Genomic DNA, 72,089 nt, shown 5'->3' on the forward strand with positions numbered 1-72,089 from the left:
CCATCCTCTGTCGGTTGTTGCATCAGATGAATCTAGGATTAGAGTGGCTAAGATCAATCAGACCCACATTATTGATAAACTCTTTAGACTCAATGCTGTCTCCAACCTGTTTGTCACCTATCTTCTCATGGGACCACATAATGCAATTAAAATCCCCGACGATGAGGGAAGATAAGCCTTGTGACACCATCATGAAAATCCCGAACTAGAACACCCTCCACTCTTTATATTTGGTACTCAGACTCTGGAAAGAAGCCAAGTTCGTTCCGTGTGCTCTGAGACAACTAAAACCATCTATTATTTACATCTATGGAAGACATCCATCCTAACCACACCGCGACACCACATCACCAAAATACAACCCCCTCCCCCCCTCCAACAAACCCCTAGACTCCATTGCATAGGTACTTCATATCAAAATTCACCAAATTGTACCAAGAATATGATGATGACAAGGGGATAGGATGGAATGAGATACGCTCCAACTTGAGAGCCGACGGCACATCGTGGACAGCAAATGGCAACTTGATTTTGGAGATAATAACTCAAATATTGATAAATTTCTTATACGATCAAAAATTACCTACCAGAGTTGGAGTTGGCATACGATAGATACACCAGTCTGGTAATGATTCTCTCACCCTGTTTCTTGCATGGCATGGCCACAGTACAGCCAGTACAGAGGGGCAATAGTGCAGCAGGGGGCGGTCCGGTTGCCTACCACATGCCATATACCTTCCTAATCCACGAGGGCACAAGAGATGCGGGATGGCATCCGGCATGAGACAGACAGGCAGGCCAATAAGCCCTGGTGTAACAAACTAGAAAATATTTAACCCTAAGTTTTATATATAAATGCGACACGACAAAAAAACCACCACGCAAACAGAGCTAATAATTGAATAATCAAGCAGAAGTCATACACGCCCGATGAAGTTAAACGATGGGGCATAAGTCCCTGGAATGGTTACCCTTATGACAATGATTGGCAAGAAGTTGAAACGATACGCTTTGGAGTCGACTGCAAATAACCAAAGATGTTCAGACATGTAATAACTCACACTTCTGAGCTGATCGACATTCCGACAGACTCATGTTCTGTATAAAGTAATCAAATAAAGTATTACACAATGATCCCTGCTGCACCTGCAAACAATCGGCAAAGGTACATCAATAAGGGCGGAACCTGTGCCCACGGTTACCATCGTTGCTCTTCCGACCCCCACTAGAGCTGGAACCCCGACTACCGCCTTGCTGAGGTGCGACAACAGGTACTCCAGATTGTTGCCTGCAAAATACACGGGTAAAATATGAAACAAGACAGATTCTACTTGCGTGTTCTGACAGTATGATGCGAAAATCTAGCTACCGTGGATCCGTCACATACACACAATAACTAAACCCACGTGCTTTGGCAACATAACAATGCCCCACAGGCAGTGCTGTCTAAATCGTAGTCACAAGTAGGGCATTTTATAATTTAGTTAGCTAGGTGGAAAGATTCAATTTTTTCAAAAAGAACTGAGTAGCCAGTAAGTCCCAACAATTTCCTTCGCTAGCATATTAACAAAAATAACAAAACGATAAAAACAATGTAAAAAATAGTCTGTACACTGACTGACTCATTCAAAGACAATATGGAAGACAATGCCACATACACACACAGAATAACTAAACCAACGTTCTTTGGCAACATACAAACCCCCCATATACTGTTGTCCAAATAACAGTAGGGCATTCAGAATTTAGTTAGCCAAGTGGAAAGGTTCAAATTTTTCAAAAGAATTAAGTAGCCAATAAGTCCAGCAATTTTCCTCGCTAACATATTAAAAAAAATAACAAAAAGGTCAAAGATGTAAAAAATTAGGCATATCTAAACACAGACTCCTGCAAAGACAATATGGAAGACAATAACAACAAACCTTCAAAGAGACCAGACTAACAAAAACAGGAGATGAATTTGTAACACGTGAATATTTCACCATAATTTCTGTAATTTTTATGTTTTTTCTTCAATTCTAATACATTTTAATTTGTTATTGAATAGTTCAGGCTTCAGAGAATAATATATCAAATGATAAGACTGAATAACTCAAGAATTTTCCAACAGTTCACAGTAGAGATGGAAAAAAATTCACCCATCCTGAAAAACAAGACCCGACTCTCCCCTGTTTGGGTTGGGTTTGGTCAAGGGTTCTTTAGTTGGGGTCCGGAATGGGTCAGATTTTCTGACTCAAAATTCTAAATGTGCCAGTATGGTTCCTTTAACCTGACTAGGTCATGAAGGTAAAGTTCAATTTGGGTCAAAATAATTTAGATTGGGTTGAGTCATGACCTTGGATAAAAACTTTTCTGGGTGTTTGGTCTTTTTCTTGATACAATAGGTTTAAATCATTTTGGAACTTAGCCATTATGAACAGCATATGTTGGTTTATTATGAAGTGAGTCCTGCAAAAGCAATTTGGTTAGGGTGGTGGTGTGTAAAAGGTGTTGACCCGATGTCAGGTCGGGCAAGGTATGGGTCAAGGTTTTGTGTGTTGTTGTCCTTACATGAACCAACCCCAATCCAACCCAACCCATTGCCACCCCTAATTCACAAAATAGTGTCACCACGTCTGAAAGCCAGACTACAGATCAAGGAATCTGCAGCTCAATGCTCAAGCACCCAGGTTAAACAAACATGTTTTCATCTAGCAGAATGATAGATCTGCAAGGTGATGTAGATGAAAATACCAACATAGGGTTCAGAACAAATAGGACACTGCACTGTGGGGCCCCTGACTGGCAGGTTAGGCAAGCCACTAGTTCTTGGTGGGGGCCTTCCACAAAATCCAGGGACATGCAGTAGTCTTTTAAAACAGTTTCACACCTAGGTCAGATTAGTCCAAGTATCTAGAGCTCCTCTTTTTTCCCTTATTTAAGTACTCTCTTTAGCATGAGGAAGTTTCTGAAACATCAATGAAACAAAGCCTAAGATCTTTACAGTACTCACAATACATATCCAAGGCGCCCATCAGGTAATATCATTGGCACCATTGCCATGCCACCAGGGGTCTGCCCCCTTCCATAGATCATCGGCTGCAAGATAACCATCATAGCTGTATGATATCAATAAAACAACTAGCAGAAATCGCATAGATCAGTATAAAATCAACTTGCAGCAGCTGCCCAAATCTACTTTAAAGGCCTACCAACCTGTGCAAAACCTGGTGCTAAAGCACCATAAGGCCCCATTACACCATATCCCATGCGAGGTGGGTAATTTGGCAGCAGAGGACCCTTTTGAGCGTTGGATGCCATTTCACCTTTCTTATCAGCTGGAGGCTTCGCTAGAGAGCACTCAAGAACGTCACCTATTTAAGAATAGACACAAGGAAAAGCAGAATGAGCCATGAAGAAAAATTTATAGCCAGACATAACAAAACATGCAAAATAGCTAGCACCAATAATCACCATCAATTTCATATCTTTCAGTGTTCTTAAGTGCCTTCATGGCCATTGACCGTTCTTTAAAATGCACAAAACCAAACCTCTTCTCCTGGCCAGACTTTGCAGGAGGCAGCACCACCTTTGTAATTTCACCATGGTGTTCAAAGAGCTTTTTCAACTGATCTTGGCTGACGTTCTTCGGCAAATTCTTTACATAAACTGCCTTTACCTGTAAAATTTTGATCAGCAGAGACATGTGACAATGCTGAAGAAAGGTGGCCTGGCAAAACAAAAGAAAGGAATGGCTGAGCTTAAAAAACTTAGTAGGATTAAATGAAACCTGAGAACTAGAAGAGGTGTCCCCATTCCTAGGGTCAGCCCAGCTCACTGTAGGGGCATTAGAATCAAGCTTGAATTTTGGGGTTGACATCTTTGTTCTTGAATATTCCGCACAAGCATGGTTATAATACTCGATGAATGCAAAACCACGATTACGGCTAGAATTTTGTGGATCCTGCATAGTAGACAAGTGTCATTTGCAGATAGCATGACAAATCACCCACTTTGATAACATAGACAGAAGCACGTGCAAACATTGTTAAAAGATCACTACAATACTTAACTGATACTGACAGTCATCAAAAAAGTAACATTTACTTGAACAAATCAGCAGAAACCTAAGAACATTGGGCAGATACAAGTGTCATGAAAGGGTGAAGCAATTACCTTCATCAGCTCCACGGTAGTGACCCCAGGGCCAACCTTCATCACAGCCCTCTTTAAATCATCCTCCACCCAGTTTCTGGGAATGTTGCCGATGAATAATCGATTTTTTGCTTGAGATGTCGAGCACTTTACCTTTTTCCCCTACAATACATTGCATGCCCATAACAGTGTTCCATTAAGAAAGCTGCAAGAATTTGATAAAGTGACCACCTTACTTTCAGTTTATAAAATTCTACTCCTTATTCTGCGTTTTGTGAAAGTAAAGACCAAATGGTGTCATGAAAGCATTGCCTTCAACTTGTTTCAAATACTTCTTTTCCTAAATAACAGCTCAAATATTCTATCCTATGTATTCCATGCTCCAGCTAGTAGAATAAATATCCAATGAGGTAGAATCATCTTGCTGAAGATGATAGGCCCATTTTCTGTATTATCAATAAAATTAATTATAAGAAGTTGCAGACTCATATTCTAGAAATACCGAAACAAAGAAATCAAACAGTCAAACTACCATAATGGTCCAAAAATCTGAGTCATTTTTTTTTTTTAATTGAGAAACCAGGACTTGATAGTTTTTGGGGACCTAATTTATTGCAATTCCATCCAGTAAAATGGAGAAATTATAAATTTCCAAAATAATAGATAAAATTATTGTTGGGATCCGGTAACACAGCGAAATATAATTTTAAAAAAATTTTCATGCACTCAACTATTGAAAACAAGTTTAACAATTAAACATGACTACCGGAACACAAAACTCTAAGAACACCTTGATGATTACAATCAAACAATTTAAGCATACATATTAATGAGAGATCAGAAGTCATATACCAAACATAAAGACGAGGATCTGGTAATAAGAGGATCTCCACAAGACTCCAAAGTAGAAGCCCTCCAACGGTGATTCATATGGAACAGATCAGGGTCCTTCTCAATTCGACGTAGTGCTGCAGACATCTTCACAAGTTCACTGCCGATCGTCCTTCTCAAGAACGGATTGCACCACTATTTGTATGCCTTTGAATCCTCCATTAAGACCACACTAGGAACCATTTCTTACAAGAACTCAATACCCAAACCAGATTTAGATGTTCAACACTTGAACAATCTTAACCTTAAGACCAGCAACAATTGCTTTCCATTTTCCTCTTGATTTCCTTTCTAATTTTCCTCTTCTTTTCTTGTCTTTTTCTTTTCAGATTTTTTCCTTTCTTTTCTCACATAATCCCACGCCTAAAGCCCTTTGGATAAGCTCCATATCCCATACGGGGCACCCCTTAAATAAGGAAAGAAGGGGGTGCCACAAACAATCCCAAGGGGCGCCAACTCTTGGCATCCCTTATTTCTTATGCGTTGAAATAAATTTCAGTGTAGAAACTAAAGGAGAAATGAATTAGGCATGTAAAAAGAAGAGTTTCGCAGAAGGACTCCTCTACGTACAAAAACCAAGGCACCATCTGATGGCACGTGGGATAAGGGTTAAGTGTGAAACCAAGAGTCCAAACAAATGGGCGTCTCATTTATTTTTGGCGTGCAAGTTCCTTCACAGAGAAGGACTCTTCCTTCTCTCCTACACCCACATATTCCAAAGCACCATCTGATGGCGTGTGAAATAAAGGAATGCGTGGAGATAAAAAGGAAATTAAGAGGAGTGGATGAGGACTCCTCCATCTTAACGCCTAAAATAAATGGGACGTGGCCTTTTTATTTGCGTGGACAAATGGCATGGAGATGGATAAATTCAGATGAAACATTTTCAAGTGGATTGGTTAACCAAACCAGGAAACCAAATATTGAACCTAATCCTATTAGGTCAAGGCATTAAGCTTGGGTTAGCATAAACACCTTTGCACCAAACCAAATTGAAAACTTGAATTAATTCATGTGCTAGCAATTTAATTAACCCATAGGATTTACAATAAATCTAAATAGATTAGATCAAGATCAAATCTCTATTTTGTGTGACACATTGAGTTCCATATCTAGCCAACAGTGGACTCAAACTTATGACCTAATCCAATTAGGTCAGCCCAAAGGCATTAATTAATCAGAACGCCTTCTGATTAATTTCTGAATTAAACTCTTTTAATTCTTGCAAGTCCACAAATCAAGATTGACGTCTAGCAACGTGTCATAACTACCCAAAAGACATAAAATTTGATAGAAATATCAAAATTATCCTTCCATGATGAGTTATCGTACAATTCAATCCTTCGATCACACAACATCCCAGACAGGCCATGAGCATGAAAACATGTCAAGCTCAAATACCTATCCATATGTATCTCGATCTGATGATGATGACTCGGTTGATGAACCAGTAAAAACTTTTTCTACTGTTCATTCCTGCTCTGATCAGAGATTCTCAGAGTCATCATCCTATGAGATCACATAGGATGTTCTCTCCTTCTACAAGGAGTGACCGATTCTATATTGACCACTCATAACCTCCATGCACACTTCACCAAACCCAAAATATTCCACACACATCTCAAAATGGCATGCTAAGAAATAAACCAAAATAAGGATCCATATACATAAGGTACCATGGTGATCTCAGGTCTAAGAATCACTTGCACCACTCTCACTAGAGAACCATCTATCGATATGCTGTAAGGCTCTATCAGATGTTCTCTCTGTGGATCAGTTCAGTGAACTCAATTCTCTAATGAGCACCTACATCCTTGTATTAATGTCACCACACAAATGATTGTGAGATCAACCACCCTCTCCATACTCCATCGAACATACATAGGATGTACCAGTCTTACCAACATCATTGATCCCCGACTCGATGATCCAATGATTGGAAACATTTTAGATTGAGGCTATTAAAATTTTATGTCTCACTGGCATGATCTCATCATGGTCCTAAAATTATTGCTTTAATCTATGAGGTTTATAATAATCATAAAAATATGATGCAGCAAATGATAAAACATAATACCTCATAAATAAAATAACCAATATCATGCAAATGAGCAAGAAGATATCACAAAAAAATTCGATCGCATCACCCATACGATTGGCTTGTAGGACACTATTCTTTCAATCTCCCACTTGCACTAAAGTCATTGCCCCTATATCTGATGCCTATGCAATCAAGGTGGCGAACACACTGCTGCAGTGTTAAAGCTTAGTGAACTGATCCATTATGCTGTTCTTTATATAAACTTATTTTATGATCAAATCATGAATGAGGTGAAAGTGCCATAGGATGTGCGTGGGTTCCTGGTGAGACCACACTCAACGGAGTGATGAATGCTTTCATCAGGCTACTTAGCAATCTTTACTAACAGCAATTAACTGAGTCAAACACAATTTACTGTTTGGAACTCTTCCAATTTACTGCTCCTCTGGTACTTCTCAAGTACTTTGAAAAAACTTTTCACAGTTTTCAAAAGATCCTATCTTGGATCTGCCTGAAACTAATGATTATGCACAAGGCATAAATCACATCAGGCTTGGTACATTGAATATATGGATAAGTAAACACTTTTATTCCCATTCATGTTGAACCCCTTCAACATAAAATCTATGTACCTAGACTGGGACGAGCCTAGCATCCACTTACATCTATAACTATAGATGCCAAGTAAATTGGATGCTACACCCCAGTGTTTTTCATGAAAACTTTTGTGATAAGCATGTTTTTGATCGAGTGCAACATTAGGACAAGCTTCCCAATATGCTGTCTTCTATATACATAACCAAATAGTTAGTGGCACTCCCACTTGTCTTCTTATACACACACGGTTCATCCATATTTTGATAAAGTCAAACATTTTGACTATCTCATCAAAAATAGAAGTACCAACTCCTCGATGCCTGTTTTAATCCATAAATGAATTTGTCCTTCCACTAGAGACAAACTCTCTAGATGGTGTGTAGCTATAGCAAGCAACATCCGAATGGATATTCCTATTAGCAATCTATTGGGTCATACCCATAGATGTTTCAACCAGGATTGATGTACAGGGAGTCCATTTTAGATTTCATGATTTCAAGCTATCTGTCAAAGTCTCTACTCATGACTGTTTTCGAATAGATCAAGAAAACATCATTCTCGTCATTCTCAATGACAAACCCAATATCTGAGTGGTACATTGCACACTCTTATTGACCTTCGGAGAGGAAGTGTGTGTCTCATGATTGTGCCTCATCAAAAAGCACATCTGATCGAGGATCAACTTGTGGACACTCCACAGGTTATGATGGATAGTTCATATATCTTGAACTTCTCAAGTTCAATTATCCTCCCACTGTCTCCTTCTTTAGAAATTTTTTTTTTCAAAAGGTGGTATACCTACTAACAAAACACCTTTTGTCCAATAGGATGGTAGAAGTAATATCACATACTACTTATAGGAAAACCTATAAACTTATACAAACCTGATCTAACATAAAACTTATGTACATCAATTCTTTTCACATAAGCTGGATAACCTGCTTCTTTTCTTTTCCATATCTTATATGGAGTGCTAGTAACAGATTTTGACGATAACTAATTCAGAACATATGCAGCAATTTCTAGAGCATATCTCCAGAATGAGATAACAAGATCTGTGAAGCAAATTAAGGAACACACCATATCTCATATGGGGTGTCGATCTCTGAGTCGAGATATTATTAGTCTTTGAACATCCAAATGTACAAGACCTAATACCTTGCTCGTCTTTTTTCAATGTCCAGTAAATGGCATCTTGGTCATTTTACCCATGAGATAAGATTTACAAGTTCTATATAATTCAAAAAATATACAGAACAAAGAACCTTTCTTTGTAGTACTTGTTTATCTTTAACTCACAAAAATGACCAAATTGGCAATACCAGAGACATGTGACCATCACATATTTTTTTCTTGTTCTCATCAACATTAAGAAAACATCGTTAAGTGACAGAAACATGAGATTATTAGCATAAATCCATAGTCATAAAATTTACAAGAAAGAGAACACCTTTTGCTCCATTACATTAATTTCAAAACTATGCTACAATAACAAAGGAATTGAAATAATGTTTCTGATAAATTTAGGCATATAACAACAGTCTACTAATTTCTAAACCTTGCTAGAAGGTTACATATATAAGTAGGTTCCTACAGTCTTAGCTTGAATGGACTATCCATCAGTGCCAAAAAGCATATAGTCACCTCTCTTCAGCTTTATAGGTCCAGTAATGCTTTGCATAAATGGAACCTATATAAGGTATCATATATCCAAAAATCCAAAGCTGAAGTACTCAATAATAAATTAATTTGTATCATATACAAACCATTAGCGGATGCAACTTTTGTATCCTGCTACTGCTTCACATTTGCAAGACAACTCTTATAATTTCTTTCCAATGCTCATCATTGCTATAATGAAAATTGATACCCTTGGTAAAGACATTCTTCGCCTTTCTTCTCCAGAGAGATGCTAAAGAAAGAATTCGGGAGAGTTAGCAGGATCAAATCCTGGATTAACTCACCATCCATGATATTGACTTAATCGCATAATTAAGTTAATCAGGATACACTTGACAATCATACTATCACTTTCCACCATATCTCATATGCGGTTTTTCCTTCTTTATAGTATCATCTCCAATCAAATCGAAATCAAGAGAATAGGAGAGTATCTCCCAAGTGAGAACTATTCTCAAGTTCCTCAACCAATCCATGAAGTTCGATCAAAAGGACATCAAATATACCACGCAGTGATAATGAAGATACAGATTAATATATAAGAACATAAAAGGACTATTCATGATGACATGCACAATTTAGACGAGATCTTTTATCTAATTGTCTCCCACTATTTTTTTGCGAATTTCACAGCCCTTAAGTATGAAAACGAGAAAATCTATCATCAAGTTTCTTAGTGGGGTTGAGATCTCAATTTCTTATAAAAAGCCTTGTGGATAGCACAACAAGCTCCTATGAGTTCAAAAGTAGGTAACTCTTTACTAATTGCATCTCATGCAACTCTCAATATAACTTTTGCCTCTACAATACTTATCGTCTTGTAAATAGCACAACAAACTATAGTATTTTAGTTAAATCGTATCTTTCAATCTTATATAGTCATATCTGAATAATACTACTCTTATGGATAGTACAACAAGACAGTACAACCAAAATATGCCATAAGCATCACTAAGTCAACATCATATCAATTCTTATAGCAAACTTTGTGGACAACATAACAAACTACAGTTTTTGACATACTCTATTGACTTAATATGAGCTAAATACTATTAGCATCATATGCACCAAGACAGTATCAAATCAGTCCTCACAGCAAGCTTTGTGGATAGCACAACAAGCCTACTATGGTTCTTGACATAATACTGACTTATCATGAAGGAAAGCATGGGTAGTGTTCTTAACACTTCACCATTATGACTTAATATAATTTAAATAAGGGACTTAAGTCTCATGCACATCCAACATGTATACAAATGCATCATATGCAATTATATTTAATTCTAACTACCAGCATATAAGAGCAAACAAAAGATATCAAATGGTTATGGACTTCTCGATAAAAATCATCCGAGCCATAGGATGGTATAGAGATCAAACCCTAGATATATCATAGATTGAACCATCTCATAATCAATCTTAATGCACCTCTGCTCTCTAAATGCCTGGTAGTCCAGTCTTCATCTGCATGAAGACTTCCATGAATGCTCGATCTTTATCTGAAAATAGAAAGAAATAATTTCTATCTATTTTCATATAATTTTTTTCTTTAATTTTACATCAATATGTAAAAATTTCAATCAATAATTGAAAACATATAAAAGAAAGATACAACTGATAATACAATGCATCAGGAGCACTCAGCCTCTATTACAACTATTACAGATATATTTATATAATCAACCAACATGGAAGCATTCATGCATACATCCATCACATAGATGTACCATAGTCCATAACCACTCATCATGCATTTTATAACAAATATAAAATATGATAATTAACTTCTGATGTTATTTTAATTGTGATATCATTCATAAACATATCAATGGAGATGTTTAAATATATGGGCATAAGACCCATCTAGGATTTTTTATTCTGGTTCAACTCTTGATCCAATTTTAATTTTAAGTCAATCATTTGTCATCCTATTGAGTTAAGTTGATCAATTCTTAGATTGACCCTAATCTAATTAGGTTAACAAAAGATCCGGTCAACCATAACTCAAGCCCAAATCAAATTAGATCAATGACAATTTGATCAATCTTAATTAAACATAATTTCTAATCAAATTATAACTATGAGTTTAATTTAATCTATAATTATAAATTCTAATCACATTAGATCAGTGAATTATAGTTAAACAAATCCATCGATAAAAATTCTAATCCATGTCTGAAGCATCCTTTCCATGATCAAATTTTTCTGGCTCCATACATACCTAGGGCAATAATCATAATGGAAGACCCATAATGATGAATGCTCAATTACATGATGGTCAGCCCTTGGATCTTAGGTGAATGCATCAAATGCAAAAACCCTAAGTCTTGACAATATACATCCAATATATAATTCCATCACATACACTGGATTTACTACTCCATAGAAAATCAGATCATAAACTTAAACTTGTCTCACAAGACTAAAGACCATGGAATCCCATATTCAAGTTCCATCATGGACTGATAATATTTATCTTTAACAATGCATGCATCAAAAATATCAATTAAACATCATTCAAAAAATCTGATTTTGACATAATTTGAACTAGATCTAATCCATATAACAATAATAACATGATATTTGATTGAATCAATCAAGGATGGCTCTGATACCACTGTTAAGATCCGATAACACAGCGGAATGTAATTTTCAATAATTTTTCATGCATTCAACTATTGAAAATAAGTTTAACAATTAAACATGACTATCGGAATACAAACCCTATGAACACCTTGATGATTACAATCAAATAATTTAAGCATACATATTAACGAGGGATTAGAAGTCATATACCAAACGTGAAGACGTGGATCTGATAATAATAGGATCTCCACGAGACTCCAAAGTAGAAGTCCTCCAATGGTGATCCACATGGGACAGATCAGAGTCCTTCCCAATTCGATGTAGTACTGCAACCATTTTCACAAGTTCACTACCGATCGTCCTTCTCAAGAACGGATTGCACCACTGCTTGTATGCCTTGAATCCTTCATTAGGACCACACTAGAAACTATTTCTTACAAGAACTCACCACCCAAATCAGATTTAGATGTTCAATACTTAAACAATCTAAACCTTAGGACAAGCAACAATTACTTTCAATTTTCCTATTGATTTTCTTTCTAATTTTCCTCTTCTTTTCTTATCTTTTTCTTTTCAGATTTTTTTCTTTCTTTTCTCACATAATCCCATGCCTAAAGCCCTTTGGATAAGCTCCATATCCCATATAGGGCATCCCTTAAATAAGGAAAGAAAGGGTGCCACAAACAATCCCAAGGGGCACCAACTATTGGCGTCCCTTATTTTTTACGCATTGAAATAAATTTCAGCGTAGAAACCAAAGGAGAAATAAATTAGGCGTGGAAAAACAAGAGTTTCACAGGCAGAAGAACTCCTATGCGCACAAAAACCAAGGCGCCATCTGATGGCACATGGGATAAGGGTTAAGCATGAAACCAAGAGTCCAAAACAAGGACTCTTCCAATATTCAACGCACAAACAAATAGGTGTCTCGTTTATTTTTGGCATGCAAATTCCTTCACAGAGAAGGATTCTTCCTTCTCTTCTGCGCCCACATATTCCAAAACGCCATCTGATGGCGCGTGAAATAAAGGAATGCGTGGAGATAAGAAGGAAATTAGGAGGAGTGGATGAGAAGGACTCCATCTTAATGCCTAAAATAAATGGGGCATGGCCTTTTTATTTGCATGGACAAATGGCATGGAGATGGATAAATCCAGATGAAACACTTTCAAATGGATTGGTTAACCAAACCAGGAAACCAAATATTGAACCTAATCCTATTAGGTCAAGGCATCAAGCTTGGGTTAGCACAAACACCTTTGCACCAAACCAAATTGAGAACTTGGATTAATTCATGTGCTAGCAATTTAATTAACCCATAGGATTTACAATAAATCCAAATAGATTAGATCAAGATCAAATTCCTATTGTGTGTGATCCATTAGGTTCTATATCTAGCCAGCAGTGGACTCAAACTCATAACCTAATTGGATTAGGTTAGCTCAAAGGCATCAATTAATCAGAACACCTTCTAATTAATTTCTGAATTAAACTTCTTTAATTCTTGCAAGTCCACAAGTCAAGATTGACGTCAAGCAACATGTCATGACCACTCAGAAGACATGAAATTTGATGAAAATACCAAAATTATCCTTCTGTGATGAGTTACCGTGTAATTTAATTCTTCGATCATACAACATTCCAGACAGACCATGGGCATGAAAACATGTCAAGTCCAAATACCTATCCACATGTATCTTGATCTGATGATAATGACTAGGTTGATGAACCAGTAAAAATTTTTTTTTACTGTTCATCCCTGCTCTGGTTAGAGACTCTCAGAGTCATCACCCTATGAGATCACATAGAATGTTCTCCTCCTACAAAGAGTAACCGATTCTATATTGACCACTCACAACCTCCATGCACACTTCACCAAAATCAGAATATCTCACACACATCTCAAAATGACATGCTAAGAAATAAACTAAAGTAAAGATCCATATACACAAGGTACCATGGTGATCTCAGGTCAAAGGATCACTTGCACCACTCTCACTGGAGAATCATCTGTCGACATGCTGTCAGGCTCAATCAGATATTCTCTCTGTGGATCAGTTCAGTGAGATCAACCACACAAGTGATTGTGAGATCAACCACCCTCTCCATCAAGCATATATAGGATGTACCAGTCTTACCGACATCATCGATCTCCGACTAGATGATCCAATGACTAGAAACATTTTAGATTTGGACTATGAAGATTTTAGATCTCACTAGCATGATCTCATCATGGTCCTAAAATCATTGTCCTAATCTATGGGGTTTATCATAATCATAAAAATATGATGCAGCAAATGATAAAACACAATACCTCATAAATAAAATAACCAATGTCATACAAATGAGCAAGAAGATATCACAGAAAAGTCCGATCGCATCACTCATGCGATTGGCTTGTAGGGCACTATTCTTTCAATTATCACAAAGATAACCTTTATAACTAACAACCCATATGTATACTTCCCCTGCACAGTGCTACTTTACCATATTCCAAATTCAATGGTTTCAATAAAAATCCTCTATAGTAGTTCATCTTGGCCCAAATCTGGAACTGCCCTCAACAGTTTATGCGGTCATAAATACCATCTCATTGATTGAGATCAATTGACTCTGTATACTATTTCATTGTAGTTGTAAACCACAACCCTATATCTGGTTTACCTATAAGCTTTACTAGGTATGCCTTAGATACCGCTGTTGGGCAAGTTCTCAACAACTAAGAGATCCATTCAAAGAACACACTGACTAGTTCCCATTACTTCAAAATAGTTTAAGCAAAAAAAAAAATCAGAATCTGCTTCAAGATTTAAGAGAGAAGTCATATTACTAAACATTTGTTTTTCTAAAACAAATAGTTGAACAGTAAATTGCATGATTTGGCAGTTTTTTATGCATACTTCAATTATATTGTGACTTGGGGGATCAAAGTGAGCTTCACAAAGGCAAAGACAATCATTTAATAATCATCCTATGGAATCACTTGCGTATAAGATATTGTGCAATTTTCTATAGAAACATTACAAATCCAATAAACATATTGAGAAAGCATGAAATTGGAAAACAAACAGCAATATAAAAAAAGGATTATCACCTTAAATTCAGTTTTATTCAGATCTTCAATAGCCCTTGCAGCCAATTCTTTGCTTCTGAAGGTAACAAAGGCATAACCTTTATTCTCTGATGAATCCTTGCCTTTCATCACCCGGACCTGTCATTTTCCAAGCTAATATTAATATGACCTGCATAATCAGCAGAAACAAAGTAAGACAAGAAGACCATAACTGACCTCAGTAACTTCTCCTACTGACTCACAGAACCGTCTTAAATCTTCTTCTGATGCATCATGAGGTATGCCACCAATATAAACCTCAGACCCATGTGGAGGAAGTGCAAGGAGTTCATCATGTTTCTCACTTTCATCCTCATCCTTCTCATCTTCCATTGCAACTTTTGTAGCATCACCAGCATCACCAGAAGCATCTGCATTGGTTCCCTTAGCAGACATTGTCTCTTCTTCCTCCTCTTCAGGCTCCTCTTCCTCCACTTCCTCCTCGACCTCCTCCTCTACCACTTCCTCTTCTTCTTCTTCCACTTCCTCAACTTCCTCCTCAACTTCTTCATACTCAACCTCTTCTTCCATCATATCCTCAGATTCACCAAGATCAACCTGCTGCTCTGGCTCAGGTGGCTTTACAGGCTCAGCTGACTTAGCAGCTGCAGCACGTGCCCTTGTCCTCGTCATCTTAAGTATCTAAAAGAAGCTTGCAAGGCCACTGTGAACAAAGCACAGGTGCCGGAAGCATTTGCAAGAGGAAGCATACAGATGCAGAAAGGAGGAAAAAATAGAAAGGCCAACAGGAGTTGCAGAGTAAGAATCCAAATTCAATCCAAGCCATGGTTATGGCTCAAAGGAGTTTCAATGCGAAAGATTTTCTTTATGGGATGATAACAATAGTACCAATAATAGCAACAGGAGAAAGTATCACAAAATCAATGATAAGCAAGAGGATGATGCTCAATAGATGCAACTGATGAAATATATACTTGCAAATCAGATACCAAGCTGAAGCCCAAAATAAACTCGCTCGTTTAAGCGCATAACTATTTATATTCCCGCACAAGGAATAAAAAAGGGGAAAAAAGAAGGAAAAAAAGAACATGGTGTGAGAATTTAGCATATGAAATTACCACAAAGTAAAATGAAGAATAAATGCTGCGACCGTATTCCAAAGAGGCAGCAATTGATTCACCTCCAGCCAAAAACCAAAATGACTTGCTTAATATAAATATCATCAAAACAGCTGATAAAAGTAAAGACTTTTTAAAATCAAATATTATCAGCATATTAACTGTCATCAATGATAAAGCCACCTAATGCCATGTAACATGGTTCATTAATATACCTTCCATTGATTTGAAGAAACCAAAATAATTCATCAGGGGTTATAATGATACTGCAGTGAGTTCACCACCACAAATACGATTAGAGGCATGAAGCTATGTACATGTTATGAACCATCATGATGCATAATCTCACCCAAACCCCACAAATATATTGTGATCGAGAAAATGAAAAAAATACAATTTGGAAAATAAAAGTTTGTACTCAAATCAATGAAACAATAACTTATAACGAACAAAACACAATTTACAACAATTGCATTTGAGACACCACTCAACATTATAAAGAAACACTATTGCATGCCACAAAATAATACAGTGCGAATACACTGATGGCAAAGGTTAATCTGAAGTTATCTGATTTAACATTTCCGCTCGGAAAACAAATCAATTGCAGAAGTGCAGTCCCATCAAAAACAGAAAAGATACGAGTCTGAGTGGTGGCTATATGCAAGTGGATCATACACAAATCCTGTAGGCATCATCCGAAGCTCATTTCATGATCCCATGCATTCAAACTCAACTTAAAGCAGATACAATGTATAGATAAGTAATAAATGCTTTAGGAAAGGGGGAACACTTTTAACCAAAAGAGTGGATTTCAGCCAACCATAAGCTATACGAAACATTCTGAAATCCATATTATCCAGACAAGTTGTGGATGCTCCTTTTTATAACAGCAGTATTTGCAATTTCTCCAAATTAATTGCACAGACCTAGACCAAGAGACATTTCTCATGAAGCCATAACAATATGGACACGAACTCAAAATACAAAGAACCACCCGTTTCTTAGTTCTTAAACTATCTCGGCCTTGCTAAAGAAGCTCACTTATCACACCCTAAAGTTCGGACCAAAGAGTCGATACTGAGTGGCAACCATTTACACAATGCAAATTAAACAAGAAGCATATCCCATGAAGCTCAGAGGACGTCAATTACGACTAACAGGCCTGAAGAAAACAAAAACCACAAGCGTCTCGAGTTTTCAGACCATCTGGGTCTCAGTAGGGCGGCTATCTAAACCACACGTAAGTTGGCAATAAATGGCGGATAGGATACCATACTTCAAGTCAGGGATTAATGCCTCGACTATTTTAGGATTAGACGACCAAGATTGAGACAAGAAGCCATTCACCATGAAGAATGGACTGGAGCAAGCAAAAGATACCGTCTCTAAGCTCCTAAACCTTGAAAGGCTGCTGATTAAATCACACCCAAGAGTCCGGACTAAACACTACACAAAAATAATTACAGATTGAAGCCTGATTTGTAAATAATTCCTCGAATTAATAGTTGAACTGAACAAATCATCCATAGACTATTTTTTCTAAAGAGAAGAAGTTTCACTCCAACCTTTTAAAATCCTAAAACCAATTACGGACTCACCAAGAAGAACTAACTAAAACCTCAAGCTCGCATTCGCAGTTGTCTCACCGGAGACCAAATCAAGAAACGTAGATTTCCCCAAAATCCGGGAAAAGCGTTACATTAAGTCGCATAAATCTCCGAGATTAAACGCGCAAGAAATCGAAAAGAAGACAAGAATCAAGCAATACCGCGAGCCTTTTTGGAGAATAAATCTCGGATGAGGAAGTAGGGATGTAAGGAGATCGGAAGGAGGACTCACCCGAGAACAGATTCAGAGAGAACCACAGCGATGTCAAAGATTTGCAGCAGCGGAAGAGAGGAACCCTAATAAAAGAAGTGCGCGGTTTTGTGCACCGCGCGCGGTGCACAAAGAATTTCGCCTAAAAGAATAGACGTGGGCCTGGGATGATAGAACCGGACTACCGAGTCCCAAGAACCGAAATTATGGAAGTGGGAGTGGGAGCCCGAATTTTCCGGTGATGTCAGCACGTGGGCCGGCCTCCGTATTGCATGCACCAGGTGCAAATGGACCATGCAAATCCCACCGTGGATAACAATGCCACGCTACCGTATTTCACCGGTTCGATTGCACGATCTCCATCGCGCATATAGTTGGGAATTTATCCTGATTCATTTGCACTTAATGCCATCGGTTCGATTGCGCGCTGTATCATGCATATGCTGGGAAGTCTATTTTGATTCACTTGCATTTGATGCATGCAATAATTTTTTCGGAGATCGAAGCCAGTGAATAAGATTTGTAAGGTCTGGATCAATTTGACGTCACTTTTCAGATCAAATAGAATTGAATCAGCCATTCAAAATCGAAATCGAAATAATTGTATAAAAAAATTGGTTCATATTTATCGGCTCGATCCGATTCAATTTATCGGATTATAAATTATTTAATTTATATTTAATATATAATTTATAAATTAAATTAAATAAAAAAATTATGAGATAGATTAAATAAATTAAATATAAAAATAATAAATCGATGGAGTAGGATAATATATATATATATATATATATATATATATATATATATATATATATATATATATATATATGTCGGTTGATTTTTTCAAAGCTAAAATCAAAATGAAATAATTTTTTTAATTTTTAAAATTTTTTAATTAAAATCAAATTAAATTTAAAAAAATTAAATTAAATAGAAATAATAGTTTGGACCAATCTGACGATTTGATTGATTTTTCTGCAGAGGATGTGATTGTCTCAATTTTCTTGCATCAGGATCATTAGCGTTGGAATCCCACGTACAGCCTACGCAACACATTACGACCATCCCATAATAACATACAAACATCCACGAAGTTGGGGCGGGACTGGGCACACTCTATAGCAAGATGCAATTAAAGACCGCATATGTTTCTGTTGGTACAAAAATTTACTTGCGTCGGAGAAGCTGGAGTCGAGGAAGTTGCGGTCGCCGTCGGGACCTGCAAAGAAAATCTAAACCGGAGGTGGGGTTGCTCCGACAAGACCCTCTGACGCTCAAGTCAGTTCTCTGCCTCAACAAGAATGAAGTGCTCGAACGGAGAATTTAGCAGAGTTTTGAGATAAGAAATGAGCTTATGGAATAACGTATCTGGGTCCCCCTTTTATAGGCGGAGGAGGCAACGGATTGATGGCGACATTTGTAACCGTCTAGTAGTGGGCTGCCCATGGTCAGGAGAATTTATTGCGAAGGGTAGTGGAGTAGATCCGTGGCTATTGTCATGGCCTGCCACGTAGAGCCTGTTGCAGGTAGTGGAGCGGCGTCCGTTGCCGCTAGTTGTCAGGGAGTAGTGGAGTCGCGCAGCACCTGCCGCAGGGAGCGGAGCAGAATCGTGGCCGTTGACACAGCCTGTCAGAGAGTAGTGGGTCCGCCGCAGGGGGTGATGGAGTCGCGCGGAATCCGCTACAGGAAGTGGAACAGGATCATGGTTGTTATTGTGACCTGCCAGGGGGCGCGGATCTGTTGATTGAAGCTCGGCAGCGGTCGGAGTCCGGCCTCTGTAGAGGTCCGGGAGGGGTCCTCCTTGCGGTTGGGGTCGTGGGTGGAGCCCGGCTTCCGTGGGAGTCCGGGCGGAACCCTCTCGGAGCTGAAGTTGCGGGCGAAACCCGGCTCCTGTAGGAGTCCGGGCGGAGTCCTCTGCAATCAAAGTTAAAGGTGAAGTCCGGCTCCCGTAGGAGTCCGGACGGAGCTTACCAGCAGTTGATACCGAGAGCGGAGCCCGGCTCCCGTAGGAGTCCGGGCGGAGTCCTCTGCAATCAAAGTTAAAGGTGAAGTCCGGCTCCCGTAGGAGTCCGGACGGAGCTTACCAGCAGTTGATACTGAGAGCGGAGCCCGGCTCCTGTAGGAGTTCGGGCGGAGCCCTTTGCAATCAAAGTTAAAGGTGAAGTCCGGCTCCCGTAGGAGTTCGGACGGAGCTTACCAGCAGTTGATACTGAGAGCGGAGCCTGGCTCCCGTAGGAGTCCGGGCGGAGTCCTCTTGAGGTCGAAGTTGTCGGCGGAGTCCGGCTCCCGTAGGAGTCCGGACGAAGTCTGTCTGCAGTCGTTGGAGTCGTCGGCGGGGCCCGGCTCCCGTAGGAGTCCAGGCGGGGCCCTCTGCAATCAAAGTTAAAGGTGAAGTCCGGCTCCCGTAGGAGTCCGGACGGAGCTTACCAGCAGTTGATACCGAGAGCGGAGCCCGCTCCCGTAGGAGTCCGGGCGGAGTCCTCTGCAATCAAAGTTAAAGGTGAAGTCCGGCTCCCATAGGAGTCCGGACGGAGCTTACCAGCAGTTGATACTGAGAGCGGAGCCCGGCTCCCGTAGGAGTCCGGGCGGAGCCCTCTGCAATCAAAGTTAAAGGTGAAGTCCGGCTCCCGTAGGAGTCCGGACGGAGCTTACCAGCAGTTGATACTGAGAGCGGAGCCCGGCTCCCGTAGGAGTCCGGGCGGAGTCCTCTTGAGGTCGAAGTTGTCGGCGGAGTCCGGCTCTCGTAGGAGTCCGGACGAAGTCTGTCTGCAGTCGTTGGAGTCGTCGGCGGGGCCCAGCTCCCGTAGGAGTCCGGGCGGAGCTGTCTTGTAGCTGAAGTTGTTGGTCGTCGAGGATGAAGTCCGGCTCCCGTGGGAGCCCGGGCGGAGATTTGTTTTGAGGTTGGCCTTGTTGGCGGAGCTGTTGATTCTGTGGAGGACTTCGGCTGGGGGTATTTTATACCCAACACCAGTCTCCCTACTTCCGAGTTTGAATTTCGAACGAAGGAAGTACAGAGAGATGGATACAGCCGAAGTCGCCCCTTCGAATCCTGCGTACCGCCGCCCCTAGATATTTTGGCATTTAATGTGTGTACGTCAGAGCTCGCTTTTCGATGAAGGTGACCTGAAGAGTCTTTTCGGAACCTCCGTCGGAACGCGATCCCAAGCGCCGTGCCACGGAAATTTGTAAACGGTCAACCCTCGATAGCGATGAAGGGGATAAGCGCGACACGTGGCACGCACCAATTGGCCCAGGAATACCCGCCGCCATAACTGCGCTAGGATCCGTCAGCTATTTAAACCCCCTAGTCCTTTCATGGCTTCATCCTGGCGCCTTTCTTTCGCCCGAGAGCCTTGCTTCCCTCGCACCAGTCCTTGCCTTCTTCAGCCCCCCAATTCTTCCCTGAGGGTTCCTACGCCATGTCCTCTACCCCGGAGGCCGTTCTTGAGGAAATGTCTAGGGCTTGGAGGAATGTGAGGAGGAGAACGGCGGCCAGTGAGAATCTCCGTCGTTTTAAAGGGGGCTCAAGGAAGAATTCCTTCAACAACAGGGGTTTAATAACGGGGGCTGTCGGTGAAGTTATTCTGCCTGCGAATTTCGGAATAGCAAGGCGGGGTGATACCGGTCAAGAGGGCAGAGCTGTCATCATAAGCTATGGTGGGATCCTTGATGCCGTCGGGGCCGAGGGACCAGAGGCGGTCGGCATCGACGGTGGGGCAGTGGAACTTGTTGCGGGGACGGTGGAAGTAGCGCATGCCGACCTTGCCGGAGCATTTTGGGTGGCGGCTGTCGTGGAGCATTCGGAGATGAGGCACATCTCTGGCATCGCTACCGCTTCCAAGGTGACTCCGGTTCTTCTTGAAACAGGTCTTCGCTACTGCCGCCGTTGCCCTTACCGCCTCCGGGGATCTATCCCACCCTTTTCTCGCTAGGGTTGGGACTTCAGAGACAGAATGAGGCGAGATGGGGCGAGAGCTGTTACACGCACTGGAGAACGCGACTGAGAAGGACAGAGACGGGAAGAGGAGTTTGCAGCTCGGAGCGACCTCCGATTCATCCTTCCCGAACCGTGTTTGCGAGGCTTGCGATGACGTGTATCTTCTTCTTCTTTTTTTTTTTCTGACCCACCGGGTCCTGTAACGTATACTCTTGTTAAATGAAAAAGAGATTTTGTTACCTCGTCTGCATCTCGCATTAAATAGTTGTCTGTCAAACTTCTTCATTTTCTTTTCCTCTTTCTTCCTTCTCTTCTTCTTTTCTTTTTCACGTCGTCCCAAGGTCATCGACGACCTCTTCTGTTCATGTGGGGTTGTCATTTGCCGAGCTCCTTTTTGGCTTTTACGCCGTTCGAAGATACCCAATTGTCATTCCGTTGATGGTTGCAGGTTCGCTTGGGGGCCCTTCAGGCCCGAGGTCCCTCCTAGGGCTTGAATTCGGGGATTCGAGCTTCCGTTGCCTTCGGGCACTGTTTGCTTTCCTTTTTTGCTTGGAATTTTTTCTCTGCTGAAGTCGGAGCTAAGTTCGGCTCCCTTGGGAGTCCGAACGGAGAAGCCCTCCTGAAGTTGGAGTAGCCCGGCTCCCGTAGGAGTCCGGGCGGAGTCCTCTGCAATCAAAGTCATAGGCAAAGTCCGGCTTCCGTAGAAGTCCGGACAAGGCTTATCGGCAGTTGCTGTTGTCAGCGGAGCCCGACTCCCGTAGGAGTCCGGGCGGGGTTGTCCTGTAGTTGATGTTGGCGATTGGAGCCCGGCTCCCGTAGGAGTCCGAGCTGGGCTTACCATCGATCGAAGTAGCTTAAGTTAGGGCAAGATTTTCCTCTTGGGGGGCGCATATGGACGTTGCAGGGCCTTCCCCCACCCGGTCTAAAAGGATCGGGCCTTCGACTAGGGCGAGTGTTCTCCTCCTGTCCCTAACAGGACTGCGGGGGCACATATGGGCGTTGTAAGGCCTCTCCCCCCATCCGGTCTAAAAGGGACCGGGCCTTCGACTTTGCTCAAGTTAGGGCGAGGTTCTCCTCCTGTCCCTAACAGGACTGCGGGGGCACATATGGGCGTTGTAAGGCCTCTCCCCCCATCCGATCTAAAAGGGACCGGGCCTTCGACTTTGCTCAAGTTAGGGCGAGGTTCTCCTCCTGTCCCTAACAGGACTGCGGGGGCATATATGGGCGTTGTAAGGCCTCTCCCCCCATCCGGTCTAAAAGGAACCAGGCCTTCGACTTTGCTCAAGTTAGGGCGAGGTTCTCCTCCTGTCCCTAACAGGGCTGTGGGGGCACATATGGGCGTTGTAGGGCCTCTCCCCCCATCCGGTCTAAAAGAAATCGGGCCTTCGACTTTGCTCAAGTTAGGGCGAGGTTCTCCTCCTGTCCCTAACAGGGCTGTGGGGGCACATATGGGCGTTGTAGGGCCTCTCCCCCCATCTGGTCTAAAAAGAACCGGGCCTTCGACTTTATGAGATTGCCCTTTTGTTTTTGACACAGTTTGCTTGAATTGTCTAAAGACACATGGGTATGCGATTTTCAACTAAAACGAAGTCACTGGTAGTACATCCGTAAGTTTTCTGAGCTCCACGGTCGCGGGAGGTCGGCTCCTCCGAGCTCCTTGAGATAATAAGTTCCGGGCCGAACTACTTCTTTGACCTCATAAGGTCCCTCCCAGTTCGGGGCGAGCTTCCCCCGGTCCTGAGGTTGCGAGACAGCAGCTCGTCGAAGCACCAGATCTCCTGCTTTAAAGGCTTTGCTCTTGACCCGGGCGTTGTAATATCGGACAACTTTCTGTCTGTAGGCTGCCATTCGAACCTGAGCAATCTCCCGTCTTTCTTCCAGCAGGTCGAGGTTGGCTCTGAGACTTTGTGCATTTTGGGGTTCGTCGAATGCCACGACTCGTGCCGACGGGAGTTTAAGCTCGATCGGGATGACGGCTTCCGTACCAAAGGCTAAAGCAAAGGGAGTCTCCCCTGTAGGTAATCTCTGGGTAGTTCGATACGCCCATAGCACGTGATAAAGCTCGTCCGCCCAAGTTCCTTTTGCTTTTTCAAGCCTTGTCTTAATTCCCTGCAAAAGGATTCTGTTAGTTACCTCAGCTTCGCCGTTCGCCTGAGGGTGGGCTACTGATGTGAAGTTGTGGGAGATGTTTAGATCTTCACAGAATTCGGCGAATCTTGTTCCCGCGAATTGCCGTCCGTTATCAGTGATTAAGGTTCTAGATAGACCGAACCTGCACACAATTGACTTCCAAACGAAATCTTGTACTTTTGCTTCTGTGATTTTTGCTAGTGGTTCGGCTTCAACCCATTTGGTGAAGTAGTCGATCGCTACCAGGAGGAACTTCCTTTGCCCAGACGTCATGGGAAAGGGGCCAAGGATGTCCATCCCCCACTGTGCAAAAGGCCATGGGGCACTTAGGGGTGTGAGCTCAGTGGCGGGCTGTCTCTGGACGTTGGCGTATCTCTGGCATCGATCGCACTTTTTGACGTATTCGATCGAATCATAATGCATCGTTGGCCAGTAATACCCTTGACGGAGTAGCTTGTGGGATAAAGATCTGGCACCCAAATGGTTTCCGCAAGCTCCCTCGTGTACTTCCCATAAAGCGTAGTCAGCTTCTGAGGGCCGGAGACACCTTAAGAGGGGCAAGGAGTATGATCTTTTGTACAATTTGCCCTCATAAAGGATGTACCGGGAGGCTTGATTTCGGAGCTTCCGAGCCTCCTTCGCATCCCGGGAAAGAACTCCATCTCTAAGATAGGTTATCAGTGGGTCGACCCAACTGGGCTCGTGGTCGATCTCCATTACAGGCCGTGGTTCTTCTGTACTCGGATGTTTCAGAACTTCAAAGATGACGCCTTTGGACAATTCGGCCGGGGCCGACGTGGCCAGCTTGGAGAGAAGGTCGGCTCTGGTATTCTCCGACCTTGGAATTTGCCTAATGTCGAAGTTGCTAAAGGCGAGGGTAAGCTCCTTCACTTTCTCAAGGTACCTGGCCATACTGTCCTCCCGCACTTCATAACTCCCGCAGACTTGTCCCACCACAAGTTGGGAATCGCTGTGCACCCGGAGTTGACCTATTCCCAGCTCTTTGGCGATCCTTAATCCTGCAATCAGAGACTCATATTCCGCTCCATTGTTTGTTGCGGGAAACCCGAAACGTAGAGCGTACTCCGCGATGACTCCCTCCGGGCTGACCAAGATCAGGCCCGCACCCGCGCCTGCCATGTTGGAGGATCCGTCCACATAGAGGGTCCAAAAGCAATCAGAGGGACTGGCTTCTTCGTTAGGGGAGTTCGGTTGAGACTTCAGGTCGTCCACTCTGCTTTGCTCAGGTTCGGCCTCCTCTGGGATGGTGCACTCTACGATGAAATCTGCCAGTATTTGGGCCTTTACTGCTGGTCTAGGCCTGTAGTTGATGTCGAATTTCGTGAGCTCGATCGCCCATTTTGCCATCCTTCCAGAGGTATCAGCTCGGTGCAAGACCGCCTTGATCGGTTGATCGGTGAGCAGCGTTACGATATGCCCTTGAAAGTAAGGTCGGAGTCTCCGAGCTGCAACCAACAAGGCGTAGGTCAGTTTTTCTAATTTAGTGTACCTGGTCTCGACGTCCCTCAACGCGCGGCTAATGTAGTAGACTGGTCGCTGGACTTTCATTTCTTCTTTGACAAGAACAGCCGCGAGGGCCGTGGGAGAGACCGCCAGGTACAAAAATAGTTCCTCCCCAGGCTCAGGCTTCGCCAGCAGCGGGGGTGAGCTAAGGTAGCTTTTTAATTCTTCGAACGCCTGTTGGCATTCAGAGGTCCAACAGAAGTTCTTCGGCCGCTTGAGGGTTTGAAAGAAGGGCAAACATCGTTCAGCCGACCTCGCGACAAAGCGATTAAGAGCCGCTATCCTTCCCGTGAGGCACTGAACCTCCTTGATCGACCTTGGGGCGGTCATCTCTTGGATGGCGCGAATTTTCTCTGGATTGGCCTCAATCCCGCGCCCCGATACCATGAAGCCCAGAAACTTTCCTGAGGTTACCCCAAAAGCACATTTGGTCGGGTTCAGCTTCATTCTATACTTTCGAAGAGCGCCAAAGATTTCCTCGAGGTCGGCGACATGATTTCTGGAAGACCTGCTTTTTACAAGCATATCGTCCACGTAAACCTCCATGTTTCGGCCGATCTGCTCTTTGAAGATTTTGTTCACCAGTCGTTGATAGGTTGCGCCCGCGTTCTTGAGGCCGAACGGCATGACCCTGTAGCAGTAAAGGCCGCGATTAGTGATGAAAGCTGTCTTTTCTTCATCTTCCGATGCCATTCTAATCTGGTTATAGCCGGAGAACGCGTCCATAAAAGTGAGGAGCTCATGGCCTGAGGTAGCGTCCACCAGTTGGTCTATCCTGGGAAGGGGGTAGCTATCCTTTGGACAAGCCTTATTCAGCTTTTTGAAGTCGATACACATCCTCCACTTGCCGTTTGCTTTCTTGACCAAAACAACATTGGAGATCCACTCAGGATAATTGACTTCCTTAATAAATCCGGCCTTGAGAAGCTTATCCACTTCCTCGGCTATCGTCTTCTGCCTCTCTGGGGCATGACTCTGAATTTTTTCTTTCATCGGCCGATGTTTAGGGTCGACTGCCAGATGATGTTCCATGACTTCTGTGTCGATCCCCAACATATCCGCCGGGACCCATGCGAAAACGTCCGCATTCCTTTGGAGGAAATCCACAAGACGCGTTCGCACCTCCTCCCCCAGGTTGGAGCCAATTAACACCACATGCTCCGTGTTCCCATCATTCAAAGGGATTGGTATTAGGTCTTCGATTGGACCGCCCCTCTCTTCAGTGAGGTCATCACGAGCATCCAATCCATCGACCGGACAGAGGTCCGCTTGATCGCTTCTTTGCAAGGCGATGTTGTAGCAATGTCTGGCCAGGGCTTGGTCTCCCCGGACCTCTCCGATCCCCTGGTTGGTGGGGAACTTCAATTTTAAATGGTAGGTTGAAACAACAGCTCTGAGGGCATTGAGGTCGGGTCGGCCAAGGATTGCATTGTAGGCAGATGGCGCCTTTACCATCAGAAAATTCACCAGAGCTCTGGACTGCTTTGGATACTGACCCGCGGTCACAGTCAGAGCTATCATTCCTTCCGTCGGAACGGCGTCACCGGTAAACCCTATCAAGGGGGAGCAAATCGGTCTCAGATGACCGCCAAGAGTGGTCATTCTTGAAAAGGCATTGTAGAACAAGATGTCGGCTAAACTCCCGTTATCGACGAGAATGCGGCGGACGTCATAATTTGCTATGTTCAAGGAAACTACGACCGCGTCGTTATGAGGGAATTGGACTCCCTGGGTGTCCACTTTAGTGAAGGTTATGGGTTCTTCAATTTTTTGTCGCTTGGGGGATGCAGCTGGTACGTTGGTTGCCTCCCGTCGGGATTCCCCCGAGACGGTATTGACGAAACCCGACAGAGGCCGGTCACCCGGCCACTCCTCATCGGTGACCATAGCCGGAGGCAGTTGCGCAAAGACCTCGTGAGAAGGCATCAGATGAGGGGAGGAGGAGCGGGTACCGAAAAAGATGGCCGGAAGCGGATCCGTTGAGCACTCCTTTAAGAACAAGGGTACAGCGAAGGTTCAAGCCCCTTCCTCTAGCGCCAATCCTGTTGGTACAAAAATCTGCTTGCGCCGGAGAAGCTGGAGTCGGGGAAGTCGCGATCGCCGCCGGGACCTGCAAAGGAAGTCTAAATTGGAGGTGGGGTTGCTCCGGCAAGACCCTCTGACGCTCAAGTCAGTTCTCTGCCTCAACAAGAATGGAGTGCTCGAACGGAGAATTTAGCAGAATTTTGAGATAAGAAATGAGCTTATGGAATAACGTATCTGGGTCCCACTTTTATAGGCGGAGGAGGCAACGGATTGATGGCGACATTTGTAACCGTCTAGTAGTGGGCTGCCCATGGTCAAGGGAATTTATTGCGAAGGGTAGTGGAGTAGACCCGTGGCTATTGTCATGGCCTGCCACGTAGAGCCTGTTGCAGGTAGTGGAGCGGCGTCCGTTGCCGCTAGTTGTCAGGGAGTAGTGGAGTCGCGCAGCACCTGCCGCAGGGAGCGGAGCAGAATCGTGGCCGTTGACACAGCCTGTCAGAGAGTAGTGGGTCCGCCGCAGGGGGTGATGGAGCCGTGCGGAATCCGCTACAGGAAGTGGAACAGGATCATGGTTGTTATTGTGATCTGCCAGGGGGCGCGGATCTGTTGATTGAAGCTCGGCAGCGGTCGGAGTCCGGCCTCTGTAGAGGTCCGAGAGGGGTCCTCCTTGCGGTTGGGGTCGTGGGTGGAGCCCGGCTTCCGTGGGAGTCCGGGCGGAACCCTCTCGGAGCTGAAGTTGCGGGCGGAACCCGGCTCCTGTAGGAGTCCGGGCGGAGTCCTCTGCAATCAAAGTTAAAGGTGAAGTCCGGCTCCCGTAGGAGTCCGGACGGAGCTTACCAGCAGTTGATACCGAGAGCGGAGCCCGGCTCCCGTAGGAGTCCGGGCGGAGTCCTCTGCAATCAAAGTTAAAGGTGAAGTCCGGCTCCCGTAGGAGTCCGGACGGAGCTTACCAGCAGTTGATACTGAGAGCGGAGCCCGGCTCCCGTAGGAGTCCGAGCGGAGCCCTCTGCAATCAAAGTTAAAGGTGAAGTCTGGCTCCCGTAGGAGTCCGGACGGAGCTTACCGGCAGTTGATACTGAGAGTGGAGCCCGGCTCCCGTAGGAGTCCGGACGGAGTCCTCTTGAGGTCGAAGTTCTCGACGGAGTCCGGCTCCCGTAGGAGTCCGGACGAAGTCTGTCTGCAGTCGTTGGAGTCGTCGGCGGGGCCCGGCTCCCGTAGGAGTCCGAGCGGGGCCCTCTGCAATCAAAGTTAAAGGTGAAGTCCGGCTCCCGTAGGAGTCCGGACGGAGCTTACCAGCAGTTGATACCGAGAGCGGAGCCCGGCTCCCGTAGGAGTCCGGGCGGAGTCCTCTGCAATCAAAGTTAAAGGTGAAGTCCAGCTCCCGTAGGAGTCCGGACGGAGCTTACCAGCAGTTGATACTGAGAGCGGAGCCCGGCTCCCGTAGGAGTCCGGGCGGAGCCCTCTGCAATCAAAGTTAAAGGTGAAGTCCGGCTCCCGTAGGAGTCCGGACGGAGCTTACCAGCAGTTGATACTGAGAGCGGAGCCCGGCTCCCGTAGGAGTCCGGACGGAGTCCTCTTGAGGTCGAAGTTGTCGGTGGAGTCCGGCTCCCGTAGGAGTCCGGACGAAGTCTGTCTGCAGTCGTTGGAGTCGTCGGCGGGGCCCGACTTCCGTAGGAGTCCGGGCGGAGCTGTCTTGTAGCTGAAGTTGTTGGTCGTCGAGGATGAAGTCCGGCTCCTGTGGGAGCCCGGGTGGAGATTTCTTTTGAGGTTGGCCTTGTTGGCGGAGCCGTTGATTCTGTGGAGGACTTCGGCTGGGGGTATTTTATACCCAACAGTTTCAATTCTGAAAAATTTATTTCGAAAAATATAAGATGAATTGTTTTGAATTTAATTCCTATTTTTAGACGAGTTCAACAAATGGGTAGATCAAAACGTGCTAGTTAGCTCTGTTACTAAAGTCATTAAAGGTTGGTAACAACAATCTCACTCAGGCCTCATTTTTCTTCCAGAAATAAAAGTGGTATAGGGACGCAATAGATCATTTGATCATCTCTTTGCAAAAGAAGCCAGGCTAACCCCCTTCTAAAAATAACAAGATCCAATGATCCAGTTATCTACCCCGATCCCCAGGATGGCCGAACAACTTATTGGATCTGTTCGTATATATGTTTTTATTTTTTCTTTTTGTGAGGTAAACAAAGAGCCTGCAGCTACATATTAAAATAATAACAACATGGTTTACATAGAAGTACGAAAGAAAAGGTGATAATACAAGACAAAACAGATGATTGGCAACCCAACATCTGGTGCGATGGTTGAAAACATAACCAGAGGTGGCATGCTTGAAGGTTCTTGAAAACATGACAGTATAGCTGAACAAGTGCTTGAATATGCTTGAAAACGTAAAAGAGTTAAAGTGCTGTTGAAGTGAAGCGAACAAGCACAAAGATATACTGCAAAGGAGCGTAGTCTGTTGGCGTATTGCCTGAAAGCAGAACAAGTCAGGCCTGTTGTACTTGTGGCAGAACTTGGTCGCGTTGAAGAGGTTGACCTACGGTAAAGGTGTCCTGAAAGTAGCAAACAGAGACCAGAGACTACAATAGATGAGATATGGTTGAATGAAACTGCTGAGAAGCACAGCGCATAGCATTCAAAACCACTTGAAGTCTGATTGAAGATAGTGAATATACTATCTTCTGCTAGATCACAACCTTGATACAAAGGATCTAATATAAAACGATGATAGTGGGTGAATAACAGGAACTCCCAATTCTTTCAATATCAAGACTTAAACTTGAGCAATTTATTAATGACCATGACAAGCAACAACCTACGGAATAACTGATATAATTGAAATTATGCTCCAACTTTTTGTTAATCCACTCCTCCGTTGCTTTTCAAAACCAAAACACCAGAATGCATTGAAAGGTAAGAAGCACATGCATTTCTTCATGCATAAATGTTCGATTATGTGAAGATATTCATCATCAAATGATAACAGGGATGCAACAGTTCTAGACCATTAACAACATTCATCGTTGGATATATCGTACAATCATCATTACATAACAAGACATCCGGTAAGTTACAGGAGCATGCAGCTGCTAAGTCATTCCAGTGACTATTACATTCATACAAGTGACATGTAGATGCGCGGGCAGTGAACATGGGTGGCACTGGTTCATGGCAAAAGAACTGGTGAGAATCTCATACAAGCATTTGCAATCTGCAATCCACTTCCCATTTAAGACATCTCACTTTTGCATATATTCCCATCACCCACTAGGTTATTGGCCAACCAAGCAAAAGTTTCTCAATCACTTCAGACTTTGAATACCACTCAAGGTTCGATAAGTAACAGTGATGTTCTCCCAAACCCACAGCTAAATCAACAGCAACGAAACTGGAAGCTACTGTCAAGAGTGAAGCCACCCACGGTGCATTATTCTCTTGCAAAGGTCCAATGGCTTTAGACGTCTCCCACTGCACTGGCATCTTCAACCTGTGTTAATTGAACTCATCATCATCATAGTCACAATAAGACATGCCTTAGAAACAAGATAACGAATCTCAGCATTAAAAAATTATTTACACAGGCCCCAACCCAACAAAAAAAAAAAAGAAAAGAAATCTTCCAGCTGTTAATCTTCTTCCACGAGATTTATAAACCTTTCTTACAATATCTTGCCTTTATGTAAGTGGTCATTATTCTGAGATTGCCGACTTGCTGCTGTCACTAAAAAGCCTCCATCTATACTTTAATGCCTAAAATCCATAACATAGAAATTACAATCTTAAGTTCATGTAAGCCTAAGAATACCTGATCAAATTTTATGAAGCCCACGACGACTGAAGCCAGCTCTTCCTGATGTGCAGTATAGCAATGGTTGGCGCCTTCAATAATATGTAGCTTGTGATTAGGTATAAGCTTGGCGAACTCTAAGGCATCTTCTGTGGGTATAATTTCATCTTCTGAACCATGAACTGTCAAGACCCTGTAAGTAACGGAGTTGATAGTTATTATATATAACCATCCTAGAACAATGGTACAACCGGCCATCCTAACAACGTGCAAACATTAAAGAGATCAACGAACTATGTCACAAGAAAAAAATACGAACACAGAAATTGCCAGCTCAGCAAAAATACGATACCACAATATACAGAAATGTACCTGCATGCTTTGTCAATGGAGAGGCTTGCTGCATGCATGTCTGTGTTTAATCGATCCATTAGACTTTCTTCGGTCACCCGATACTCATCTTTTCCTGCAACAAAATCGAATATTAATCCACCATTTGGTACAAAAAGAATAATAATTATTATATTTCTGTGCATAAGGTGTGACAATATTGATGAATGAAAGAAGCAGAACAGAAGAAACAAAGTGAGGGAAAAGTAATTATATAAAACTAAACAGCAAGAAAAAGTTGGTATGAGGACTTTCAAAAAGGGCATGGATCCTCATACTAAGAAATTCCTTTGAAAACTTTCCCATTAAATGTTTTTGGGAGAACCTACATCATGGATGCCAATGTTCAGAGGCAAAACTGAGGCTTAACCATGCTCCACATTACCAGATTGACATGCGTAAGTTAATCCTGTTTTCCCCTATCATGAGTATCACATGGATGATATAGCCATATCCTTCAAGTAACTAACATATGTCTCTCTCCATTTCTTACCATGTAAAATCTCCATACTTGAAACTAGTCAAGTACAAACCAAGCAGAAGATAAATGCTCTCTTTCTTGGGATTTGAAATGAAACCTATTTTATTCACACGAAAAGAAAAGCCTAAAAGACAATGGGACCTCTTTTAGCATTATTTTTTCTTTTGTAAAATAAACATTAACAGCAGACTCACTTAGTTGACCAATTGAGGGCTGGTTAACTGGATACTACTTCAACATCAGGTCATATCCAAAACAAGGTTGCACCTTGAATTCAACCCTCATGATTCTTATCAAAGTCCTTTAACTCATGGAATCCATGAAAACATGAATACATGTTGGCTGGTTGTGTATGGATGTCTCATAGATGTGTAATCACAAATGCTTGCCCTACCCTGCATCAGTTTATATGCGCTTTATAAGAAAACTGTATCACATAGGAGTAGAGCAATTTTCACATATACAGATTGTACACTCATTTCTAGTATTATTTGCTTTTGTATCGTGACTTGAATCCTTATTTTGAAAGATTCACCTTTATTAGAAATCTTATGCATGGCAATTGTTGTCATCTTACATACTCATGCTGCAGAAGCATGGTGAAGTATATAAACCATCCAGAAAATAGGATAGAATTACCAAAAGTCAGAGCCACAAAATGATCAAACCTGGAAAGCTTCTGACAGAGTGATAGATGATATATGCAATAGCAAAACCTAGTTCAAGCTCCATCTTATTGTTATAAATGTATACCTGTTCTGTCCTTCACATCAATAAAGCCATCTTTCTTGATTCTCTGCATGAACTCTTTGCCTAAGCGACCTTCAATGCCTCTATCCAAGGCAAAGCGACCAGAAAGATTGATGACTATAGGGACATCATGATACATGGAAGCATATAAAAGCACCACATTTCCTCCTGTAGGAACCATTTTTTAGTGAGTAAACACTTCACATAAACAAAGAGGAATCAAAATGTGGAGCTATCACATGCACCCTAGATCCTTTAACTAGAGGCATATAAAAGCACCACATTTCCTCCTGTAAGACCCATTTTAGGTAAATGCTTCACATAAAAACATATGCATTAATTTTTTACTCTATGCCATGCACAACTTGAAAGATGGTCAGCTTGCACAGGAGATTATAGATTTCATCATGTTTGACAGTGAATGTAGTGTAAGGACTGCTAAATGGAGATATAATCTGAAGGCTTAGAGTTTTTTGGAACACCACCAGGTTCAAGCATAAGTTTGTTGACACAAAAAAAAATGAACATCTTGGCCAGGAGATTATACTTTTCAATTTTCCATCATGTCTGATAGGGAATGCATTATAACGAGGACTACTTCATGGGAATGGATAATCTGAAGATTAATGTTGATTGGAACACAACCAAGTTCAAGCATAAGTTTGGTTGACATGAAATATGAACGTAATGGCCAATATATGCCAAGTAGATTGCGTACCTTTACTGTGCCCGATGATAGCACTTACTTCATATTTTTGTTTAGACCAATAGAGGACTACAGCATGCAAGTCATCAGCCTCTCTTCTATAGTTGCCATACTGGAAAGCACCCTCACTTTCCCTGGGAATTGAATGGCCATCAGCATGTTAGTAAACCAACACAGAACTATTTGTGTGGTTATTTATTCTGGTAAATGACATTTCAATCCATTTGATACGGAAAAAAAATCTGATGGCAAAAGAAATCACCAGCATGGAATATTACATCCTATGGTATGGGACCTAAAAATGCAATGCCAAATATTTGCTATTGAGCTTGTTATTCAAGTTTATGCTCAAGCTAGCTGGTAAACATGGTAACATTGAGAACTACACTATATGGGGAAAAAGCAGAACATGCTATCATACAAATGTGTAAAGCAATATATAAAAGAACAAATATATTCACATAAAAACTAGAGATCAATCAAAAGCTGCTCCTCATTTGAACCAGAAGAATACATCATCATTAAAATCATCTAGAAAACCATCATTCAATTTAATTTTTGCTGCATCTGGAATGGATGAAAGAACAAAATTAGCAGGCCATTTTTCTCTGAAGTGTGAAAGGAAAATGCCAAATAAATGGCAAGATATTATGTAGATTTTCTTCTAAAGTGCTAAGATTTTTTTTTCTTGGAAAAAAACAAAAAAGCGGTAAGATTTGATGCATGACAAACAAATTGAGCTAAACTAATTAACTTTGAGGCCTCAGTGTGGCTGTCACCAAAGAGGATGACCATACACCATCTAAGTTCCAGAAATGTTAAGAACAAGAAAAAGAAAATCTGCAGAATATTACAAACGTTTTACATCATTGTCCAGTTTTCAATATGAAAGCAGTTATCCCTAATTTAATACCGAAATGCGTCCTTATTTGAATAGTTTTTATTTCAACCAAGATCTACCTGTATCTAATAATTTCTACCAGAAATAAAACCATAAGATCATTTTGACAAAAAAAGAGGAGGTTATGAAAATAAAACGGGTGCAGAATAGTTGACTACTCAGTTCACAGCATTTAGGCTGCAAAGGCAAAACATTGCAAGATCTGAATTTCAAAGAATATATACCATGTAATGTATGTTTTTCCCCCTTCATTGTTGGAACTCATGCACTGGTAAACAAGATACTGAGTTAAAATACATAGTGTTGGAAGCTTAATAATATAATTCAACATGGAGGTGGTGCTAGCATGTTACAAAGCTGTATTATCCACTAATTGCATTAATTCATTTTTTTCTCCTTGTAACTCTAAAAATATTATCACGAAAAAATTTTAAGATGAACAGGCCATCAGATCTGGTATTTCTGCTGATTTTTTCTGGAATTTCTTTTTACGTAGATCTAGTAGCAGTAATTTCAGACTGAACATCCATCTCAATAGCAAATGCATCTTTGTGTGAACAAGCATATTTTCTGCAATTGGGGACCTCAACTGCTTGAACATGACAGCATATCAAGTCTTGCAATATTTTTAATAAATGATAACTTAAGTTATGTCCCAAGAAAAGCACAGGAAAAGATGGAAATAATAGAAAAATAGTTGCACTATGCCTGAAAGAGGCATGATTTTCCAGGCTTTCCTGCAAGCAGCTTACCCATTTCCAGGAAAATCAAACCGAAACGCACTGATCCCTTGTCTTGTTAATGCAGCAGTAAGGTTAAGTAAAGTTTTATCATCCTGAAAATAGCAGCATTTTTTACACTGTAAGATAATCATAAGGAGCTAACTAAGCCATCATTCAATATTAAAAAAAAAAAAAAACTAACTCTCGATACAAATTTAAGGAGTACAGCTGTTGCATTCCATACATGAAAGGAGTAAAAAGTGTCCAGACTCCAGACAATGTTCCTAATTGCTACAGAAATTCTTGAACAATAAAAGGCAATTAGATCTCAAATTTATTAAATTTTCCATTAAACGTTAAACAAATTGAAGTAAATACTTTTGCAATTGAACAATTAACTCCAAGATATCCAATACTCTATCCTAAATTTATCATTTGAACGACTGCTAATGTCATGTAATAAGAAAAGTTTGCACTCAAATTGTAGCCAAGACATCTTAAATTTACTGGACACACACACATATGACAGCAACCAACCTTTGAAGCACGGAATCCATGACACAAGATTGCAAGCTTCTTAGAACCAGTCTCATGTAGTACCCCAACAAGCTTCTCTCCATGTTCGTTTGGAATTATGACTCTTTGTTGTGAAATGCCTGTAACACCAATATTTCACTGAACCATGAACAAGAATGGGTTATATGAAACAAATCGAAAGACTAAGCATATCGTCATGAATCATGCATAAGTTATTTTCAGATATAACTGCAAACATAGCTACCAATCGACGATCTAGAGATTATACATCAAAAATAGAAAACTTCCCTCTTCCTTACAAGATTTCAATACAGAACATCAGAAATAATGTTGGTCTAGAATCATTTGAGAAAATGTAGTGGCCGACGAATTTTTCTTCTTTCAGCTTTCGACAAGCTTCTCTATTTTGGCTGGTATGAAGAGAAATTAATAATAAAAAAATATAAGATCTGGAATCTGGATGGTGTATACAACAAATCCTTGGCAATCCTTTTTTTCAATGAAGAGGATTGAAGAACCTCGTCTGAGTCAAAGATGAAGCCTTGACGGAAGGGAGAAGGAATAATATTGGATCGAGAGGGCTTACCGGGAACCTCTTCAGCCTTGTCGTCGGAGGGGAGCGGCTGCGCCATAATATCCCTAATACTCGGGTGACGACCGACGAATCGAGAGATCGCAAAACCAATCGCTTCACCTTTGGTTCAGAAACCAAACTTCCGGCATTAAAAATATCGCGTCGATTGGACGCTGCCGTATGCGCATCAAAATTCGCAAGCTTGATGCGGATATGCCTTTTTGGCCGTCCGTTCTACGTTTCGCCGCAAGACACTGGGAGAAATTATTGCGCGGACGACGCCCCAGGAAGACCACCTAAATCCCACGGTGGATCACACGCCACATTAACCCTCGTATGTCACGAATTCCCGATCGCACGTTATCCACCGTGAACCTGCTCCGAGATTTGTGCTGATCTACCTTGGAGTGGTCCAGGCAATAATTTCTCCGGCGGCGGGCACGTCATTCCCACGAGAAATTATTGCATGCACCAGTTCTAAGTGGACCATGGCAAATCGGAAGCATATGTACGGAGCACAACGCGCAATCGGGAAGTGATAAATGCAAGAGGTAGCGTGGCGTGTTCTCCACCATGGGATTTGGCGTTGTCCTTTGGATCTGGTCCAAATAATAATAAACATCCCCCACCTCCGAACTGCTTGGGTTCCGACCATCAAAAAAAAAATCAAAATCCTGAAAGCAGAAGAAATTGCTGGCGAGGAGTAGGGATGAAAATAGATAGGCAGTTTGTTGAAAACCTACGATCTGATCAGCTATCGACTTGATTTGATTTAATTTATTTATTTAAATAAATTAAATATAAATTTTTTAAAAAAAATATTTAAATAAATAAATCAGATTTAAAATTTCAAAATCTAATTTGAAAGTCTCCAGACAGACCTGTATAAATTTTATATATATATAATTTAATAAAAATTATTATTTTATTAATATATATAATTAATTAATTATTGATTTTATCTATCAATATCCAATTATCTTAGTTCTTTCGAGAATCAAGAAGACGGAAGAGTCTTTTTAAATAGGCTTTCAGATTAAGTCAGACTTTTTTATTTTGCAAAACAGGCCAAGTCGAGCCTCATTTTAAGCTTGAACCAGTCCAACAGATTAGACTTAGACTAGTATTTTACAATACAGGCCTGGCCTGTTTAAGCCAAAGCCTGACCTGACTTGGCCTATTTCCACCCCTAGCAGGACGATTCTGCGATATATATGTTACATCACCTAATAATAAATCGATATATTATTTTAAAAAATTATTTTTTTAATAATAAATTTATCAGCTAATCAATCATAACTAACGATTATTTTTTATTTAGAATTTTTTCATCAAATTTTAATTATAATATATATTTTTTAATAATTGATAATATTTTGGTTTGTTATTGGATAATGCAAGATATGCATGATAAAACTGTTCTAATCAATAATTTTTTAATAAAAAAATAAAACTAGATTCAAACTTTTTTTTCTTATCATTGTTGTTGATAAAAAAGCAAGAGTCTAATTCATTTGTTTTTAAAAAAAAAAAATTTTGATAGAACTCACTTTTATTTTCTATCCTACATCCATCCTATTCTTCAAATCAGATGAAATCAAGTGAAATTGTTGCCTACACTGTACACTGTGCACATAACTAACAATGACTACTAATTTTTATGAGATTCATTCATCAACCACACATCTTAATTCACCATCATAAAATTCAACGGGCATGATTGGCACTATACAAGATTGGTGCATACAGTGCAGGCAACAATTCCTTTGGAATCAATTTTTTTGTCCAAGTAGCAACGAGTGGTGCAATCAAAACAAACTCCATGTGAAAACCAAGAGCAGATTTTTTCTTCTTCTGTACGTGCGCATGTAACCAGTCAGGGCAACAAAGAAAAATCAAAAATTTATGTTAGGACCCTAAAAATCTAAGCTTGAGATGATTTAGAGAAAAGAAAAAGAAGGGCACCAGGTTAAATTTGAGATGGTTTTGGCGTCGGGAACAAATAAACGATTAGGCGCCTCTAGAAATCTAGAACATGTAGCTATAATGCATCCAATCAACTTGTCAACATGAATGCCATTTCGGCACTTGCAACTTGCTTGCCTATTGCCAATTCAGAACGCAGTCTTTTTGGTTGGCAAACAACTCACAATAAGTTTCCTTTTTGAATTCAAGTTACTCTCATTGGCTCATCCTTTGTAAAGGAAGTGCACCTAAGCCTTTTAATTTCTGGTGGGACATTATTATACCTGAGAAATGGTATACGTAGATGTAAGAACTCATAGGAATCCAAGTAAAGAGTAAGCACAGCTGCACACAGGAAGGTCCAGAGGACAATATAGAATTTCAAAAATTCAACACCTCTCCAAAATGTTTATGATAAAGTGAATATTTATTATCTTCTAAAGCTTCTTGAGGCTCGAGGTCATCGTCCGAATGGTGTGGGTAGATTTGCAACATTCTTTATTCTTTCAAGGCAGCGGTGTGCGCCAATGAAAATGTGGAGGATTGGTTTGTTTATAGAAATGGTCTCCGACAAGAAGACCTTCTTGTTGTTGACCCCTTGTCTAAGTTCATTACCTTGACCAAGGACACTAATCTTTACCGTGGACTTGGAGGAATAGAGATCTTTCAGTATGCTGGTAATACACTTATCTTTCTTCAAGGAGATAAATGCTTCTTCACCGCACTTAAATTAATCCTCTACTACTTTGAGCTTATTTTTGATTTAGCGATCAACTTCTTTAAGAGCTTGGTGGCGGTTGTTGGCAATCATTCTGATTTTAGTTCTATTTTTTTCTCTTAGCTCAATTATAAACCTGCTAAGCTATCTTTCAATTATCTTAGTCTCCCTCTTAAGTGCAGTAGACTCTCAAACTTTGACTGGATGCCACCAATCTAAAGATTTGAGGCTAAATTAGCCACTTGGAAAGGAAAATTGCTCTCCTTTGAAGGGAGGTTGATTTTGGTCAATGTTGTGCTTTCTACTTTACTGACCTATTTTTTTTCCCTTTACAAGATGCCTTGCGTGTCCGTAAGCACTTAGATAATATCCGGTGAAACTTTATGTAAATCGGTTCAGACTCAGCATCGAATATCCCTTGTAAGGTAAGCTGGAGGAAAGTTTGTTTAGATAAAGATGAGGGAGGATTTGGTGTCAAGGATTTATATTTTTTTAACCAATCTCTCCTTGCTAAATGGGGGTGGAGATATATCTTTGAAGATCCTGATATTTGGAGAAAGACTTTAACCTCTTTTTACTTCAAGAAATTCAAACTCTCTCCTTCCTGGAGGCCTAGAAGATTATGCTCTAGGATCTGAAAGAATATTGTTGCCTCCTTGCCTCTTGTATGGAGTAAATATAAATTTCATCTTGGGAATAGGAGAAACAGTTCCTACTGGTTTGATCCTTGACTATCTAGCACCCCCCTTAAATGTCCATAAGGCCTACAAATTCAACTTTGTTGTGTTGTTGATTGCTTTGACTCTTTTTCTTCGACATAGAATCTCAAATTTATTAAGCTCTCAATCAACGGGTCGCAACAGAAAGCCCTCTTATTTTTCTTGCTGGAAGGTGCAACTCTTTCTACTAATTCTGATTGGGTCCCTTGATTGCTAGAGCATCATGGTTGTTTCACTATCTCCTTATTATATAACTTTCTTACTCAAAGAGGAATTACTTGGCCCCTTGCCAAGGTGATTTGGTACTCCTATGTTCCAACGAAAATTAAAGGTTTTCTCTGGCTGTCTTTATTAAATAAGATCAATACTCGAGCTAACTTGGAAGACTGGTAAAGACTTCAGAGGCTATGTTCTTTGTGGGCATACTCCTAAAATTGATAATCATATTTCTATTTTTTGCAATTATACAGTCCACATTTGGAATCTTTTCATAGCTGCTGTTTCTACTGATCCACCTTCCAACAATTTAATTGAGCTTTTCTCCATCTAGCAGAAAAAAAAAAAAAAAAAAAAAATTGCCCGAATATGCAATTTGCGATCTTGTGCCTTCTGTCTGCTTTTTGTTAGTGCATTTGGACTGAGCGTCGTGCTCGTATTTTCCTTAATCAATCTATTTCTCTGGAGTCTGTGGACATTAACACTCTGAATTTACTTCATGATTGGCCTACCCTTGCTAAAGAGAAGGATCTTCCTAGCTTCTTGGGGCTAATCACTAAACTAAAATCTGTTCTATTCAAGAGACGGTGATGATTACTGGCCTTTTTTGAATCTAGATGTCCTCATGTATTTTTTTGCTCAAAATTTATGATTGGTTTCTTTTGAATCTAGTTGCCCTTAAGCTCCTGTCTGGATCTTAGGATCTCTATGGTGGGATTTTAACTCTGAGATGATGATGAGACATGGCAGTGAGCCATTTTGAACTGGCTTGATTCCTTCTTTTGACCTTTGAATCTCATCTTTTCATCACTATTTTGAAAAATCAGAGCTTGAGAAAGTCTTTCACCATATATTTTGCTGAGGGAGTTCCTGAACACTCCGTCCAGCACTTATTCCATCCCTGATGAGTCGCCTGCAATTGCTGAGGACTTATTCTGGGTTTGGCCGCTTTTTAAACCATCCCAGAGGTGTAATACTCCTTAGTCATTCTTCATACTATGATTTGTTATGCTTCCTTAATTATCTGTAAATTTGATAAATTGCTTCTTGTATACAAGACCCTTCCTTCTAATAAATTCAGGTGACTACAGTGTGTAGTCTCCGTTTTACTCAAAGAAAATATCTTGCCAGCCCTACAAGCAGTCATGCTTATGTTATTGATTGCAACATTGTATCAAAGGTATTGATATGGGTATGTATAGTTTGTGCAGCAAAACTCAGTAAAAATGGTTGCTCGCCCTTTTATTTTTTTGTTGACAATGATGATATCATACATCTTTCAAGGGCTAACAAAAGTTAGACAAAATCCTGTGGACAAAGCAATTCAAATTTGTTCTGGCCAACATTTTCGACTGCGGGAATGACTTGTGGATAGATCGATAACTGGTCTGTACACATCCTCTTGGCTAGTGAGTTATTGCTGCAAAGTTTTTCAAACTGTACCGAATCCTCTTCTGTCTAGCTGTAATGGTAATCAGATGACAGCATCATTTATTTAACCAAGTATAGGGAAATGCTGGAATTGAATTAATAATCGATGGCCAAACAACATGCCAAAAGTGGTTGAGCAGGTGCAATGTTGCCGGTGGAATCGAAGCTATTACCACCTCAGATTGGGTGCTTGCCTTCCAATCAACTCAAATGGTCATGCTGCGATAATGCTGTAAAAATATGTTATAAGTTAGACAATATGTTGACATGTTTTAGTCAATAGATTATTTGAAACAATGGTGGTTAACTGCTCCATCAAGTGTTATGATATATTCCTAGCACAAGCTGAAGTAAAACCCTAGTTGAAAGAATCGCTGCCTATCGCAATGTATGTGGTGCAATAGATGGTTTGCCGAATGTCTTTCACATACCGAGCGTTGTGGCAATGCATGCTTCCCTTTTTTCTTTTTAGTACAAATGCATGCTTCCTTCGGCCGATATCTTTGTAAGGTATGCAAACATGCATTAGTCTACAGAAGTACTCTAATATATGGAATTACCTGTTTGTGGTTAATTTTGAGGACCTATGTTTTATCACCAGACAGCCTACAAACACAATTCTAAGCAGAGCTTTCGAAATGGTCTGATGGTCGCTAATCCAACAGGATTCAGTACGGCTTGGTTTTTGTATCAAGCCTAGACGGTTATACTTTTTGATCATTCTATTGATTTTCTTCTACTTGCACTAAATTATACCAGTACTAATACACTGGATCCCATCAGAACATTGACAGCACAATACCAAATTGTCCGAAGAGCACAAGAATATGAAATTATGTCTATAGATAAGCATGGAGCCAGCATCGTCATCTTCCTGAGGCATAATTTAAGCAAAAGATCGGAAAGGCCAGTCAACAACGCATACAATGACATTGAGGTCACAGGATGCAAGACAAATTGTGTTTTTTTTTTTTTTTAAAGTGGAGTAGTGTATGTATGTAGGTGACGTATAAATTCATTCATGTCCGCTGTGGATATACGCATGCCTCATAGTAAATCTTTTGGATTTTGCCTTTATCCTGAAAATATGATTATTTGCATATCATTCTTGTTGATTTTTGATTTACTTGTGATTGTTTTATTTTATCTTTAGAAGAAAACGAAGCACTCGAATTCTTAATTCACTTCAAATCCCGGCAGGATGGACAGCAAATAGGTCTCCTGGCACTTTAACCATCGTGTCCCCCTTCACCTGTTGTTCATAGTCCAGATGCACAACCCAATCATGAGTCTATGACAGACCCTATAATTGAGAAGCAAGTGGATTGACCATGGGCAAGCAGGGGACATGAATGAAGTTATATGTCATTCCATCCATGTCATCTCCCAATCCTTAATGTGACATGTCATTCAGTATCAGCTAGCATTTCCCCTCTTAAGTGCCATCATCCAAGAGCCATACTAGAGCAAGGACATAAGGAATAAAAAAACATCATAAAACTATTCTCCATTCTTTTTTCAGTGTGAATACCCATCCTCCATTTAGTTATCCTTTTCCCCCTCCTTGTGCTGGCTCATGTATCTATTACTCTAAAAAAATATACATGGATAAAGTACCATAGAATCCTAACCAAGAGTGCCTTAGAATCACCTATATCCTTTTTACTAAAGTGTGCATCAAAGTTTTTTCATGTTGAGCACTACTAGCTTCCTTCATGAAGCTCTCCATTTCCAAAACACATATATGGTCAAGGTCTGCTAGAATTTGGAACAGGAGTTGTCAGCCATTGAGGAAGTAAATATCTGTTGCCCGGGTGACAACAGAGCTTTTGGATCATACCTCCTTTTCCTCTCCACAAATATATCCCATTTTGAGCCAAAATGTTTCATCCAATCAGCCTGAGTTGTATAGTGAGGTAAATACTGCTTATGATTGATTCCAGCCTGATTGCAGAAATGAAGTATCTCCTTGTTTTGATCCTCCAACCATTCCCATGCATGCACCCCGGACCACAACAGCCCAATAGAATAGAAGATCTCTTCGTCGGGAATCACGGCCGACGTCCTCCGATCCCACCTGCATCAGATACATTTTATTACCTATAATTCATGATTAAAATCTATATATGATGAGTTCCATGCAACTGCATGCGTGCATACTTGTTTCTGTTCATGGGATAAATTAGAATCGGACCCATCGAGTTGTCATGCCTAAGGATGGACTTGAAGATTCCTCGATCAAAGTCGATGATCCTAGACCTGGGAACAAAGATGTTGAGCCATGGATGGGGGACATTCCAGAGCCCCTGCGAGCGAAGCTTTAGCTCTCCATCACGCACCCTGTTGAGGAAACGAGTGTAGGTGACGTCGTTCTTGAATGCAAATCCTGGCATGAAGCTTAGAGCTTCAAGCAGCGACTCAAGTTCCTGGTAATGACCCAAAATATTAGCAGTTGAAACAAATGTTTTAACTTGCAAAATTGTAACATAATGAAGAATTCGGATGCTGACAGAAAGCACAAGTTTTAAGGGCATATAAGCCCCATAAGAGTTCTTAACCTATCTGATGTGGGAGTATTATTCCTCAACGCTAACCAAAAGCCAACAACGGTTAATATTGGTTGATGAAGACTCGGATCCTTGTCTCTTTGACACATTAATCAAGATATTAGATATCTAATAACCTAGTTGTTTACGTGGCAATTTGATGCCAACTGTTCCTGGAGGAAGGGAGGTATTTGGGGTGGTGCATTGGATTCCGACTGCGGTGGTTTGAGCACTTTATGATGCAGGTGGCACAACGGCTAGTGGCTTGTAGTATTGCAGACGAGGCACAAGGACGACATATAACGTGATTAGGGCAATTTTGTGGGCTGGCTGGGACTTGTAGGTGCTCACCCACACTACTCTCTGGCTGTAAGCTGGGACAGAGCTGCCGCTACGTACTGATAGAGGAGGACATTTTTCCCCCCAAAAGTAGAAAAATCTGATTTTTTTTTCAGAAAAATGTGAACATTAATGTTAGAAAGATGATGATAGCATGACAAAGCAAAGAAACTTGAGCCTTTATTTATTTATTTTTTTTTTGAGGGAAGAAACACCGACCATGTTGATCTTATGCAAATAATAATAATTGCATGGGCTATTTATTGCAGGACCATGTAGATATGGACCACCAATTGTGTTTGGAGAGCAGGGTTTGGGGGCTCTGTACTATATGTCAGTCCTAGCAGAAACAGAAGCATTGTATGGGAGATTGGGAGATCTTTGCAGGACAATCAAAAGCAGATGGACCACCGACTTGGTCATGGGCCTCATGACCCTGTGGTCACAGTAAACTTTGTAGTAGATCTACGTGGTTCCCACGTAGACATCAGCATGCGTCCAAGATAGCCTAAATTAGAGGAACACTCTTAATTACCTTATCAACCATGTGAACCATGGCCTTGTCATAATACCTGGCTCCCTCCAAGCAATAGACAGCACCATGCTGTGCTGCTAGGCTGCTTATTCTCCCAAGGTCCCTTTCCGGAAAAAAGGAAGATCTCCAGTTATTACCAACATTATGGTGCATGAGAATAGAACCTTCCACATAGTTAAACCCCTTCTTTCCATCATCCAATGATATCAATTTCTCCTGGTCCCTTGCAAATGCCTCGAAATTCATGTAGATCAATCGAACCCATCTCACCTACATGATCATATACATGCCAATTCATTAAGATGAATTGCTTGCAAGCATCCGTTATTGACATTGCCTCGATCAACGCATGCAAAACCTTTCTTGGTTAATTACCATTTGTGGTGCCGGCTCCAATGCAATGCGAGCCCGGGTGATGATTCCGAACTGACCCAAGCCTCCTAGAACCGCAAAGAATAGATCCGGCTCCTGGTCCTCCGAGCATGTCACCATCTCCCCCTTTCCTATATATGTCACAACAAGAGAATATTTAATGATCCTATATCTGATATGAAAAATGTGGCCATGCTTAATTTCAGTTCAGCGTTCCTTGGGGGTGTAACTCACACAATTATATATGTGTTATGACAAAATGCATGGTAAACTATATATCCATATCAATTTTATTGATCATTCAAATGATTTGGACGTTTCAGATGCGTATTTTGTCTCTATGTATGCCCATATTTATGCTATCACTATTGCAAAGCTAAAATACAGAAATATATTTAAACTCATACAACTCATTGTATCATTGGACTTATGTGTTCCTACGATTGCAGTACACAGAAGCTGATGTGTTCTTTTTTTCAATGGAACACGGTTACCGATGTTACACTTAACTATTCCACACACAAGGCCACTAATCATCATCATATATATGATGCTTAAGAAAACTGGAATAATTATGCTATATATATCAGACAAAAGTTATGAAACAAGGAGAAAGTATATATAGTTATAGTTAATCAGACAGATTTAATTCATACCAGTGATGACATCCAATTCATAGACGCTAGAGATCTGAGGCCCATGCAGGAAGGCTTGGCCGCTGACCCCGGCATTAGAAAGCGTGCCGCCGACGGTCAGATACAAGTAATCAGTCCACGACCTCGGCGCAAGCCCATACTTGAGCGTCTCTTGCAGCACATCGATCCAAAACTGCTCACCGCCGGCATCCACATAGCTTCCCTCCGGCGAGACACTAAGCCGCGGCTCGCCGTCGCAACCGCCGTTCCTCATGGACGTCATCTCGATGACCACTCCATGGGGAGCCAGCGCCTGCCCTCTAAGCGAGTGGCCATGGCCTCGAGGGGCGATGGTGAAAGGTTTGGAAGAAGAGTAGGAGAATTGGACCAGCGTCATAATGTCATGGACCGATGAAGGGTAGAGCACGGCGGCCGGGAGGGCATGCATGAGACGGCCGAAGTCCGTGGAGGACCGGGTGGTGACATCTGGATCGATACGAGTCCTCGGGCCGATGTCGAGGGCTTGGAGCTCTTCGGGCAGCTCCTCCGGCCATGGCCGGTGGGAAGGACCGACCGTGGGCGTTAGGCTGCTTGTGATGAACAGAGCTAGTAGGAAGTTGGATATAGAGCTAGTTGTTAGCAGGACCATTGTGTTGTGTCCTATGAAGTGTGGTAGCTAGAGTAGTAAGTGTGGAGGAAGCAGTAGTGGAGAATTAGACCAAGGCACGAAGGAGGGCTAGAGGGGAATAATATTATATAAAGAGGCAAAGGAACTTTTCTTTCATTTTTCTTTTTAATTTTCTATTTTGTTTTTTTTTTTTTTAACGTCAAAGATACGGTGGAGCAGCAAGAATCCAGTGCAATGTGGGGAGAGGTGACAGGAGAAAAATAAGACAAAGGGAAGAAAGAGAGGAGATTTCTTATGTGAGGGGAGATGTAAAGGAGGAGCAGGGCGGTTGCGTTATTTTGTTTGGTTATAATACGGTTTCAGGCGGCAGCAATGGATGCGTTAGCGTGGTCCCAGGGCAGGAGTCTTGTGGGCGCAATTAGCGCCGTCCGGATTGGGCTTGGACGGTTGAGATGTTGTGGACTGCTGCCTTTGCTGCTGGGACATCAGGTTGGTGTCAGAGTCCGAGATCCAGGTTTCCCTTTGACTGCAAAAACTTATAAAAGCCTGATTTATTTATTTATTTTTTTAAGCATGACCCAGGCTCGATGGGATCGGGTTGTTTCCATCGCTCGAAAGAATGATTTTGATTTCTTTAGCAACATCACCGTGGGATCATGCATTCACAGCTCTCAAAGCACTCCAATCTCTCTCTCCATCCGTCTGTACGGCTTTTAAAGCAGCTGTTGTCTGATCTAATGATTGATGCTGCAAAAAATAAAATAAAACATTCTTTCGTGTAAAAGATACGGTCCAAACCCAGGCTTAATATTTTATAAAGAATCACCGTCTAGAAAATATCATAAAAAAAATTCTGAGTGCTGTCTCCATCCCAAGAGTTCCACGCTACGAAACTCTCACCGTTGGTTCTATTCTATTTTCAATCAAAAAATCTCGTGAACTGGTTTGATCCGTCAAAAATAAATAAATAAATAAATAAATAATAATTTTTTAAAAATAAAATTTTAATATATTTAATTGATCATAAAAAAATAATTTATTATAAAATAATTTATATTTAAATAAATATTTTTTAAAAAAAACTGCGTAAAATATCTATTATACTCTTAATAGATATAAAATCATATATTTTTACTAATAAATTTTATATAAATATTAATATTATATTTATATTAATATATATAATATTAATATATTATAATATAATATTAGATCATAATAATTTATTGTATTGATATAATACTAATATATTAATATTATATTAATATAATATGAATATTTTAATATAATAAATTTATTAATATAGATATAAATATAATATAATATAATATTAATATTTATAAAAATATTATTTTAATATAAATATTAAAATATAATAAATATTAATATTATATTTATATAAATATTAAGATAATATTAATATAATATTATATTACTATTCAATATTTCATCTTAACCATCTATTGATATTTTACTAAATTTTATTATGAATCTTAAAAAGATATTTTAGAAAAAAAAATACTACCATTTTTCATGTCACGAAAAGTATCAAAATCCATCTTCTCAATGGTTTTCACTTTCCATGAAATGTGAGAAGTGACTTCCCATAGAAAATATTTTTTACATTCTTTTCTCTTAAAATTTCAATCAAATAAGAGATTCTTTCTTCACTTTTCAAAAAATACCTTTTTTCTCCTCCACTTTTCGTCAACCAAATGAGTCCTATGTTGTGTAGGATGCAATACCAAGGGTTCCGCTCTATGAAACTCTCACTTTTGGCTCTATTATATTTTCAATCAAGAAATACCATATTGTGTCGGAAGCAATACCATTTTATTTAGCAAATTAGCATTAATGTACCATTAGAGAATTTTTTTTCTCAATTGATCATTATTTTTTTATTTAACCATCAGGATACATGCAAGCATAGAGTCTACATCACCATAGGCAACCTCCTTTTTTTTTTTTTTTTTTTTTTTGTATGCATCACTGTAGAATTATGCAATGATTATCTTGAAATCCATGCAAATGGATGACTCAAAAAATTTCAAATGCTTTGAGAATTGTGCAAAGCACCATTCAACAATTCAGATTGTAAAAAAAGATAATCATTTTTTTTGTACAAAAAAAATAACTCGAATCTATTCTTGAGTACCACCATCCCACTATAACTTCCATTTTTTATAGACGATCTTAGAAGGCTTATGTTACTAATTAATGTATATGTAGAGCCTTTGTGTATATAGCAATAATCAATGTGTTATTTATATTGGGATTGCTAATCTTAACAAATAAATATCTTAAAATCCAAGTGCGGAAATCGATCATAAAAATAATTTTTTATTATATAAAGTTGATAATTATATTTTGATAAAATGATTAATAACTAATTCTTTTCTCAAAAAAATACTTTTCAGATTGAACAAAAGCACTGTTGTTTTATTTAGGATAAATTATAGAAATACTTCCTCTAATTTAGATCAATTTCACTTGTATCTCCTGTACTTTAAAAAGTGTCAAACTAGCCTTTTTAGTTATCAATATATTCCAGTGTAGTCCAACCATCTATCTTCGTTAATAAAATCTTTTAAAATAACAAAAATATCCATCTTCTTCCTCTTCCTCCATGACCGATGTCCCTCTTTCTCGCTCTTCTTTTCTTCTCCTTTCTCTTCCTCCCCTTTCTTTTCATCCATTTCTCCTTCTCCCCTTCCTTCTCTTTCTCCCTCCTTTCTCCTTCTCTTCTTTTTTCACTCATTCTCCTCCCCTTTTTCCTCTCCTTTCTCCATCCATTCTCCTCTTCTCCTTTTTTTCTCCCCTTCCTTCTCATCCACATCCCTCCTCATTCTTTTTCTTCAAGCTGCCCATAAACCATCTCCCTATACGGCGCCATTTTCCACCTTCATCCCTTCTTGTCTTCCCCATATTCTTCCTCTCCATTCTCTTCTCCTCCCCTTCTTCTTCTATTTTATTCTTTGCCGACGGCCCTCTCCGCTCCTTCCCTTCCTCCTCATTTTTTTTGTCCCCATTTCTCCTCTAAACCAACTCATAAGATTTATTCCTTTAGATGGCCCCCTCTACATTATCTTTCCTCATCGACAAAAAAAACTTTTCCCCTTCTCTTTATTTTCACTCATTTTTTCTCCTTCATTGTATCTCCCTCCACCTCTTTTTCTTCCTCCTTATCTATTTCACCTCTTCATCATCCTTTTTCTCTAAACTGTCTATAAGTCATCCTCTTCACGGTGACCCCTTTCATCTCCGTCTCTTCTCATCAATAATCAATTCTTTCCCCTCTTCTTTCTCTCCACCCTCTTCTCCTTCTAGTCCTCCTTTTCCTTCTCTAATTCATTCTTTATCTGCGATCATTTTCTCCTCCTTCCTTTCTTCTTCATCTATTTTTTTTTCTCATCTTCTTCTTCCTCTAAGTCCATTCATGAACAAGAAGTATTTTTATCCAATAAAAAAAATCTAACACTATTTATTGATAAAATGAATAGTTGGGCCGTATTGAAATATATTGCTAACTAGAAGGATCAGTTTGATATTTTTTAAAATATAAAAATATAAATAAAATTGAGTTAAAATAAAAAAGATATTTTTATAATTATTTATTTATTTATTTTGATACGTCTGCAGTCATTTTTAGCAGAAAGGATAAAAAATATTTTTTCAAACCTTGATTAACCAACCACGCAAAGACTCCAAATTTAATATAGTTTCAGTTAGGTGTAACCTCGGAGCAAAAAGAAAAAAAAAAAAACGCGCCGCAGGGAGGTGATTCCTTCCTCATGGGCTACCACCTTTTAGAAGACGTCACCTTGGATCAGACGCCTTCCCTCAGGTTGGAGAAACGATCTTCCCTTTTTTTTTTTTCCTCGTGAGCCAATATTGCAAAATCTCAAAATGGTGACCTCTATGTGGTTAGCTACATATGAAATAACCTGATCCACAATGCTGTTAGGCTCCTCGTAAACATTGAATGATCGCATTACGAAGATCAATTTTCTCAAATCTGTCGGAAAGTAAAGACACCATATAGAGTAAAAACCTTCTTTACCGAAAAAAGAGTAGAGTAAAAACCTTCAACATCCAGCTAGTTACTATTTTAGAGTCCTCCTTTAGCACCACGTCGAAGGCTCTAAACATAATGACAACATAAACCAAGCCTACCTAGACTTCTCTTATCTTACAAGAGGAGCAGATATATCATAGAAATGGCATCATCTGTCTGCCATTAGGCATGATTCCTTGTTGCGGATAACAAATCCCACTCCTTTTTTTGTGCCGCCATTCAATACACTGTCGTTGAAATTGATCTTGAGAAAATCCGGGGGTGATGATCTTTCCCTTAGAAAGGATTGCAATTAAAACCAATAGTCAAAACAAACCTTATCTATGTGCTAAATTATTTAAGTATATAAACAATGATTGGAGAGGATGGAACGTCTAACTTTCTAGTCTATTGGGTAGGCAATGGTAGGTTTTGCTCACTTAGACCTTGCATGCATCATGTTGAAACTAATAGATTTATGGGGACCGCAAACATAACAAGGTTTGTAGCTCCCTTAGGTGCAATTTGAGTTCTGATCTAAAGCAAGAGCTTAAAATTCAGCAATGAGTGACATATAGCTAATATAATTTCGAGGTGTATGTTCATGCATACTTCTATTTTGTTGCTAGCATATGATTATAGGTTTAGAAATGAAGTTAGACAAAGGTGTGTGTGCGTGTGTGTGAGAGAGAGAGAACTACTTAACAAAGAGATAGTTAAGCAATTGGACATGGCTTCTATAATACTCATTACATATATCATTAGAATATTTTTGAATTTTACTTCAATAGATTTAGTGGAAAAAATTGACAGTCTAATATATCACTTTGAAATCCTGAAATTTGAATCCTTTATAAGTGTATTTTAGATCTAGTGGCTGAAAGTTAAAGCCAGTTTGGTATTGCTTTTTTTTTTTTTTCCTTCAATTTTTGTTTTGAAAAACCTAAAATAAAAAATGAACTAAACTGAACAATATGTATAATGAAACTTTTTATATTTTCTGAATTATTCATAAAATCTTTAGAATTTTTGGAAGCAAAGATATATTGCTCTCAAAACAGACTGAACATGAAGGGAAGGAATCAGTAGTTTCATGCAAACACTGTCATCCATATCAATCTTTATATAGTATTTCAATGATTTGTACAGACACAAAACACAAAAACAACAACAGTGACAAACAGCTAGCCCTAAGTTTCTGCTGTACTGCAATATGCATTAGTTTACATGTGACTATCGTTCAAATGTTGGTCCCACATGCAAAATAGACTTTGGGTTCTCAATTGCTTCCATCTTAAATTGTTTAGAATTTTGTTACAGATTAGGTCCATGGCAGATGTTGATTGATTTAGAATGACCATAACCCATCTCTCTTCTTATTAATGCTTATGTATTTAAGAAAAGCATAAGAAATGTTGCAAGAGCTAGTTGATCGATCTATACCGACCACATATTCGAATTATAAATTTATATGGACTTACAGCTGCACAGTGTATTGTTGGGGAATGACCACCTTCCAACAAGATTAGGATCAGTAGTACTAGGAAAAGGCAAAAAAAAAAAAAAAAAGAAAGAAAGATTAGGATCAGAGAAGTGCATGCTTATAACTTGCAGCTTGGCCTATTTCAAGGTGTATGAAGGTTATGTCATGCACCAGAATTGTTGCTAGCCATACTGTAGCAGAAATGAGCGGCACATGGAAAATATACATAAAGCCATGTCTCGTGGGGCAAGATGCCGCCTTGTGTCACCTTAAACAAATAGAGATCGCAACTTCATGCATGGTACTGCATGTGCTTTGAAGAGACGGGATCCCAACTGATGTGTAGTTGTTACAGCAACCCATGGCAAGGAGTCATCAACAAGGAAGACCTAAGGATCAGGCAATTAAGGATATCTTTGAAAAATAAACATAAAAATAATTTAAAAATAAAATCAACGGTCAAGCAGTTATGAATATCTTTGAAAAACAAACATAAAAATAATTTTAAAATAAAATCAAGGATATCAGTTTCTTTTTATGTTTGGATCTTTCTAATAGTGAGATAATGACCCCTGGCCCATCAGAGGCACCCTACTACATGTATTCTTGATGCCTACACCCTATCTAAATCACCTCCACATGACTTAATGACAAGCAAGTCATGTCACAGACACCTTCAAAACACATACACATGCACATATTATATATATATATATATATATAGAGAGAGAGAGAGAGAGAGTAGATAGATGGACACATAGGTAGATATTATATATGTATGTAGGAGCAACTTAGATAAGGTCGATCAGATTTGGGCTCAAATCCGATCCGATCAAAACTGCATAATGAGAGTTTTACATTGATAATTCAAACTATTTGATGTAATGTACTACCTCAAAACTGCTTGCACATCAAAAATTATATGATTTGAAGATCCATGTTCCATATATCAAGTGATCAAAAAATATATCTAATTCAATTTTATTTAGGCCGTTCAATTTTTGACTACTTAACACATGAGTTATAGGGATCTACAAATCATATGATTATTTGTATGCAAGCAATTTTGAAGTAGTAGATTATATTCAATGATTTGGATCATTGATGTATGATCTGTATTATAAATTTTTGATCTGATCGAATTTGAATCTAAATCTAGTCAATCTTATTTTAGTCTGACTCTTTTTCTCTCTCAATATGTACGCACATATGGATATATATATATACACACACACATGTATCTATGTTTTTTCTCCCACTATATGCTTTCAAAAGTAAGCCATTGACTGCTTTTGCATGATGTTGGAGACCTATGACAGGGATTGGATTTTATAAATATAAATAATGAGATTGTGAGTTTAATTGGGGCAGTGCAGCATGTGAAGGAGGAGTAGGCCTAGAAAAGGGACACCCAACCCATGACTTGTGATTCGTACATTCATGTGAAGGCATGTGCATGGAGATTTCTATATTAGAATTGCAAACCACCAGTGAACGACATATGAAGACCACGGTGCACGGAAAATGGGGGGCAGACACTAAAAGAGAAAAGCGTCAAACAAGCATGGAAATGGAACATAACTATTTTTCAAACGTAAACACGCACATGGAGATCATATTCCTGCATTAAACTTTCATGTCACCAATGACCAATCCATCGTAGATGGGTAGATGTGCATTATTTAAAAAAAAAAAAAAAAAAAATCTGGTACCTGCCTTCAGATTCATATATCCACAGAGACATATACCTGCATCAAAATTTTTGACCACCGGCGAAGGACGGATTGGCTGCTGTGCGCGGAAAATCCGATGCATGACCATGCACGATAGATTTGTTTAATCGGAGTAACAAAATGACCTACGGACCCACCTCCTTCAGTCACAAACTAGTTAATTTGAAATAAGAAAAGATGCTAACTGACATAAAATTTGATGGGATGGGATGCAAGTATGAAGGGAAAATGATCACTCTCCAAATTAAAGCTTAGCTACGTGAAACCGATGCGATTAATATAAGTAAGAGATTAATCAGCCTTAATTTCCCTTCACAAACACAGATTAAATAACTGCACCTTTTCTTCTCTTTTCTCTTTCGTTTTGAGAAAAGGAAAGGGTCTAGTTATTTGAACCTTAAATCAGCAATAGTTTCTTACACTGGCGAACACTTCGGAAGTAGCATTATACATATCCAGGTTCTGTACCTCCGATTGCTATCATTTTACCCACAACCTCAATTATTGTACGTGGATCATTGTCTACACCTGTTAATCATGCCATCACGTCCAGTTTGAAAACCACTTATCAATGTACATGAACAGAAGAAATCCAAGCAATAGGTTCCATAGCCTTCAAATATATAGTTTTCATCCTAATCACTGGAAATAAATTTTAAACAAAATGCAAGACAAATGAATTGCTGTTTCTTTTGCAGTTTACTTTATTATGATTAATGGGTACATCCTGAAGATCAAAAGAAGGCAATTACTATGTGGAGAACCAAAAGCTAGAGCAGGACTAGAGTTCTAGGGAACTTGACAACAGGCCAGAGGACTCCACAATATTGTCTTGCAAAATAGTGTCTAATAAGGTGGTGCTCCTACCTCCTTCTACCGGAAAAAAAAAAAAAAAAAAGGAAAAAAGAAATAGTCTAACAACTATTTGTTGATAGATGCACTTGAACATGGAACTGCACCATCAGAATACTTTCTTCGTACATTCTGAGGATGCTTGCTTGTAGACATTTGTGCATTAGGCTGCATATTGAACACAGAATACAACACACCGTGTCAACTAAGGCTTTACTTCTATCAGATGCAGAATACGGTTTAGCAGTATAGTTGAAAAGTAAGAATCACCCACCCTCATATAATGGGGGCAACCATCAAAAGCCTCCTGAACAAAGAAAAAAGCTTTCATGATGCAAAAATTGACATGACTTAGCTGACGTTGTCTCTTTCGATACTTTTAGTTCAACACATTGTTCACATGATGGAGCTGAAACCTCAGTCACAAGGTAAAAAGGTGTCAAGTTACCATGGTCCAGAATATTGCGTTGCTCAAATTATAATCCTGGTGGTTTGCTTTCACGATGAAACTAAAAGAAGGATGGATCTTTCGAGACATCATATAGATTTCTCGATATTACTCGTCTCTTAACTACTAGAATTGCACATCATGTACGAGCAATCAGTTTTTTAATCCTGCCGGTATACAGGTGCTCAAGATCAAAAGTAGGAGCTTTCTTATGGTACTGATACATGTGAAGGAATTTCCCACATACACCAAAGAAAAAAAAAAACAAAACATTAGCGACTATGTACCTAAAACGTGCTTAAAAGCAATGGAAACAAAGTACTCCCATGCCTTCGTTCAGTGCATGGACAACGAACAAGATCAATGCTTTGCAAGTATTAGAAGTGATACGTACAAGGGCTTTATAGCTACTTTTTTAGCATATATAGTTTACCCTGTTGGTGTAGAATGTATCTAATCTAAGTATCTAACCAACCTCTCTCTCTCTCTCCCTCTCTCTCTCTCTCTCTCTCTCTCTGGCATTAGATACGCATCTTTTTCTTGAGACAAGATTAGATATGCATCCTTGTAGGGATTTCAAGAGCATATATAATTTCGGTATTAGATACATATATAATTTGCATTATCTTTTTCTTATCCTCGGGTCTGGTTGCTTACTTCCATGGCATGGTTTCAAGAACATGCAAACCCCCAAAAAACGGAGGCCCCACGAAAACTGTTATTTTCCAAGAAAATAGAAATAATTGCCATTGAGGTTATAAGGATTGAACCATTCTTTTCCCATCTGGAACCATCCAATCGGAAATAAAGTCAGTTTGGATCAAGCATACATATATATATACATATAACTTATTTCAAACAGCTCAGATTTTTTTTTTTTTTTGGAAAGTGTAAGTGAGATGAGCAAGGCACTCCCCCCCACAATTTATTTATTAAGTTGTAATAGGTGCATAGCTCAAATTGTGGATGATGACTAGATGTTGTCCGTATGTTTAAGATGTAGTTAAGTATTTGATTTACAATATTCTCTTGGCTTACAATTGGACAATTATAAATCTAATTTCATCCAAAAATTTCTACTGCTTTTAAAAGTACTGCTTTTATTCATAGAGGAGAAAGAATTTAAAAGCACTACTTTTATTTTTTGGTAGAATAAAAATACTACTTTTATTTATGTGAACCACAACCCATGTGGATTATATATGATAACATGATGATGGCTAAAACACCACCATTAACTAAAAGCTTGTAAAATACCCCCAAATTATTAGTAGTTTATATCAGCCATTGTCGTGTGAAACCTGTGTGCATGTGTGCGTGCACGTGTGAGTGGGACTGTATGTTCCACGTTAAGGAATCTCTGGACTACCATGAGGTGAGATGAGGTGACCTTAGTCAGGACTTCAAGAGCTGGAAGCCTTCTTGGGAAAGCTTTTCTCTGCGACCTGTGATGTTGAATACGAGGAAATTTTGCCCATGAAAGTTTGCACCGGCCTGACTTGGATTCCAATCCAATGTGTTTCGCAAGGCATTGGATTCCTCAAGTCAACCTCCAATGCAGGGACAAACTGGTGTCATGGAGGACGCAAGCAAGCTTGTTATCTCTGCTGATATTGATTGGGGACATACACATATGAAAGATTTTATTATCTCAGTAAAATATACACTAATATGTTCGAGATATCAGCTGATACCATAATCTGTATATCATTTCGATCTTCCAATCTTTCTTTTACAATCTTAAATTAATTTTAACAAATATCAAAATCAGAGTCCTACACGCTTAAGCAGCTGACGTGGGGAGATTCCCCTTCCATCTCACCATCAGCTGGCCATCAAAATATGGAAGTGAGGTCAAAATCATGTGCTGCTACAAGGTTAGATATCTTGAAAGAAAACTCAGTCTGAGCGTCTGCGACCCCAAATGGACCCATTTTGGATGCCAGAGTATCTTATTAAGAGATGAAGGCCCCACTAAATATGTGAGAAATCTCATGTCAGAAATGGAGTGATTGGATACACCATCCAGTTAAAAAGGTGTTCTATTTTATTCTTCAAAGTTGAAAGGATAGTGAATTTGCTGGTCTTTGATGATCGAAAATTAAAATCTTCATGAACTGATTGCTCTTTTCTCAGCTTTTTCCATAACATTTTTGGTGTCCGAGCAAGCCCTAAATGATCAACTTAAGACAAGATCCCTGAATTGAATTTGTTTTGTATGGAAATAAATGATCCACCAGCAAACAGCTCATGCTCTCTTGATAAATGATGTCCCTCTGTTAAATAAATGAAGCAATAGACATAATTTGTGAACATGGCTGCAAGAGAAGGTTGCACAACAGCACTCCTTAAGCCTCACAAGTTTTTTTGAAAAAAATGGACCATGCCAGGTCTCAAATGCCAGGACTGCAACTTGTGACAAGCATTGCCTCATTAAAGATATCTCATCTACTTTTATGTAACATCGCATTCAAGAAAAGTGACTACAAATATGAGCTTAAGTGACCCTGATCTATGTAACCCAAAAAAAAAAAAAAAAAAAGTGACTGATCTGCACTAATGAATAATTCACTGAAAATACACTAAAAAATTTAGCTGAAGATGCATGATAAAAACCGATGAAGTGCATCCCGGGAAAAACTAACGATAGCACCGAGTTGCATCAATGAAAATCTCACAACAATATGCACTGGCATGATAACAAATACTTGAGCTCAAGATGTAGTAAAAAACTCATTCAATATACTGTCAAACTCGAGCCACAACCAAAAATTCCAAAAAAGCTGGAAAAGCTGATAAGCCCCCCCTTATCCTTCCAGGATGGCTGGCAATTCTGTCTTATATCTTAAAGTCTTGAGCACACCTAAAAAGTCACAAATGAGCTGTCTTGTTAAGACTCTATCTATGAACCCGGGCTTTTGGATGGATGAGCTTAGAGTATACAAGCACCACAAGAGTTCTCAACCTATCCGATATGGAACTATTATCTTCAACACTCTATTTTATGTGTAGAGCCAAGGGATGGAACCTGAAATAAGAGGCGACACATGAACTAATAAATAGAAGCATGGAGATTTGGATAGGTAGGAAGGAGTGGTGGGCTCTGATACAATATTGAAATCCTTCTAAGAACCCGAGCTTTTAGATAGATGGGCCCAAGAGTATACATACATCACAATAGTTCTCAACCTATCCGATGTAAGACTATCACTCATCAACACCCACCAAAGCCAGCACAAAGCCTATCTAGGAGGTGGAAGCCTAAAAGTCTCTCACCAAAGTGCACCCTGGATGTTAGGTACAAATGAGGCGTGGGCTGTGAAGTTAGACTCAATGGAAGAAAAGAAGTGGGAAATAAAGAGAGATTCATTACAACAAAAAGTATCAATAGAAAAATGTTAATTACATAAATCAGAAAACCAAATATTATACAAAAAGGATATTTTTATGTGAAAATCACATCAAAGAAATGTTAGAATTTTATACCCTTCCAAGCTCTTCTGTCCATGAACTTAAGAGTTGTCCTTTCTAAAATTATAGGTTTTATGCAGTTTTTAGCTTTCTAGAATACACAACATACATGGGATCTGAACGCCCGGGGTTGGGAGATATGTCAACTGCCTGCAAGGAAGAACAAGCACCAATGAGATGACTGGTGTCTCCATTACAAATTTCCAGGATAATCTTATGCAATAATTAGCACATGCACATGAACTTCACAATCAACCAACATAAAAACAACATCTCAAGTTGCATCAAATACTGGTCAATCACGTGAAGTGAACCTATCAAGCAACTGTCACCAACCATAGTAGGCTCAACACAAACAATCATGCCAAACTTCTGAACATAAACACCACCAGATGACACAAAAATTGCGATCTCACCTTCAATTCCATTTATAGATAAGTGATGGACAATATCTATTGATCATCTATTAGAACCATTACAGGACCAAAAGTTCCTAAGCAACAACCTCATAAAAAGTCGACGAATAGCTCCATTGACTAACTGTTACAGCAAAATTTCGTTCTTAAATAAACCATCCAGAAGGATCACAGAAAGTTGTGCAGAAATTACTGCCCCCAATCTCACCTTCAAATTCCATTTCAGTACTCCCAACCGCACTCCTCCAAGCAATGACGAAGGTTGATCCCCCAATAAGATGAAAGCATCCTACACAACGAAACTCACAAAAAACTTGACTATTGCAATACGCTCACGAGAAGACCAACATGGACCATCAGGGGGATCATACATATGTTCAGTAAAAATCCACCCAATGATTCACCACTTATAAATCCTCACCTTAGATAAACCCTACTCAACTAAATTTAGGGAAAAGAGGGAGGGTGCTAAACCCCCAAAAAAGAAAAAGGTGGGGTGGCAAATTTGCACCTTAAACTAAATTATTGGTTACTGGAGTGGTTAGGGGGAAGACAAGAGAACCCATGTGCTAGGGTTCAAATCTCATTGTTTAGCATGATTTTTTCACTCAAAAAAAGTTATATATTATATAATCCTCAACATAATATATATTATATGTATGCAACCTTCCTAGGTGCTTCCTCTTCTAACTTTTTTAACCCTGCTGCTTCGGCATACTTGCACTTGTGCCTGTGCCACTTTAGACTACTAAAACCTAGACCTGATGCATTGCAATCCAATCCAGCCCCAATCCCTACTCAATCCTAATCCTCCCCAAACCCAGACCCAACTCAACCCAATAGCACCCCCAGCATGACTAGATGGAAAATTCATGAGATAACAGAATTTCAGATTGAATGGGAATGTATTACTAGATTGAGCTATATTCACAAAGACAGGAAAATTGGCATCACTTATGATGCCTTTAGATATGGAAAAATGCAGGGTAACATGCGAAGCATGACCTATAATTTGAACATAAAGATGTATGGAGTAAATACTCAACAATTATCAAACATAATCAAGTAATTTTTGGTTCCTATCCTTTCTTTTCTTCTTTCTACAATCCTCCTCCTTATAATATCAGTAATTTATTCGAAATTACATTTTTTTTCTCCACATGTTTCAAATTGCTATGCAACATGATACTAAGCCTTAATACCTTCTTCATATTAGTCTGCCTCCATTTTTCCATTTATTTCTAAAACCTAAAATCTATAGATCAGATAAAGAAGATAGCCAGCAGTCTTAACATATTATCTTACACCAACAAACCACCTAGAATGAATTCCTTCTGTTTCTTAAAATATACAATCCTTTCCAACACATTGTTCCAGGCTTTATTCATTATTCTTTCTGAAAGCTTCTGCTGATGACCAAAAATATATTTTGCAGCCACAAACAAACTGCAAAGCTATCAAGGCATGAATGTGCCTAGTCTAAACACTCTAAACCACCTCATCCATTTGAATAATCCAACAAATTTATTCAGTGCTTAATGGCCACACAAAATATACCAAGACAATCCTCAAAACAAAAATAGGAAGGGTCTTCAGTCACAACAAAATTTTCAGATATATAGTATCAAAAGATATGATAATTGAATTACAATATACAATGAACACATACCACAGGTGGTTCAAAACCTCCAGCATAATGAAAATAGGACCCAACAATCCAAGCATGATCAACATCACCAGTTGATGTCCAAATAGAGATGGCTTTTGTCCAAAAGCAACGGTTTGAGAAACTATTTTGGAACCACAATAGAGACAGTTAGCTATTGTATGCTTTAAAAAAGGTCATATTTAAACAATTGAAAGAAGGGCTTGGTTATAAATATGATTGGTAGGATTTTGGAACATCATGGGCCAACACAATCTCCATATTTATTTCATATTAGCAAAACTCTATGGATATGATTTCAACCAAAAGTTTATATTGATGACAATTTAAACATTGAGAGGTTTATAAGATGAATGTTGAACAGTAACTTTATGGTCAAATGGAACACTAGAAAGTGCAAGGTGCAGAACAATGTTAATAAGTAGCCTCCAGCAAATAGAGCTTGCCATACAAACCCGATACATCTTGTCAGTCAGGCATCTTATCATCTGTCCTACACATGGGTGAAAACATGCTGCCAAGACTCACAAAATCTCTTATCTCCTCATATGGAAAAGAGTTTCTCAGGATACACTTCCTTGAAAAAACTTATTATATCATCTAACCAACAGAATGTCACATAGCAATATGGATGTTAGGCATCAACCGCAATGGTTAAGATTATATACCAAAAGCTAGAAGTACATAATTCATTTACATGTAAAGTTACATGTTGTAGACATATCTATACACTTCTTGCAGCATATATGCATTTTGCACCAAATTGACAGATTAGTGTTTAACTAACATTTCTTATCAGACAAGACAAAAAAGTAAGGGGAACAAGTCATGTACTAACAAAAAATATGTTTGTTTACGAATCTAGATCACAGATGTCTTTGAATGCAAAAAAATCAAGATTAGCATCACTAGTATGGCCACCAAGATGTGTGAGGACTTAAGCATTATAGCAAATCTAAATATGTTTATTTGACTAATTTATCCCAATCACTAGTATGGCTGCCAAGTTAGATTACCTTCTCTAATGAAAGCTTGCATAGAGGCAACACACACCCATGCAATACAGTGCATATATAAGACCTTAGAAACTGGAATTGCCTCGTACACCTACCTCAAGTGACTTGGAACTGTGACTCCATGCTTCCAAAGCATATTGGCATATGTACTGAAAGGTGGACCATCTAGAATTGCAGGTCAAGAGTACCATCCCAAATCACAAGTGGAGGAGAAAAATCACAAAGAGAGGGGGAGGAGATCAAGAGAGAGTCTGCTGATCTGGAGCTGGGGATGAAGCAGAGCATGAAAGACATAAGCTGACATGATCGGAGCCAATTGGAGATGGGATTGGACAGGCTCAGGTAAGGGGTGGTGGAGCCAAGGTCTGGCAAGGTAAGGTAGCAAAGGATGCTACACCCAAAGGATCATAAGGGGCAAGGCAGAAGGCAATCCTAGAGGTGAGGCAAAAGGCAATAAAGGCCTTAATTCTTGCTTGGGTCTCTGGAGTCTGGTTTGCGGGCAGTGCCAATGCCAACACCAAAGAAGGAGGCACTAAGGTGGCAGAGATGAGAAGGGGGAATGAGGAGGAAAGAAGAGGAGGGAGGGGGAGGAGAACGACATGGTGGAGCATGCCAAGAGAGAGCAAGAGAAAGAAAGAGAGAGGACCTATGCTTGGGTCTTCAAAATCTAGTTCCCATGCAATACCAACACCGATGAAGGAGGTGGTGGGGTAGCGAAGATGAAAAGGAAGAGGAAGAAGAGAAGGGGGAGGATGGCATGTTGGGGCACATAGAGAGTGAGAGACGGAGAGGAGTTGGAAGGGGAAGGACTTGGCTCTCAGGCCATTCTAAGAAGAATTAGTGGGTTTAGGTTCGGGAGGGGGAACACAGAGAGAGAGGAGAGGGAGGAGTGGAGGGCTTTGGCTCTTGACAAAAGAGAGAGAAAGGAGTGAGAAGTACATGCATGGTACACCATTCCATACCAATGCATCCCAAGCATAACATACCACACCAATACCAAATCATTAGATGGCATGGATTGGTGTACCAAATTGAACTCCATATTGGGCATATTGACATTGTACCAAAATGGTTCCAGTAGAGCGTTAAGCACCAAGAGTGTGAACCATGGTGCATGGTACTTGAAAGTTGGGAGAAATTAAAGAGAGTGGGAGGGACATGCCTCTCGAAAGTCTGAAGAAGAGAAGAGGGGGGGTGGGGGATGGGAGAGACTTGGCCCTTGAAGTCTCGGGCCAAGTTTTCTCAAGTGGGTGAGTGGGTATATGTGTATATAAGAAGGAGAAGGGGGAGTGGTAAGGGAACATTCTAAATATACAGAAGAAAAAGCTACAATTATAATAATGAATATTAAAATTTAAATATATAAGTTGGCATAGATGCTTCCTAGACACTTCCACCCTATTAACTTTTAAACCTTGTGTGTGTGTGTGCGCGCGTGCGTGTGCGTGTGCGTGCATACATACATACATACATATATATATATATATATGTGTGTGTGTGTGTGTGCATACATACATACATACATATATATATATATATATATATATATATATATATATATATATATTGTGATAGCCTAGTAAAAATCCAGCCCACTAAGCCCAGTAAAAAAAAAAAAAAAAAGAGAGAGAAAGTTTCTCTCATCCCTCTCTAAAGTCTTTCTCTCTCTAGAATTGGATACTTTTTATCTCTACTTTCTCTCTCTAAAAAAAAAAAATTCTCTCTCCAAAAAATCCTATGAATCCCTTATTAGGCTATCTTCTCCACTCCTAGGGACCTATGACCTTAGATCGGTTTAGAGCCGAAGGAAGAGATTTAGTGGACTGATCACCAAATCGGTCATTTCTTTATATTGTAATTTTATTAAATATATGAAATAAAATTTATTGATGATTTAATATTTTAAATAGGACTGTCCGATTCTTTTAAGAAAGATTAAAAGGTCCCGGACGATCGAGGTAAGTAGATCTTATGCTCCTTATTTATTTTTAAATGATCATATTTTCATGCAAAGAATTGTTATTTATGAAATCATATTTTTTTGTAAAATTAAGGATCAGCATATGTGATATGAAAAAGCATGTTTTATTATGAGCATTGATTTTATGAATATGTCTTATGAAAATAGCATGATTATGAAGTATGAATTTTATTGTTTTTTTCGTCTATGTATATGTATGTTTTAAGAAAAAGATAAAATGATTTCAAAGGCTCTCAGATAGCTATGAATGAATCCCTTCGGGAAGGTCGACATCCGGAGCTAGCATCCACACGAAACATGACCCTGCCAGCGGGTATAAAGTTGGCACATGAATTGAGAACTCTGTCGATTAAGAAACATGGCCCTGTCACAGGTACAATAGTGACCTTAGCACGAATGTCTGTGAGCAATATTTTGAAACATGACATGAATACATGATGAAAATGATTTACGATTCATAATTGTGAAATATACATGATTTATGCATGCATGATGAGCTTATAACTTGTTTTATTATATGCTCTATGAAATATTTATTTTCGCAATAATTGTTATTTGCTAAATGATGCATTATCATAGAAAACTTATGCTTGATCCGGTAAGGAAGCGAAAGTCTACTTACTGAGCTAGTGTAGCTCATATTCTTTTTGTTTTCTTTTTCATGTACAGAGAAATAAGGCTAGGACCGAAGTAAAGAGAATCCAGGCTTGGAGATCAGCAAAGTTTAGAAATTTTGCTTTAGGAATTCAGTTTATGTTTATGGATTGTAGTCATTATGAATTTTAAGACTTAGATTATTTTATCTCTGGATTTAGATGCTCTGAACCAGTTTTGGTTTAATTAAATATTTGAATTGAACTTTATTAATTCATTTATTTGAGATACACCTGTTATTATATTTAAGAAGATGAATTTTGGCTTCGTGTTATCGTGGGTCCATCCCTCGGTAGCATGGCCGTATTATGTCCCGGGTTTGGGGTATGACATTTTATGGTATCAGAGCAATAGGTTTATCAAGGGTAGAACTTAAAACCTAACAGTGAGTAGTTAGGTTACGCATAGTTAGACTCTGACTTAAATTATTAACTGTACTGTAACTCTATTATAAAATAACGTAATAATGATTGGCATTTGAATAGGAAGCGATGAGCGATAGGGAGGGCGAGACTTTGGCAAATATGGCCGCTAGGACAAGAGGAGCAAGAGGAGCAAGACTGACGTCACGAGGAGCTGACAATCAACCAGCTGAGCGGGCTCCTGACGCACCGGCCACACAGGCGGACATTGCTGGTGTATGTCAAGTGGTGGCTCAGCTTATCCAGCAACAGGCACAGACTGCTCCTCAACCGACATTATCTATGGAGTCATACTATGAGAGATTCAGAAGGCTCAACCCACCTCTATTTGAGGGTGGATCTGACCCTATGGCTGCAGAGACATGGATTCGAGAGATGGAAAAGATGTTTGATGCCCTACAATACCCTGAGAATGTGAAGATCCGATTAGCCATTCCTATGTTAAAAGGAAATGCCGAGTTTTGGTGGACTGCAATAAAAGCTGCCTATGGGAACAATGATGATCAGCTCACTTGGGAAGAATTCAAAGAGATATTTTATGATCAGTACTTTTCGGGGACAATGAGATTGGTAAAAGAAAATGAGTTTCTAGCCTTAAAGCAAAAGGATGATATGACGGTGCTAGAATATGCTAACAAATTTAATGAGCTAGGCCGCTTCTGCCCCCAGCTTATGGAATTCGAAAGAAGTAAAGCTAACAGATTCGAACAAGGTCTAAAATATGGAATTCGATCCTGTCTATCTTCTCATATTTTCAATAACTATAAGGACGTACTGGAGCGAGCTTTGAAAGTGAAATCTGAATTGAAAAGAGCAGAACTAGAAAGAGGAGATAAGAAGAGATCGAGATCAGCAGAAAATCTAAAGGATCAGCAGAAAAATTTCAAAAATAATAACTCTGATAAAAAGAAAGAATCTTCATTCTACTCCTACTGTGGAAAAACTCAAAATAGACCTTGTCTCAAGAGGATTGGAGCATGCTTCTTATGTGGTGAGAAAGGACATATGGCTCGTGATTGCCCAAATAAGAAAAAAGATGACTCTAGATCTAACAAACCAGTTGATCAAAAACAAAAAGGAAACGCACGAGTGTTTACTTTAAACCAGCAGGAGGCCAATGCAAATGATCAAGTGGTGACAGGTATTATCCCAGTCAATTCTATTTATGCTCGTGTGTTATTCGATTCTGGCTCTTCACACTCTTTTATATCTCTCAAGTTTGCTACTTTTTTGAATTTTGTGCCTGGAAAACTAAATGAACCATTATATGTTAGCACACCTTTTAAAAATATTGTTGTTGCTGACATTATTTTCAAGAATTGCATAATCCAAATAGAAGAAAAAGAATTAGCAGCAGATTTGATTCAGCTAAATATGTATGATTTTGACGTTATTCTTGGGATGAACTGGTTATCTTCATGCCATGCACATATTGATTGTTTTGAAAAAAGAGTGGTATTTCAAATTCCGGATGAACCGCAATTCTTCTTTCAAGGCGAAGTTCATAATACGGAATCCAAACAATCTTTAGGTATTATCTCAATCATGAACGCAAGAAAAGCTTTAAGGAAAGGATGCAAAGCATTTTTGGCCCATGTAATAGACGTCAAGAAGGAAAAGATAAAGTTGGATGATATCCCAATTGTCAAAGAATTTTCTGATATTTTTTCAGATGAACTACCCGGATTGCCCCCAGAGCGTGAAGTTGAATTTAAAATTGATATCACCTCAGGAACCGGACCTATTTCGAAACCTCCTTATCGGATGGCTCCCGTAGAATTACGAGAATTAATGGATCAACTGCAAGAACTTTTGAATAAAAAATTTGTCCGACCAAGTACATCACCTTGGGGAGCTCCTGTGTTATTTGTGAAAAAGAAAGATGGGAGCATGCGATTATGCATTGACTATCGGGAGTTGAACAAGGTAACCATAAAGAACAAATATCCTCTTCCTCGAATAGATGACTTATTTGATCAACTTCATGGTGCTCAAGTTTTCTTCAAAATTGACTTACGATCAGGCTATCATCAACTAAGAATTAGAGGTGAAGATGTACCTAAGACTGCATTTAGAACCAGGTATGGCCATTATGAATTTTTAGTAATACCTTTTGGACTAACCAATGCACCGGCTGCTTTTATGGATATGATGAACAGGATTTTCAAGCCGTATCTGGATCAATTCGTTGTTATTTTTATTGATGATATCCTAGTGTATTCTAAAAATATAGAGGAACATGAGAGACATCTGAGGATCGTGTTTCAGACCTTGAGAAAAGAGAAGCTCTTCGCCAAGCTTAGCAAGTGTGAATTCTGGTTGGATAGTGTTGTTTTCCTCGGCCATATAATATCTAAGGAATCTCAGTCGATCCAAAGAAGATAGAAGCCGTGGTAAATTGGCCTCGTCCGACTAATGTGACGGAAATTAGAAGCTTCTTAGGCTTGGCTGGTTATTATAGAAGATTCATCAAAAGATTTTCTCAAATTGCAATTCCTCTGACTCGCTTAACTCATAAACGAATAAAATTTGAATGGAGCAGTGAATGTGAGCAGAGTTTTCAAAATCTGAAGCAACGATTGATATCTGCCCCAGTTCTTACTCTACCATCTAATGAAGGAGGATTTGTCATTTATAGTGATGCTTCTAAGAAAGGATTAGGTTGTGTGTTGATGCAGAATGATAAGGTCATAGCTTATGCTTCTCGACAACTAAAAGCCTATGAGTAAAATTATCCGACCCATGATTTGGAGTTAGCAGCTATTATTTTTGCCTTAAAAATTTGGCGACACTATTTATATGGAGAATCATGTGAAATCTTTACTGATCATAAAAGCTTGAAATACTTATTTACTCAAAAAGAGCTGAACATGAGGCAAAAAAGGTGGCTCGAACTATTAAAAGATTATGATCTAAATATTAAATATCACCCTGAAAAAGCTAATGTGGTGGCAGATGCACTTAGTAGGAAGTCTTCAGCGAATGTGATGACTCTGCTATCATTTCAGCAACAAATTCTTAGGGATCTTGAAGATTTACAAATTGAAGTGACTTGTACTGATGTTAAGAATGTGTTAGTAAATTTAATGGTACAACCAGCATTGATCGAACAGATAAAAGGGGCCCAACAAAGTGATATTCATTTATGTCAGATTAAGAAGGACATGGAGAAAGGATTACGAACTGAGTTTAGACTCCATACAGATGGAACTCTTTATTTTGGGAACAGATTATGTATACCAGGTGATCCTGAACTAAAAAAGAAAATTTTGGAAGAAGTCCATAAATCCCGTTTCTCTTTTCATCCCGGTAGTACAAAGATGTATAGAGATTTAAAACGACTCTTCTGGTGGAATGGAATGAAGCAGGAGATAGCTCAGTTTGTATCTCAATGCTTGGTATGCTAACAAGTGAAAGCCGAATATCAAAGACCTGCTGGTCTGCTAAGACCATTAGAGATATCAGAATGGAAATGGGAACATATCACGATGGATTTCGTTACTGGACTTCCAAGGACAACAAGAAAAAATGATGCAGTGTGGGTGATTGTTGATCGGCTTACTAAATCAACTCACTTTCTACCTTTTCGAGTTGGCACTCCGCTTGATAAGTTAGCCCAGATATATATTGATGGAATTGTACGTCTGCACGGTGTTCCAATAAGTATTGTATCTGATCGAGATCCACGATTTGTATCTAGATTTTGAAAAAGTTTTCAAGATGCTTTGAGAACAGAATTGAGGCTTAGTACTGCATTCCATCCTCAGACCGATGGCCAATCTGAAAAGACAATTCAAACTCTGGAGGATATGTTAAGAGCTTGTGCTTTTGACTTCGAAGGACATTGGGATAATCATGTGGCATTGATTGAATTTGCATATAATAACAGTTTTCATTCTAGTATCCAGATGGCACCCTGTGAAGTCCTATATGGAAAAAAGTGTAAATCCCCTCTGTATTGGGATGAAGTGGGTGAAAAAAAATTAATTGATCCCGAATTAGTTTAAGATGCCAAAGACAAAATTTATCTAATCAAGAGAAGACTCAAGGCAGCACAGGATAGACCAAAGAGTTGGACAGATAGAAAAAGAAGAGAATTAGAATTTCAGGTCGGTAATCATGTTTTTCTAAAAGTATCACCTACTAAGGGTGTTATGAGGTTCGGGAGACATGGCAAGCTGAGTCCGCGATATATTGGACCTTTTGAAATTTTAAATCGAGTAGATGTTGCATACGAACTAGCCTTACCACCAGATTTATCCAAAGTGCACAATGTCTTTCATGTTTCACTACTGAGGAAGTTTGTACCTGATCCAAACAGTGTGATAAAGTATGAGCCATTGCAAGTTCATGAAGATCTAACCTATGAAGAATTTTTCCTGCGAATTATTGATCGAAAAGAGCAAGTTCTAAGACGGCGTACCATTCCATACGTAAAGATTCATTGGAGTAATCATGAAGAGAGAGAGGCTACTTGGGAGCTTGAAGACGATATGAAGACGAGATATCCACACTTATTTGAAAATGAAGGTATGTTAAATTTCGAGGACGAAATTTTTTTTTAAGAGGGGTAGAATGTGATAGCCCAGTAAAAATCCGGCCCACTAAGCCCAATAAACAAAAAAAAAAAAGAGAAAGTTTCTCTCATCCTCTCTAAAGTCTTTCTCTCTCTAGAATTGGATACTTTTTCTCTCTACTTTCTCTCTCTAAAAAAAAATTCTCTCTCCAAAAAATCCTATGAATCCCTTATTAGGCTATCTTCTCCACTCCTAGGGACCTATGACCTTAGATCGGTTTAGAGCCGAAGGAAGAGATTTAGTGGACTGATCACCAAATCGGTCATTTCTTTATATTGTAATTTTATTAAATATATGAAATAAAATTTATTGATGATTTAATATTTTAAATAGGACTGCCCGATTCTTTTAAGGAAGATTAAAAGGTCCCGGACGATCGAGGTAAGTAGATCTTATGCTCCTTATTTATTTTTAAATGATCATATTTTCATGCAAAGAATTGTTATTGATGAAATCATATTTTTTTGTAAAATTAAAGATCAGCATATGTGATATGAAAAAGCATGTTTTATTATGAGTATTGATTTCATGAATATGTCTTATGAAAATAGCATGATTATGAAGTATGAATTTTATTGTTTTTTTCGTCTATGTATATGTATGTTTTAAGAAAAAGATAAAATGATTTCAAAGGCTCTCAGATAGCTATGAATGAATCCCTTCGGGAAGGTCGACATCCGGAGCTAGCATCCACACGAAACATGGCCCTGCCAGCGGGTATAAAGTTGGCACATGAATTGAGAACTCTGTCGATTAAGAAACATGGTCCTGTCACGGATATAATAGTGATCTTAGCACGAATGTCTGTGAGCAATGTTTTGAAACATGACATGAATACATGATGAAAATGATTTACGATTCATAATTGTGAAATATACATGATTTATGCATGCATGATGAGCTTATAACTTGTTTTATTATATGCTCTATGAAATATTTATTTTCGCAATAATTGTTATTTGCTAAATGATGCATTATCATAGAAAATTTATGCTTGATCCGATAAGGAAGCGGAAGTCTACTTACTGAGCTAGGTAGCTCATATTCTTTTTATTTTCTTTTTCATGTACAGAGAAATAAGGCTAGGACCGAAGGAAAGAGAATCCAGGCTTAAAGATCAGCAAAGCAAGTTTAGAAATTTTGCTCTAGAAATTCAGTTTATGTTTATGGATTGCAGTCATTATGAATTTTAAGACTTGGATTATTTTATCTCTGGATTTAGATGCTCTGAACCAGTTTTGGTTTAATTAAATATTTGAATTAAACTTTATTAATTCATTTATTTGAGATACACCTGTTATTATATTTAAGAAGATGAATTTTGGCTTCATATTATCGTGGGTCCATCCCTCGGTAGCATGGCCGTGTTATGTCCCGGGTTTGAGGCGTGACATATATATATATATATATGTGTGTGTGTGTGTGTGTGTGTGTACATTATATGTATGTATGTATGTATGTAATGTAATGTAATGTAATGTGTGTGTGTGTACACATACATACATACATACATACATATATATATATATATGTGTGTGTGTGTGTGTGTGTGTGTGTACACATACATACATTATATATACATTATATATATATACATTATATGTATGTATGTATGTAATATGTATGTGTGTGTGTGTGTGTACATACATACATATATATATATATATATGTGTGTGTGTGTGTGTGTGTGTGTGTGTGTGTGTGTACACATACATACATACATACGTGTGTGTGTGTGTGTGCACATACATACATACATACATATATATATATCTATATATATATATATGTGTGTGTGTGTGTATACACATACATACATACATACATACATATATATATGTGTGTGTGTGTGTGTGTGTGTGTGTGTGTGTGTAGATATATATATATGTGTGTGGGTATATATATATATATGTGTATATATATATATATATATATGTATGTATGTATGTATATAATATGTACAATGCTTCCAGTCTCAGTGGGTTTGCCTTGCTAGTTACCAAACATGAGACAAAACTAAGTTCAGGAAAAAAAAAAAAAATCTCTGTCTTTGATGAGTCATGAGAAAATATCATTCTCGCATTAGGAAAAAGTTTTTGATAGCTAAAAAAAAGATGACTGAGAAGACAAGGGAAAAAAAGAAAGCAATAAGTATATCACCTCATTATAGCCAAACCTCCTGGCTTAAGAATCCGCTGCATCTCCTTGAAAACTTCAATAGGTTTGGTCAAGTAGTCAACACTAACCTACAGAAGCAATCGGAGACAGGTAGTCAGATCCAAATATCAAGTTAAAAGACAAAATTATCCAACGAATAAATGTATATGAGAAGTAAAGTTGATGAGTGACACTTAAACAGAAGACTGATAGGATGACAGGTTGGTTTTTATGTGCTGCATAAACCAGGTCTGGAGGATGTTTTTTCCTTCTCACTTTCAATTATACAAGATTGACTCTAATATGGTTAATTCACTATATATGCATTATAAAGTGTTATATATATATATATATATATATATATATATATATATATATATATATATATATATATATATATATATATATATATATATATATATATATATATATTGTATGAACATCCATATGTATTGTTCTCAGATATGTGTGTGTGTATATAGAGAGGGAGAGAGGTTAGGGTGCATCCGATGTGTTTGGCCCCAAATACTTCCTAGTGGAAATCAATGATGGACTTTTCACAATGAAAGTTGACACCGTTAAACATGATTTATGTCTCTAGGCATTTTATACACCATAGATCATGATCAACA

General features: G+C 39.3%; 5 protein-coding genes across 8 annotated transcripts in view; 1 reads left to right on the forward strand and 4 right to left on the reverse strand.

Moving 5' to 3' along the window:
- Nucleotides 1-880: 880 nt before the first annotated feature.
- LOC105059146 (heterogeneous nuclear ribonucleoprotein Q) lies at nt 881-18,119 on the reverse strand. Of its 2 annotated transcripts, none has more exons than XM_010942402.4 (9): nt 17,963-18,119; nt 15,219-15,705; nt 15,024-15,140; nt 4,156-4,296; nt 3,770-3,943; nt 3,454-3,658; nt 3,196-3,353; nt 2,993-3,078; nt 881-1,288 (listed from the first exon to the last, which is right to left on the reverse strand). In XM_010942402.4, exons 2-9 carry the CDS (start codon nt 15,672-15,674, stop codon nt 1,171-1,173), a joined length of 1,455 nt encoding a protein of 484 aa, XP_010940704.1. In that variant the 5' UTR covers nt 15,675-15,705; nt 17,963-18,119; the 3' UTR covers nt 881-1,170. The 2 variants fall into 2 exon arrangements, with proteins under 2 accessions (XP_010940704.1, XP_010940762.1); XM_010942460.4 differs by having other exon boundaries at nt 15,219-16,033; nt 17,963-18,114.
- Nucleotides 18,120-30,572: 12,453 nt separating this feature from the next.
- Nucleotides 30,573-36,664, reverse strand: LOC105058813 (uncharacterized). Its single transcript, XM_010941900.4, has 8 exons — nt 36,436-36,664; nt 35,850-35,968; nt 35,343-35,425; nt 33,702-33,823; nt 32,987-33,151; nt 31,735-31,828; nt 31,381-31,555; nt 30,573-31,062 (listed from the first exon to the last, which is right to left on the reverse strand). Exons 1-8 carry the CDS (start codon nt 36,479-36,481, stop codon nt 31,030-31,032), a joined length of 837 nt encoding a protein of 278 aa, XP_010940202.1. The 5' UTR covers nt 36,482-36,664; the 3' UTR covers nt 30,573-31,029.
- Nucleotides 36,665-43,118: 6,454 nt separating this feature from the next.
- On the reverse strand, nt 43,119-46,554 carry LOC105038772 (cytokinin dehydrogenase 6). The gene is made up of 5 exons (XM_010914665.3): nt 45,921-46,554; nt 45,268-45,395; nt 44,893-45,162; nt 43,633-43,898; nt 43,119-43,549 (listed from the first exon to the last, which is right to left on the reverse strand). The coding sequence occupies exons 1-5, from the start codon at nt 46,546-46,548 to the stop codon at nt 43,231-43,233; spliced, it is 1,611 nt and encodes a 536-aa protein (XP_010912967.1). The 5' UTR covers nt 46,549-46,554; the 3' UTR covers nt 43,119-43,230.
- Nucleotides 46,555-58,445: 11,891 nt separating this feature from the next.
- Nucleotides 58,446-72,089, reverse strand: part of LOC105058569 (uncharacterized) — a 19,747-nt gene continuing 6,103 nt past the window's right edge. For 2 of the 3 annotated variants that reach the window (XM_010941640.3, XM_010941569.3), the window contains 3 exons: nt 71,461-71,546; nt 60,654-60,774; nt 58,446-58,718 (listed from right to left, as the gene is read on the reverse strand). In XM_010941640.3, coding sequence (XP_010939942.1) covers nt 58,641-58,718; nt 60,654-60,774; nt 71,461-71,546 — 285 coding nt within the window. In that variant the 3' untranslated portion in view covers nt 58,446-58,640. The remainder of the gene's footprint in view (nt 58,719-60,653; nt 60,775-71,460; nt 71,547-72,089) is intronic. The other variant, XM_010941791.3, reaches the window with a different exon arrangement.
- LOC140855614 (uncharacterized) lies at nt 64,760-68,645 on the forward strand. The gene is made up of 2 exons (XM_073251743.1): nt 64,760-66,427; nt 68,625-68,645. Exons 1-2 carry the CDS (start codon nt 64,793-64,795, stop codon nt 68,643-68,645), a joined length of 1,656 nt encoding a protein of 551 aa, XP_073107844.1. The 5' UTR covers nt 64,760-64,792.

Source organism: Elaeis guineensis, chromosome 2, assembly GCF_000442705.2.
Source record: "Elaeis guineensis isolate ETL-2024a chromosome 2, EG11, whole genome shotgun sequence".
In the NCBI taxonomy this organism is placed as follows: Eukaryota; Viridiplantae; Streptophyta; class Magnoliopsida; order Arecales; family Arecaceae; genus Elaeis; species Elaeis guineensis.

What these genes read in the sequence shown, in the direction of transcription:
- LOC105058813 (XM_010941900.4), bottom strand. Translation starts at nt 36,481, where the DNA reads ATGGCGCAGCCGCTCCCCTCCGACGACAAGGCTGAAGAGGTTCCCG. An exon ending in ATGGATTCCGTGCTTCAAAG is followed by an intron (nt 35,426 to 35,849) that starts GTTGGTTGCTGT and finishes TGCTATTTTCAG; the next exon opens with GATGATAAAACTTTACTTAA. An exon ending in GCTTCATAAAATTTGATCAG is followed by an intron (nt 31,063 to 31,380) that starts GTATTCTTAGGC and finishes CAATTAACACAG; the next exon opens with GTTGAAGATGCCAGTGCAGT.
- LOC140855614 (XM_073251743.1), top strand. Translation starts at nt 64,793, where the DNA reads ATGAGCGATAGGGAGGGCGAGACTTTGGCAAATATGGCCGCTAGGACA. An exon ending in GATTGCCCCCAGAGCGTGAA is followed by an intron (nt 66,428 to 68,624) that starts GTTGAATTTAAA and finishes TTTTCATTCTAG; the next exon opens with TATCCAGATGGCACCCTGTG.
- LOC105038772 (XM_010914665.3), bottom strand. Translation starts at nt 46,548, where the DNA reads ATGGTCCTGCTAACAACTAGCTCTATATCCAACTTCCTACTAGCTCTG. An exon ending in TGGAGCCGGCACCACAAATG is followed by an intron (nt 45,163 to 45,267) that starts GTAATTAACCAA and finishes ATGATCATGTAG; the next exon opens with GTGAGATGGGTTCGATTGAT. An exon ending in TATCCCATGAACAGAAACAA is followed by an intron (nt 43,550 to 43,632) that starts GTATGCACGCAT and finishes TATCTGATGCAG; the next exon opens with GTGGGATCGGAGGACGTCGG.
- LOC105059146 (XM_010942402.4), bottom strand. Translation starts at nt 15,674, where the DNA reads ATGACGAGGACAAGGGCACGTGCTGCAGCTGCTAAGTCAGCTGAGCCT. An exon ending in ACACCTCTTCTAGTTCTCAG is followed by an intron (nt 3,659 to 3,769) that starts GTTTCATTTAAT and finishes AAAATTTTACAG; the next exon opens with GTAAAGGCAGTTTATGTAAA. An exon ending in TAGCACCAGGTTTTGCACAG is followed by an intron (nt 3,079 to 3,195) that starts GTTGGTAGGCCT and finishes GTTATCTTGCAG; the next exon opens with CCGATGATCTATGGAAGGGG.